The following is a 72,089-nucleotide window of genomic DNA, read 5'->3' as shown; positions in this document are numbered from 1 at the left end:
AATAAAGACCTGCAGGACTCTGGCCCTTGTAGAACTGAGACACCCTGATCAATAGAATATTTCAATCCAGATGTTAACATCCCGAGTCTTGTAGTTTTCAAGGCCACGAGTAGAATAATGTAACTTATTTTACACCTGTCAAAATTGATGCAAATCTGAGGCAGAAATGTGTCTTAAACTGACAGTTTGGCTTTAAAGCTCTGCAAAATGATTATTTGGACAAGACTAACGGTGTGTTGAGACCAAACGCGTTTTGAGCGTCAAGAACGGTAGGTTTCCATGTAAAGTCTATGTGGAGACACGGCAAGGGGGCGTCGAGCTTTCTCGCATCGCGTTTTGGGTGTTGGTGGTCCGCGCTGAAAATTTAAGAAGTTTTTTAAGCTCGACGCGTGTTCCAAAAGCCAGAGATGGGCAAAGCTGAACTTTAGTTGCTTGATGTGGGGCGTCAACCAATCAGAGCGATCAGCTCGCAGCTCCTGGAGGATTTCTGTGGTGAACCCAGACACGGCGCTGAGATGCTTGGGGAGGGGAGGCGGTGGCTCTCTGCTGAGTGTCTAGCTTTAGTTATTAAATAAAACCATGCCATCGTTCTACTGAATCTGGCATCATTCAAACTAACCAGAAGAAAAGTGCCGCCTTTCCCCCTCTCTTTTCCGCCACGTTTGCCTCTAGCTCCAGACAAGCAGCAAACGCGGTAGGAGCGTTTCTGGCGTTGGACACAAAAGTGGCAGTTTAGTGACCAGCGTCGAACATTCAGTGTTTTGAGCGTTTTTGATGCCCAAAACGCGTTTGGTCTGAACACACCGTAAAGTCATATGATCAACTGTGATTGTAAACTGAGATAGCACAGTAGTACAATGCATCCCAGTACCACCTGCTATGCAGCACACAGCTGATACATTAAAAAGACAGACTGTGATGGCACTTCCAGCTGAAACGCCCTCATTCAGTGTCTAAAAAGTATTCATCCCCTGCCATGTTTTAGTCTTTTAATCCTTTTGTTTGTCAGTCATGTGCAACAAAATCAACCAAAAGAAAATCAACAAACCATCTTAAATGTCAAATTGAAAACTTATATGTACAAATTAATGACAAATAAATAAAAATATGCAACATAAAATGAATTAGTAAAATTAGGAAGTTATGTTGCACATGATTGATTTACAAATAAAAAAAAGAGGAAAACATTGCAGGGGTTTATACTTTTCATAGACACCAATTCTACAAGAGACTGTGTGTATAAAGTAAGGAAGCTGGAAGAAGCACTGGAGCCCTGCAGGATGTCTACTTTGATTTATCGTAGGTTTTATTCTAAATGAAGGGGAGGCTGTCATAAATTATGATTGTGTGTGTGTTAAGTCATTCAACCTCAGGTGAGTAAATAAAACATTTAACTAAAGTGTCTTATTCTATAACCACAGGTACATATATGTTAGCAGAGTTTTAAAAACATATGCTACGGCACATTTAGCAACAGAAGAAGAATCCACATTTAATATGCAATTGACAGTCTAAATATAAACACTGCCATCTGCTGGAGTGGAAAACCCCAACTAAAAACTTGAATAAAATGTTTATCACGTCATATGTTTTTCTGTGTATGAACCAACCTCTTCTGTGAAACTATCATGTGCGGTGCCATCAACCAAAGCTTGTGTGTATATTCTGCCATGTAGGGCGCTTTGGACAGAATTGATAAAGCTTGACTTTCCAGAACCTTGTTGTCCATGAAGGAGAATCCTGAGCATCTGTCCTTCAGTCGAAGGTTTGTACTCCTTTACATACTTTAGATCACCCTTGTCCCTGGAAAAAAATTAGAATGCAGTGAATCTATCTTCACAGAAGTACAATTCTGTATAATGCCCATTAGTCACACAATAATATGGAAAGAAATTCCAATAAAGAAAGGATGTCATTAACTGAAAGAGTCCACCGCATATTTTTTTATTTCTTATATGAAAAAATAAAACATACTCCCATTTTATTTTCCTCCAGGGTTCCATGGTACCTGACAAGTTTTCAGAGAAAAAAAGATAAAATCTAGTTTATACTCAAGTTTACATGTCACATTTCAAATGATGTACAACATTGAAAACATGTTTATGCACAGAGAGGAAGGTTCTTTGTTATGAGGAAAGAATACTTTAAAATTAAAAGCATATATCCAAAAAAAGATTTGGGTCAGACTGTGAACACCATATGCTCAGATTTGTTCAGATCCCTGTTCAGAGCCCTGCTCGGTACCTCCACTATTTAGAACAGTTCTGATAATGAAGAATAGATAATTCTTCAACAAAAGGCTTTCTTTTAGTCATGAATACAGAGGTTGAGAGAAAAAGTTGTTCATCTTAACTTGTCAGTATGATCCAGTTAGTTTATGGCAATATTTCGTCTGTACAGATATTAATACATCTTGCCTCTTCAAAGGAAAAAATCACAGTTTTCTGGTGTACATTATCTTTATTGCAACTGCAATATGGAATATAACAGTCTCGAAATAAATGCTTATAACAATAAATTATACTGATGAGTAAATCAAATAAAAATTACATGAAATAAATCGTTTTTAAAGTATTAAATAGTTAAACCACTGATTAATAACAGATTCTTCACATTATTAAAAAGGAAAATATCGATATGTTCATCTCTAGAGCCGAGTATATCTGGCTTTCAGAAGGAACCATGACAGGTTCATCAGTTGACAGTGTCCGTTTGAATCTATTTCTATTATTAGACAAGTAAAAGGATTATTAAATATAGTTGGATTTTTATAAACAGCAGTTAAAGTGGTGGTGTTGGTTAGTCTGCCCATTATCAAGACACTTATAATTGGGTAAAAACAGGCAGACAGCACATCTCAACATCGTTCAGCCATCATAAAAAAAACAAAACAAACCACATTCAGTTTCAGTATTAGAGACAGACTGTTGGAATAATTACCAGTAAATGGCCACACCATTGCTGACAATCACTTGCGAATAAAAGCTGAGCTGTAAGTTCAAACAATCCTGTTTTAATAAATAATACAAAGGTTAATACACTCAACATTCATCACTTTCACCAGTGTTTTTTTCCCCCATGTAATATGCTTTCACTGCTAAAGTTTAAAACTGGACAATTACCACCACATTGACAGAGAAATACAACCAGTTTTACCAATCACCTCTCACTGGACTTAAAAAAATCTTACCTTTCTTGTGCTGAACTGAAACTTGAGATGCACACAACATACGTCCCCAGTTGACTGAGGATGTTGTGTACAGACTACGTGAATTTATCTCACTGATCCAGGACACTTTCACTTTTGATGAAACTGATGACTAACCAGTCAGTAATTTCAGACGCCACAACCTGTTATTACAGCCAATATACTTAACAATGAGTAAAACAATCATATAATTTACATTATTGCAGATTTTGACACTTTAATTGTCCTTTTACTGCCCTTATCAAAACAATGTAATTTGAAGAAAAAAAAATTAAAAATGGTAATTTTTTTTAACTTTCAAGGGTCTTTTTATTACACAAGGTTTCAATGAAATGTTTATTCATTTTCTGAACCGCTTAATCCAATTCAGGGTTGCGGGGAAGCTGGAGACTAGGTTTCAATGGTTTCAATGAAATGTGCAATACAAATATTCAACATTTTTTGTTTTACTATCCCATACCCAACCAAATACATACCACAAACAAACAATAAACATCTACAAAAAATTAAATAAGTAAAAAATATTATTAATAATAATAATGATAATAATAATAAATAATAATAAGCAACCAAATACATACCACAAACAAACAATAAACATCTACAAAAATTAAATAAGTAAAAAATATTATTAATAATAATAACAATAATAATAATAAATAATAATAAGTACTACTACTACTACTACTACTACTAATATTAATAATAATAATAATAATAATAATAATAATAATAATAATAATAATAAAATAATAATAAAGTAACTGACAGAGACTACTCAGAGATAATTATAGTGGATCTCTCAAAAAATTCTACAAAAAAAAAAAAGGGTGCCACAGTTTGTAGAATTTATTTTCAGATCCGCAGACGGCATATCTAATTTTTTCTAAATCCATACAAAGCATAATATCTTTTATCCATTGTGCATGTGAAGGGGGAGCAAAGTGTTTCCACTTAAACAATATAGCACGTCTAGCTAATAACAGTGAAAATCTTAATATCTTAAACCTAAAGTTTGGCAATTTAAGCTCTGGCACCACTCCAAAAATAGCACACAGTGGATCCAGTTTAATTTGATGTTGCAGGACTTCAGAAATTGTATGAAAGACAAAATTCCAAAAACTAGCTAAAGGAGGACAGGACCAGTACATATTAAGCAAAGTGCAAGGTGCGCCTCTACATTTTTCACATATTGGGTGAACGTCTGGGTACATGTGTGCCAGTTTAGCCTACGACATATGAACGCGGTGGACTATTTTAAATTGAATAAGTGCATGACATGCACACATTGATGTAGAGAGAATTTGACTAAGAATAGAATCCCATAGTCTATCTGTAAAGGCATAATCAAAAACTTGTTCCCATTTGCATTTAATAGCTGCTATAGAAGGGCATTGTAAATTGGAAATTAAGTTGTACAAAGTTGAAATAACACTCCTAGAGGTTGGTTTGACCATTAAGAAGTCATCTATAGGATTGTTTGGTGGCTTCTGAGGAAATTGTGCTGTCCTAGTCTGAATGTAATGCGTGACCTGTAGAAAACGAAAGAATTGTGTAGAAGGAATATCAAATTTTGATGAAAGTTCAGAGAAACTTGCAAATTCTCCATCCCGATATAAATCACCTAAAACATTTCAAACCCTTTCTGTGCCATGTATGAAATACATTATGTCATTGATGGAACAAATAAATGATTTGCAGCGACCGGACTCTGAAGTGAGAAAGACTGGAGACCAAAACTCTTCCCAAACTGAGACCAAATTTTAAGAGACTGATAAACCACTCTATTAGTTCTAGGGAGATACAAGCCAAGAGGAGAGGTGCACCCAAAATTGCAGGTAAAGAGAACTTATTGTCAACTTGTGACTCCATGGCGACCCAAACTGGTAATGTGGGCTCCAAATAAAAATGTTTTCAATATAACATACTTCGAATGTTTGCCGCCCAGTTATAATGTTGAAAATTAGGGAGGGCCATGCCTTCCTTAAACTTGGGTCTCTGAAGAAAAGCTTTCCTTAATCGTGGGTGCTTACCTTTCCAAATATAAGTTTATCAGAGAATCTAGCAATTTAAAAAGAGCTTTGGGGATCAAAATAGGAAGGCATTGAACGAGGTATAGAAACTTTGGAAGCATCATCATTTTAACTGAATTAATTCTACCAATTAGCAAAAAGGATAGTGGGGGACCACCTAGACAATAATTCTTTGCACTGGTCAAGTAAGAAGAGAAAGTTATTTTTATACAAAAGATTAAATTGTTTAGTAACACATATTCCAAGATGGTTGAACTGTTCCTTAACTATTTTAAAGGGAAACTTTTCAAATTTTGTTCTTGAGCCTCATTCATCAAGAACAGTTCACTTTTATTTAAATTTACTTTATATCCAGAAAGCTTACTAAAAATATCCAATATATTGTGAACTGCAAGTAAGGAAGTAAGTGGGTTAGACAGAAATAACAAAAGATCATCCACGTAGAGTGACACTTTATGTTCTATGCCACCCCTCCAAATCCCCTGAATGTTCATGCTGCCCCGGATTGCGATAGCAAGCGGCTCGATTGCTAATGCAAAGAGCAAAGGGCTTAAGGGGCAACCCTGCCTCGTTCCATGGTTAAGTTTAAAATAATCAGAGTAACAGCCATTGGTCAGCACAGAAGCCATAGGAGTAGAATAAAGAAGTTTAATCCAAGAGCAAAATTTATGGCCAAAGCTAAACTTATCTTATATAAAAAACAAGTATCCCCACTCAACCCTATCAAAAGCTTTTTCTGCATCCATGGCCATCAGACATTCAGGTATATTATGATTAGAAGTATACATAACATTAAAAAGCCGCCGTATATTAAAGAAAGAGTGGCGATTCTTAACAATACCGGTTTGGTCGGGTGAAATTAGAAAATGGAGAATTTTTTCCAATGTCAGTAGTTTGGACAAAATTTTAACATCTGTATTTAACAGAGATATAGGCCTGGAAGAGGTACAGTCAGCTGGGTCCTTGTCCTTTTAAGCAACACAGAAATACAAGCCTGATAACAGGATGAAGGAAGTGTTCCAGAGTCAAATGAATCTGTGAAAACTTCACAAAGAAAGGGAGCAAGATCATCAGAGAATTTCTTAAAGAAGTCTGTAGAAAACCCATCAGGCCCAGGAGATTTAACAGACTGCATGGAAGATATTACTAATTTAATTTCCTCTTTCGTAATAGGAGCTTCAAGGGTTTGTTTAAGATCTAGGGCAGTGGTCGGCAACCCAAAATGTTGAAAGAGCCATATTGGACCGATAAAACAAAAAACAGATATGTCTGGAGCCGAAAAAAATTAAAAGTCCAACATAAGCCTTATCATGAAGGCAACACATGTTTTATATATATATATATATATATATATATATATATATATATTAGCTATATTAGCCTACTATCAAAATGACTAAGTTGGCTACAAATACATAATAAGCCTTAATGATAAAATATTTATTTTCCCTGCAGCGCATCCTGTAGAGAACGACGCACCACGTGACTACTCTGTTGTACGATGCCGCCTCATGTTTAACTTCATTACAATATTAATGAATTATGTTTCGTTGCTTTGAAATTAAAGAAATGCAATAAAGAAATCTGATTTTTGATGTCATTTTTATTTTGAGGATTCGAAAAAAACAACAAAATGGAATGTGCATAACGCGCCCCTTATCTGGGCAACAAACAGAGCGCAATAAAACGCAGCCTGCATTTATAAAAAATAAACCAGCAGCCTTTTAAAAAGGTAAAGTATATCAAATCAAATAAATACAGTTTGATTTCTGTGCAAATGCCAAGCAAGTCGGTGCAAGGGTAAAACGCAGCAGTATCCTCTTCTCTTTTGACACGCAACCAACACAGCTATCCTCCGATCTGAGCACCGTTACCAAATGTCATTCCAGATATATACTGACAAAAATCAGAAATAATTTTATATAAACAGCCACTTTGTTACTCAGTCTGTGTCTATGAAGGATGATGTTCTTCCCCGTTTAATGTGACTTCTGTTGTCGGACATCACTGGTCGGCTTCTCAACATGTAAGATGTAACTTGTGCTGAATTAATGTCCCTGATTTGCTGATCGGTGATGTTGCCGCCATTTTAATGGTCCTTTCCTTCACTGTCTTAGCAGAGAGGGACATGTCTGATTTTCTGTATTATCTCGGTTTTGTTTTTGAAGTCTGGAAATACGTGTCCTGATATGTTGATGACTGACTCCTTCATGTAGTCACCATCTGTGAACGGTTTTCTACGCTTTATTATCTCCCGGGTTGCAACTAAACTTGCAGCAGCAGTGGAGTTTGGAGATGCAATCCACTTAAATCTATTTTTGTGCTTCTCTAATTTCTCCAGAAGTAATGTAATCACACTTTTTGTCTCACTCCCAACTGGCAAATGTAGCATGCTTTCCCTGGAAATGTCTTTCCACATGACTCTTTTTGTTATTTGACAACTTCTCGCTACAGAGCAAACATTCAGGCAATCCTTCCGCATTGGCAATGACTGCAAATGATTCGGTCCAAGAAACGATGAATCCTCTGTTCTCCTCGGTTATTTTTCTCTTTTTCCCTTTGGGATCCACGGCTCATCACTCAGCTGCCGGTTTTGTTTACAACAGTCACCTGCATGACATCCCGCCTTGCTGATAGATAGGCTACGCGTGATGCAGGCTATGACGCAAATCTTCCTTGACAGAAATGTTCAAATTTAACATTTATCCTACACATTTTTACAGCATTGAAAAAAGGTTAAGAATGTTTGTGTCATGTTTGTCATCCTACAGAACCATCTCAAAACAAAAATATATATCCCTCCCCCATCTTTTTCCATTTTTTTAAAAACATTTTTGAAAAAGCTCCAGGGAGCCACTAGGGCGGCGCTAAAGAGCCGCATGCGGCTCCAGAGCCGTGGGTTGCCGACCCCTGATCTAGAGGAATCGATGGAATATTGAGAGAGTTGAAAAAGTCCTGAAGATCCTTTAAATTGATATTAGATTGTGATGTGTAAAGTTTGGAGTAGAAAGACTTGAATACATCATTAATTGCTTTCTGGTCTGATGTCCCATCTCCATTGTCTGCCCTAACCCCCGTTATAATTTGCCTTGCCTTAATACCCCGCAGTTGTTCGCTAAAAGGCCACCAGTCTTTTCACCATGTTCATAAAACTTACTGCTATTCCTAATTAAAGAACCTTCTATTTGCAGCGTAGAAAGAAGATTAAGTTTTGTTTGCATACTCAAACGTTCTTTATACAATGCAGGTGTTGGCAATTTTGCTTACTGTCTGCCGATGCTTAAAATAAGATCTGAAATAAGTTTCTGCTCCTGCATGATAGATTTTCTCTTAAATGCAGCTAAAAAAATAATTTCTCCTCAAAGAAATGCCTTCATTGCCTCCCATATATTTTTTTTTTTGCACACCTGACGTCTTATTCTCAACCAAAAAGGTTTTAGTTTGAGAGGAAATGTTGGTGACAAATTGTTCATCTGGAAGCAATAATGGATCTAGTCTCAAGTGCTTTCTCACAAAATCATAACCCTTAAGCGTCATGTTAAGCAGAAGTGGCGCATGGTCAGAGATGGTGATACTTTCATAGCTGCAAGAAAAAATATTGCTAGTTAATAAATGATCAATAAAAAAGTAATCTATTCTAGTATATGTATGATGTACATGAGAGAAAAATGAATAATCTCTACTGGAGGGATATAGAAACCTCCATGGATCTGTGAGGCCATATTCTCCAAGAAAGGACTTAACATAGGTTGCAGATTTGTTTGGAGATGCATGTTTAGAAGATGAACGGTCCAATATTGCATCCATAAAGAAATTAAAGTCCCCTCCTAAAATGAAAGAATATGTATTTAGATCTGAGAAGTGTGAAAATAAATAGCGAAAAAATTGTACATCATCAAAATTAGGTGCATAAAGATTAGCTAATGTTACTAGTTGATTTCCAAGTTTACCTGATACGATGATAAACCGACCATTTTTATCTGATATCACCGCAGAGGGCGTAAATGAAATAGTTTGATCAAAAAGTATGGCTGCACCTCTGGCCTTTGCTTTAAAATTCGAATGATAGCATTGTCCTGACCAACATTTTGTCAAACGTGTATGATCTGAATCCTGCAAATGCGTTACCTGTAGAAATACAACGGCTTTAAATTGCTATATATGTAAGAAAACTTTCGTTTTATAGGATGGTTCATTCCCTTCACATTCCAACTAACCATAGTGAAATCACTGTTCATTAAAAAAATGTATATAACTTTGTATATTAAGTAACCACAAAAAAAGGAAGAAAAAAAAAGTAAAACTCTTCAAATCAGAAACAATAAGTAAAAAATAAAAAAACGTCAACAAAAATAACAACACTTACCCAGCAGGTTGCATGTAACAGCAACCGCTTCAAACCCTGTTCTAGTCCCATACGCGTAATTTACTTGCAAGCTACTGGCTTAATCCCTGCTGTAATGACTTCTACCCCAGCTGGGAAAAAAGGTTTATGGATGCCCAAATCATGACAAGCACATTTAACTTTAAGTTCAAATTAAATGGAAAGAAAAAAAAAAGACATACAGCAACACAGGTTCGCTGACAGGTCCAGACAGTTCGGCAATATTTCTGTCTATTTCTCCTACAGTGTGTTAATTAGCTGCACACACACGTTAAAACGCCAGTGTTTCTACGGGTGGATCTCTCTGTGCATGAGACGTCTGTGAGGTTAGTGCGGCCATCCTGGTCGGTAAATCCTGTTTCCATGTTTCCTGTCTGTACTTCCAGACCACTAACATGTAACTCAGACTCATCCCACCTTGTTCTGATCCAACACAGACAGAGCCTGGCAGGGGAAAAGTGAATGTGTGTACACGGCTTATATCCCAGGTGGTTTGTGTGTCTCAGATTTAAAACATCAGATAAACAACTCAGCTGTGACCTCAGAGTGTTTTAAAGCTCAGCTAATTGTTAAAATGGTTCATGTATGAGCTAAAAACCGGTTTTATTGTCATAACGGTGAAGGAAAAGGTCCTGGCGCTGATTCTGCTGCAGCATGCTTCACCGTTTTCCTCTTTTCTACGTGAGCCGCCAGATTTGACGTAGAAATGCTGCAGTGCTGACAAACGTCTGAATCAAGGTTGGTTTTTTTGTGCAGGTTTGAAGCTTCTCCTGAGAGGCCGTGTGGGCGTTCAGCTAAGAGGCCTCTTTTCCAGCTCATTCAGGTTAGAGGACACTCAGCGCCCACCAAGCGTGTACGATACGGTGGCGGCGCCGTCTCCATTGTGCTTTACTTTACGTCCTGAAAATGACCGTGTGCCTCCTCATACAGCTGAAACCCAGAGGGGGAGGAGGTGTGTGTGTGTGTGTGTGTGCAACCAACCGTGGTGAAAAGATAATGGGAAAGCAAAGAGCATCATTACCTTTCTCCACGCCGCTCTGCACCTCCTGCCTCCTCATAAACTGTCAGGAAAAGATGGAGTGGATGTCACTGGTCGGCTTTCTGGAACTGGACCAGTTTCTGAATCTAAACACTGAATTTCAGAAGCTCCGGAATATTTTCATCACGTCAGGAAACACCTACAACACTGATGCACATTTTTCCAGTTAAACTGCAAATTTACCATCTTTTATTTTACTATTTTATCTGTAGATGCTTTGATCACTTTAACGTTTCCATCAGATATTTTTGGAAGCATTTTCTGGAACAAGTAAAGTAGAAGTGAACTGAAATGTCGTATGCAACTGTGGAGGGAAAATAAAGATGAAGCCTTCAAGCTAGCAAACAGCTTCATCAACATGCAGCGCGTTAGTTCAACACGGTTAATCCTGATCAATAAACTCAGCTGAGACGCCGAGCAGCTCGGTAACACGCTGCACAGCCATGCTGAAGTCAAACAATGACACGTAGTAAAGAACAAGAGAAATTAGCTTGTTGGCGTCCGGCGTTTTTAACTTAATAATAATGATGATAATAATATAGTAAACATTATTTGTATTAATTGGAGTCGAAGTTTTATCTCAGAATAAAACGTTTGAGTATCTTTGCGTGAAAGAAAGTTGACCCCGCCCCCAAATCAGGGTTTGCTCTGATTGGTCTGTTCTTACGGTCTGACATGAAAAAGTGTTTTCAACTGGATGAAAACATACAATCTTCCCAATGTTTGCATACTGTACGTCCCTGGCTCAGGCTGGTAACTATGTAGGAAGGTGAGACAGCCTGGATGACCATGTGACCCCCACAGAGTCGACTTTAGCAGGAAAACAAGAACGTCAGAACTTACTGCGTTTGCTGTTCCAGTGGAAGAGAAGTCGCGTAACGAGGAATAAGTTTTCATCTGTGAAGAAAAACCAGCAATCTGCTGAGTTTTATGGGCCAGTGAGACCAGTAAACACTCCCGTCAGACCAGCAGGAAAATGGCCGCTGTGCCAGATGTCCAGTTCGTCGCTGTGTTTGGGCTGAAACGGGACGCTTTCGTTCTGTACGAGCCGCCTTCGGGATGTTTTGTACCAGATGTTCCATGACCAGAACACGTCCTCATCAAAGGAACAGAAACAGAGTGTTGATAGAAAAGAGCTGCAGGTCTCCGACGTCCCCGATGTCGGAGTTTGTATTTTGACGTTTTGTTTGTTTTGACATTTGTTTAACGACAGGGTGGGTTCCTGCAGCCCACAAACTGCAACTGAAGATGTTTTAGAGGCTTCTCGGCAGGTTAGAATAACCTTCATCAATCTAATAATTCTCCTGTGATTCTTCAGATCAGCTCCAAAGTCAGACATTTTGTTGGAATGTGAAAAATTATCTGCGTTCAGCAGGAAATAAAATGCAGATAAACTCTTGTGATCGGCCCCGGTAGTTACAGATAAGCATTTAGCATAAAACCAACGATGTTGTTGTGATAAAGGTCACTGCACATGTTGTAATTCCAACTTTTATTTTCCATGAAGTTGCATTAACTTGTTCTGTGGTGGCTTCTGGACCAGGCGGCTGGAAATAAAACCGTCATTGACTGACCAGGTTAACTCAAGCCTGAATAAAATAAAGAGAAAATATGAAAACAAAATAAAGAAGAAGCCTCCAACATTTTATTCTTTACAGCTTTTCCATCTTTACACAGATTTCCGTGATTTTACTCTTTAACAACCTTCAAATTTTGATCAATACGTCACGGTTTGATCAATTTTTGGTTTGTTGGTTAAAAAAAAACCCCTGAATTTTACTCACGAACAAATGTAAACAATAGTTTCTAACTACTCTGCTAATTATACACGTGTGAAAACAAACATTTCCAGTCGGTTCCTCTGGAAACGATACATTTCTGAGTAGTTTTGCAGCGTCTTCCAGCCATGAGATCATCTGATCAGAACACGGTACCGACGACTGGATGCAGGTCGTCGGTACTGAAATGTCCCACAAGGTCTCCAGAAGATCTGCTGGTTTTCATGACAATCAAACTATTTTCTAAGATATTTGTCTAATACTATCTTATAAGCTCTAAGAAGCTTCTTTGGATGACTGTTTTACGTTGTTTTTGTAAAAATTCCCCCCCCAACATGATGCATTTCCGTTTGTATTTAAACTAACCCGGTTGATGATTTTTCGGTCTGATATTTATCTGTTTGATGATTTTTATTCTAACTAAATAAAATCAGTGTTTATCTTATATAAACCCTTTCTTCTGTGTTTTCTAATGCAGACACATGCAGGGTGCCCCTGCCCCCAGAAAGCTTGGGTCCGGCCCTGCGGGAGCGTGAAGTTAATCTGAGAAGGCAGACGGCGTTTGTGTTTCTGTGTGATCAGCAGGTCCAGAGTCTCCTTTTGGCGTCTTCGCCTCCAGACTTTGGTTTCGCGACGCTGCAGCAGCTCTGCAGGCAGTTTGGAAAGGATTTACTGTTCCAGCCGAGTCCCGGCTCTCTGCTTCTGAGACATTCAGCTGAATCTACAATCTGTCATTTCCAGCATTTTGTAATTACCCCCCCCTCCCAACCCAACCCTTACACTCACACCTCCCCCCTCTCCATGAGCCAGACAGGCTCAGCTGAAAAGTCCACATTTCGCGCTCAGCTGAGGGTTAAACGTACTCCTGGAGGCTGTAGCTGTCCTTGAGGTCTTTTTGGGGGAGTCTGGAGGGGGACGCGTAGCTCCTGGTCTCCTGGACCGCCGGACTTTTCTCCTGCTTCACTTTGTCCGTCTGCAGCTGGACGCTTTTGTTTTTCCTGTTTTTGGGTTGCTCGTCCTGCAGCTCCCGCCTCCGCCGCTCGTCCTGCAGCTCCCGCCTCCGCCGCTCGTCCTGCAGCTCCCGCCTCCGCCGCTCGTCTCTGCGCGGCTCCAACCGGTCGGGGTCGGCAGAGGCGGCGTGGTCCGGTCGCCTCGACCGCTTCCCGGGACACGACAAACAGAAAATGACCCCCCCAGCCAGGAGGAATCCAGCAGAGATAAAGGTGACGCACAGAGCGCCGCCGGGCTGGTATTTGCTGTTGTCCGGCAGGTCCGTGGTCAGGAAGGCGGTGATGACTTCGTTGGTGAACCAGGACGCCGGGACCAGGCAGAGGAGGCTGGCCAGGATGAAGCAGCCCCCCGCAGCGATGGCTGTGTGCCCCTTGGCTCGGTGGCTCCCCCCCCAGCGGGTACATTTAAGCCCCAATGAGGCGAGACAGAGTCCGAACGCGGCCACCATGCAGCACAGAACCATGGCGGCTCGCATGAGCTGCAGCGACGGCGGCAGCGACAGCAGCGAGTTCTTCATGGTGCAGCTGAAGACGCCGGACGTGTACCAGACGCAGTCCATCCACAGACCCTGCATCTGCGAGATGGGGGTCATGATGCTGGTCCACACGCTGATGCTCACCTTCCAGTTGGGCAGCAGCGTGGCCACGGTGGCGCCGAGGACGCCCAGCAGCGCCAGGGCGAACGCCAGGATCTGAATGGCAGCGGAGAGCATGGCGGGCCCCCCCCCCGGTCCGGTGGCGTCCCGGCGGGTCCTGACAGCGGAGAACTCCTCAGTGGAGGCTCCAGCGGGCTGCGACCGGAGGAGAAATGAGGAGTGAAGTGAGCGTGGGAGCGTGACGGACACACAGCTGAGGCTGCTGATGGGAATCTGCCGCTTCCAGCATGGGGGGGGCGGCGGGGGGGCGATGATTTAGTTACTCTGCAGCTCAAGTGGTGATCATCGACACTCAATTATGTGTTTTAAAGCTGCAGCGTCCCTGAGCGGCGCTCCGAGTTCTGCTGGACCAAACGGGTCTTACCTGGGGGGGGGGGGGGGGTTCCTGAGACGCGGCGTGGGGGGGTGAACTGGAGCCTCTGCCTGCTGTCTCCTTGGCAACTGTACAAACAGTTTCATCCCATTCTGCACCAGCAGACGTCCCCGGCGTCCTGCAGACCCGGTCGGAGCAGAACTCTCCGGTTCTGGTCGGACCTGAAGGTCACCGAGCCGCAGAGCAGCGTTCTTATCTGATGGCGGTGCGTCGGCGCCGCTGAAACGTCTCCAAACTGCAGATTTCTTCTTTTCTTTGCAGAATTCCTGAAAGCGGACCGGGTGCCCCCCCCGCCGCGCTCATGACGGATGTTCCTGATGGTATCTGCTGCGGCGGGAACGTCTCTTCTGCTGCGGCTGATAAAGCCGCCGAGCTGTGAATCAAGGTGTCGCCGCGTCATGTGACCGCCTGAAGAATCGGCCACTGCAACGCGCTGATAAGCGTCCGGGGCCCGCCCACCGGCCCGCCCGCCCACCGGCTCCGTGGCGACGGGACTCGGCAACCTGTCATTACCATAATCCTGCAGACCTGCTCAGACCTGAGCTGCAAACCAGAAACACTCATTTCCTCCATGTGGGAAAAAACCAGTTTACAGACGCCGTTTCCACCAACATGGCTGCTAATTATTGTTGTCGTGACGACCAAGAGAAGTCCCCACAAACAAAGCCCAACTTGGACGGTGGGTTTCCCAGCGCCGATGCAGCGGCGGCGTCATCTGATGCAGAGGCTCGGGTTTGTGGTCGTTTCACATCAACATGTGTGTGTGTGTGTGTGTGTGTTTGGACCTGTTTATGTTTATAGAACAGAGTAAATCCTTTGTTTAGCAGAAGCAAACATGACATTTTTCCTCGTATTTATTTTGTGTTTCAGCAGAAACAAAATGAACATTTTTAATGTTTCATGCAGTTCTGCTGGATTCAACTGGATTTAAATCATTTTAGTAGAAGTTTAAGAAACGCTTCTTTTTATTGTAAATATTCTGAACTGCAGCTTTTCTAGCAGTAAAAAAGTCGTTTTTAAGCAGAACAAACAAAACTTCATCTTAAAATGTTTTTCTGAGAATTATTTGATATTTTTCTACTTTAAACTGAGTTTTGGCTGAAAGACGCTGCGATGATAAAACCCTGCAGGTTGTGTCTGAATATCAGGCTGTGTGTTTTACCGTCGTCCTGCTTTTAACCATAAAATTCATCTGAACAAAGTGTGAAGGTTAGAAAACAGAAACTGATCTGATTCCAGTAAATCTGATGAGAAACGTTTCTAGTTTCTCCTCGACTTTACAGCTGAAATATTTATTTCAACAGAAACAATTTAATGACGTTTAACCAACAAATAAAAATCTATTTAAAGGTGGAATAACTGAAGAAATGCCTCTGAGTTGCCACGGCGACAGCAGCCGTCTGTCATCCCGAGCATCAGCTGCCGTCGCCGTGGCAGCAGATCTCTGCAGGCGACTCGGCCCGGAAGGATGAACGTTCCTGTGATTTGGTGCCGTTTCACCTTTCTGTTTAAATGTCGTTTTCATGGAATTAATGAGAAGAAGAAACCAATTTTATTTCATTCTTTTTATTTTTATTTTCTTTGTTTCATTGAGTTTTTCTGAGTTTAAGAGATTTTTTAATTCATTCTTATTTTTATTTGAAATGTTTGCTTATTTTGCTGCATTTTTTATCCATTTTTGCCTGATTTAAAATAATTTACAAATATTTAATTCTAATTCACTTAAATATTTGTTTGATTGCAGTTTTTATTTGATTAAAATTTTTTATATTTTTCAGGAAGATTTATTTATATTAAATCATAATTAAATAATATTTATTAGTATATGTTTTATTTTTATTTTATTAAAATTGTTTAGATTTTTCAGTAAGATTTATTTATATTAAATCATAATTAAATAATATTTATTAGTATATGTTTTATTTTTATTTGATTAAAATTGTTTATATTTTTCAGGAAGATTTATTTATATTAAATCATAATTAAATAATATTTATTAGTATGTTTTTTATTTTTATTTGATTGAAATTGCTTATATTTTTCAGGAAGATTTTTATATTAAATAATAATTGAATAATATTTATTAATGTGTTTTCATTCTTATTTGATTAAAATTGTTTATATTTTTTAGGAAGATTTTTTTCTATATTAAATAATAATTGAATAATATTTATTAATGTGTTTTGATTCTTATTTGATTAAAATTGTTTATATTTTTTAGGAAGATTTTTTTCTATATTAAATAATTAAATATTAATGTCATGTTTTTATTTTATTTGTCAGATTGTGTTTATTTTATGAGATTTTTTTTCCTCAATGTGTTTTTTATGTTTGTGTGAAGAAATAAATCCCATCAAATGTGAAATTTAATCTGAATTTATGTTTTATATTAATTTTATGTTCATGGTTTTCAGGCTGTGAGTTTTTGTTCATCTTTTCTCAGAAGCAGCAATTCCACAATCTTTCATGCAAACAGCAGAAATTAGCTTCACACTCATCACTTTGACCTCTGACCCCTCTGAGCGCCAATGAAGGGGCTGAATTAACCCATCTGGTGGGAACCCCCCTCCCCCCCCCCCCCCGGTGCTCCAAATGAAGAGCTTTATCTCTGCTGTACACACACACACACACACACACACACACACTCAGTGTATTTTGAACAAAGCAGGTCCTCATGAGGTGGATTTTAAAAATCCAGGATCAGCACTTTGTTCAGATTTCGGCTTGGAGTCGATCTTTAAATTCTCCTGGAAACAAATGATTCTGGTCCTGGTCCTGGTCCTGATTCTGATTCTGGTCCTGGTCCTGGTCCTGGTCCTGGTCCTGATCCTGATCCTGATCCTGGACCTGGTCCAGAAGCTCCGGACCAGGACCCCCCCCCCCCCCCCCCCCCCGAGGGGAATGATAAACATGATCAGGGTCACATTGTTCCTGTAAACGGTTCCCAGAGGACAGTTTATCCCACCGCTCTCAGAGCCAGCAGGAAAACCAGGTTTTTACTTGTTCTGGACACACGGGGTGTTCGGGTTCGCGAGGGGGGGGGGGGGGGGGGGGGTGGGGGGTGGATTCTGTCATGTTTGACTTTGTGCAGAACTTTGAAGACTTTCTGTTGTTAAAATGTGCTTTATAAATAAAGTGGACTAAATTATCTGAACATCAGGTGGTGTCTGTGTTTCATCCCTCCCTTAGGTTAATTAATTATTTATTTGTGAGGTTTTTCTGTGCCATCATAGGATGGAGAAACAGCGATCATGTTAGAAACAGACTGTTTTTGTTGTTTAGTCTATGTGGGAGTCACATGATAGTAGAGGAGAGAAAAACAAAGAGAACTAAAGAATATTAACAGGAAATCTGAATAAAAACAACATATTTACTAAATAATTCCAGGGTTGAGAAGCATGGATGTTTGGGTGACTGTTTTCTCTCCAACCATTAACTTTGTTTGTTTTTGGGTTTTTTTTAAAGAAAATTCTTTTAATTATTTTCATATTGGTTTTTATAACCCAAATGTTCTCTAGAAAATGAGCATCTATTGCGTTTCAGGAACCTTTTCTTTTCAAAATCTAACCGGAAGTAAAACTCTACTCGCTTATTGATAACTCGATGCCTCCCTCTGGTGGCCATGGCCTGTAATTACACCTGTTAACACTAATACAAACATGAATAACAAATATTTAAAAAAAACAAACAAATATAAAAATAACAAACTTCACATTAATTTAGATATAATTGTGGTGTTTTCTTTTGGCTCCCTGTGGAAAAAGGGGCCCTTCCAGCCAGGGCCAACTACACTTATAATATTGCATTCTTAAAGGTGGAGTATGTAAAATTTTCAATATTTTCAAAAAAATTAACTAAAAATAACTACAATCATAATTAGATAGGTTTTTTTGTTTGTTTGTTTTTTAAACATGTAGGTTCCAGCCCATATTTGATGTTAATAAATTACAAGTTTAATTAACGACAAACACCCTTCTTAAATGTTTGCCTTCCAGTAAAAAAATGTGCTTTTTGTCATTTGTCATTAATTAAACTTGTAATTTAATAACACATCGAATATGGACAGACTGGAACCTACATGTTCAAAATGATTGTAGTTATTTTATTAGTTAATTTATTTTGAAAATATTGATAATCTTACATACTCTTACATATCTTACATACTCCACCTTTAAAAGGATAATATATAATTTCATGGCAGTACTGTTGTACTTACTTTTACTTTATTATGTCATATTTCTATTTAATTAAATTTAGATAAATTATATGTTGCTAAAACGTACATGGTGAATCTTTATAGTTTCATGAACAGCATCAAGTGGCATATAAAGACGCATTTTTAGAAGCATAAAATGCATAGAAAATTATAATAACATTAATAATAATAATAATAATGGAAAAAATGTACAAAGATCACTTGCAAACAACACAAAATAGCTTCCACAGTTGAACATTAGAATAATCCAAATGATAAATTGTTCTTATGAATTAGATAATTTAGCTTGACAGTTCAGCTGGTCTAGACGCAGATTTTATAAAACTAAAATAAAGTTTGCTGTTTGCAGGAACAATGGAGCAGCTTGGAGCTAAATTAGCTAGTTTTATCTTCTACTTACTGCATGCTGGCTTCTGTTTTATTCCTCCAGTTTGCCTCATCTTCCCATCGCCAGACAGAAAAAATCCCTCCAGGAACTGCTTTCAGGTGGTTGTAAATGTAAACTTTTCTCACTGTTCCAGCTCCGTATGGAGGACCTGAGGACCACAGACCGCACCAAGAGGACCACAGACCGCACGGAGAGGACCACAGACCGCACGAAGAGGACCACAGACCGCACGAAGAGGACCACAGACCGCACGAAGAGGACCACAGACCGCACGAAGAGGACCACAGACCGCACCAAGAGGACCACAGACCGCACGGAGAGGACCACAGACCGCACGAAGAGGACCACAGACCGCACGAAGAGGACCACAGACCGCACGAAGAGGACCACAGACCGCACGAAGAGGACCACAGACCGCACGAAGAGGACCACAGACCGCACGAAGAGGACCACAGACCGCACGAAGAGGACCACAGACCGCACGGAGAGGACCACAGACCGCACGGAGAGGACCACAGACCGCACGAAGAGGACCACAGACCGCACGAAGAGGACCACAGACCGCACGAAGAGGACCACAGACCGCACGGAGAGGACCACAGACCGCACGGAGAGGACCACAGACCGCACGAAGAGGACCACAGACCGCACGAAGAGGACCACAGACCGCACGAAGAGGACCACAGACCGCACGAAGAGGACCACAGACCGCACGAAGAGGACCACAGACCGCACGAAGAGGACCACAGACCGCACGAAGAGGACCACAGACCGCACGAAGAGGACCACAGACCGCACGGAGAGGACCACAGACCGCACGAAGAGGACCACAGACCGCACGGAGAGGACCACAGACCGCACGAAGAGGACCACAGACCGCACGAAGAGGACCACAGACCGCACGAAGAGGACCACAGACCGCACGAAGAGGACCACAGACCGCACGGAGAGGACCACAGACCGCACGGAGAGGACCACAGACCGCACGAAGAGGACCACAGACCGCACGAAGAGGACCACAGACCGCACGAAGAGGACCACAGACCGCACGAAGAGGACCACAGACCGCACGAAGAGGACCACAGACCGCACGGAGAGGACCACAGACCGCACCAAGAGGACCACAGACCGCACGGAGAGGACCACAGACCGCACGAAGAGGACCACAGACCGCACGAAGAGGACCACAGACCGCACGAAGAGGACCACAGACCGCACGAAGAGGACCACAGACCGCACGAAGAGGACCACAGACCGCACGAAGAGGACCACAGACCGCACGGAGAGGACCACAGACCGCACGAAGAGGACCACAGACCGCACGGAGAGGACCACAGACCGCACGAAGAGGACCACAGACCGCACGGAGAGGACCACAGAGCGCACGAAGAGGACCACAGACCGCACGGAGAGGACCACAGACCGCACGAAGAGGACCACAGACCGCACGAAGAGGACCACAGACCGCACGAAGAGGACCACAGACCGCACGAAGAGGACCACAGACCGCACGGAGAGGACCACAGACCGCACGAAGAGGACCACAGACCGCACGGAGAGGACCACAGACCGCACGGAGAGGACCACAGACCGCACGGAGAGGACCACAGACCGCACGGAGAGGACCACAGACCGCACGGAGAGGACCACAGACCGCACGGAGAGGACCACAGACCGCACGGAGAGGACCACAGACCGCACGGAGAGGACCACAGACCGCACGAAGAGGACCACAGACCGCACGGAGAGGACCACAGACCGCACCAAGAGGACCACAGACCGCACCAAGAGGACCACAGACCGCACGAAGAGGACCACAGACCGCACGGAGAGGACCACAGACCGCACGGAGAGGACCACAGACCGCACGGAGAGGACCACAGACCGCACGGAGAGGACCACAGACCGCACGGAGAGGACCACAGACCGCACGGAGAGGACCACAGACCGCACGGAGAGGACCACAGAGCGCACGGAGAGGACCACAGACCGCACGAAGAGGACCACAGACCGCACGAAGAGGACCACAGACCGCACGGAGAGGACCACAGACCGCACGAAGAGGACCACAGACCGCACGGAGAGGACCACAGACCGCACGGAGAGGACCACAGACCGCACGAAGAGGACCACAGAGCGCACGGAGAGGACCACAGAGCGCACGGAGAGGACCACAGACCGCACGGAGAGGACCACAGACCGCACGAAGAGGACCACAGACCGCACGAAGAGGACCACAGACCGCACGAAGAGGACCACAGACCGCACCAAGAGGACCACAGACCGCACGGAGAGGACCACAGACCGCACGAAGAGGACCACAGACCGCACGAAGAGGACCACAGACCGCACGAAGAGGACCACAGACCGCACGAAGAGGACCACAGACCGCACGAAGAGGACCACAGACCGCACGAAGAGGACCACAGACCGCACGAAGAGGACCACAGACCGCACGAAGAGGACCACAGACCGCACGGAGAGGACCACAGACCGCACGAAGAGGACCACAGACCGCACGAAGAGGACCACAGACCGCACGAAGAGGACCACAGACCGCACGGAGAGGACCACAGACCGCACGGAGAGGACCACAGACCGCACGAAGAGGACCACAGACCGCACGAAGAGGACCACAGACCGCACGAAGAGGACCACAGACCGCACGAAGAGGACCACAGACCGCACGAAGAGGACCACAGACCGCACGAAGAGGACCACAGACCGCACGGAGAGGACCACAGACCGCACCAAGAGGACCACAGACCGCACGGAGAGGACCACAGACCGCACGAAGAGGACCACAGACCGCACGAAGAGGACCACAGACCGCACGAAGAGGACCACAGACCGCACGAAGAGGACCACAGACCGCACGAAGAGGACCACAGACCGCACGAAGAGGACCACAGACCGCACGGAGAGGACCACAGACCGCACGAAGAGGACCACAGACCGCACGGAGAGGACCACAGAGCGCACGAAGAGGACCACAGACCGCACGGAGAGGACCACAGAGCGCACGAAGAGGACCACAGACCGCACGGAGAGGACCACAGACCGCACGAAGAGGACCACAGACCGCACGAAGAGGACCACAGACCGCACGAAGAGGACCACAGACCGCACGGAGAGGACCACAGACCGCACGAAGAGGACCACAGACCGCACGGAGAGGACCACAGACCGCACGGAGAGGACCACAGACCGCACGGAGAGGACCACAGACCGCACGGAGAGGACCACAGACCGCACGGAGAGGACCACAGACCGCACGGAGAGGACCACAGACCGCACGGAGAGGACCACAGACCGCACGGAGAGGACCACAGACCGCACGAAGAGGACCACAGACCGCACGGAGAGGACCACAGACCGCACGGAGAGGACCACAGACCGCACCAAGAGGACCACAGACCGCACGAAGAGGACCACAGACCGCACGGAGAGGACCACAGACCGCACGGAGAGGACCACAGACCGCACGGAGAGGACCACAGACCGCACGGAGAGGACCACAGACCGCACGGAGAGGACCACAGACCGCACGGAGAGGACCACAGAGCGCACGGAGAGGACCACAGACCGCACGAAGAGGACCACAGACCGCACGGAGAGGACCACAGACCGCACGGAGAGGACCACAGACCGCACGGAGAGGACCACAGACCGCACGAAGAGGACCACAGACCGCACGAAGAGGACCACAGACCGCACGAAGAGGACCACAGACCGCACGAAGAGGACCACAGACCGCACGGAGAGGACCACAGACCGCACGGAGAGGACCACAGACCGCACGAAGAGGACCACAGACCGCACGAAGAGGACCACAGACCGCACGGAGAGGACCACAGACCGCACGAAGAGGACCACAGACCGCACGAAGAGGACCACAGACCGCACGGAGAGGACCACAGACCGCACGGAGAGGACCACAGACCGCACGGAGAGGACCACAGACCGCACGGAGAGGACCACAGACCGCACGGAGAGGACCACAGACCGCACGGAGAGGACCACAGACCGCACGGAGAGGACCACAGACCGCACGAAGAGGACCACAGACCGCACGGAGAGGACCACAGACCGCACGGAGAGGACCACAGACCGCACCAAGAGGACCACAGACCGCACCAAGAGGACCACAGACCGCACGGAGAGGACCACAGACCGCACGGAGAGGACCACAGACCGCACGGAGAGGACCACAGACCGCACGGAGAGGACCACAGACCGCACGGAGAGGACCACAGACCGCACGAAGAGGACCACAGACCGCACGGAGAGGACCACAGACCGCACCAAGAGGACCACAGACCGCACCAAGAGGACCACAGACCGCACGAAGAGGACCACAGACCGCACGGAGAGGACCACAGACCGCACGGAGAGGACCACAGACCGCACGGAGAGGACCACAGACCGCACGGAGAGGACCACAGACCGCACGGAGAGGACCACAGACCGCACGAAGAGGACCACAGACCACACGGAGAGGACCACAGACCGCACGGAGAGGACCACAGACCGCACGGAGAGGACCACAGACCGCACGAAGAGGACCACAGACCGCACGGAGAGGACCACAGACCGCACGAAGAGGACCACAGACCGCACGGAGAGGACCACAGACCGCACGAAGAGGACCACAGACCGCACGAAGAGGACCACAGACCGCACGAAGAGGACCACAGACGGCACGGAGAGGACCACAGACCGCACGGAGAGGACCACAGACCGCACGGAGAGGACCACAGACCGCACGGAGAGGACCACAGACCGCACGAAGAGGACCACAGACCGCACGAAGAGGACCACAGACCGCACGAAGAGGACCACAGACCACACGGAGAGGACCACAGACCACACGGAGAGGACCACAGACCACACGGAGAGGACCACAGACCGCATGGAGAACTCCCAACGGATACGAGGCTGAAGTTAGCTTCCGATTCGCAATATGTGTAAAGGGCAATTCCACTGAATTTGTCGGAAACAACACCATATTAGACCAGGTCCTGACAAAAAACTACAACACTTAGACTCTTCAAACCTGGGCTGAAATATTCCACATACTATGCAGATTCAATAAAACATAGTGTCTGATTTGTGAAACATTTCTTTTTTCATTCATTTTGTGACAAGCGAAATTATGGAATTTTTTTTATATTGTACAAACTTTAACCCATTTGATATTTTGTTTTGCAGATTATCATCTTGTATCCAATTACAGTTTTGTAATACAAGACAAAGTCATACTTTTCCTTTCTCATTTTTAAACAACAAAATTAAATGTAAATGTTTGCATTATGTGAATCTTGAAGCATGCTTGTAATATTTCCCCATTAGCCAGCATGTCATTTTTTATACAATAAGTAGTCTTTTTATTTCCACTGTGTAACACACAGTAGCTGGGTGAGGCAACTGATGTTATCACTCTCTTGCAGTACATTGAAGACACCAGTCTTTCTTGTAGTTAAATGTGTTTTAAAGTTATGACAAAATTATATGAGTCAAATGTCATTCTTACTTGTTTGCCCCAGTATATCTGGAACCTAACATATTAAAACATCTTTTATTTATCTTTAGAGCTGCAGTTGGTGAGCCTATATGCTACTGGTTCAGGGGCATACAGAGCTGACAACTGCTTCCTTGCAAATCAGCTTGAAATCATTTTAAGCATTTATTTTGCATGTAATCTTCACTGTCTTGAAAACGCACTTACAGCTCAGCAACGCTGCTTCTATGTAAGTAACAGATTATAAAATTGATCTGATACTGTAATCAGACACTTACTGAGTTTTTTTTTTTTCTAGCAAGCAGTGGCTCATAAGAGTGGGCAGATTAATCCTAAATCAATATTATAGATCCCCAGGGTTGTATCAATATCATTTAATTCCAGCATGACATCTATATTTTACTGGCAAAAGGCTTTCAAGGCAAAAGATTTTTTCATAAGAACTAAGCAACCGGTTTTTCTTTAGGCCAGCTGTTCTTAAACTTTGTGCAACACAGTACCCCTTGTAAAATATTTTTTAGCCAAGTTGCCCCTAACCACTGCAAAGTATTTTTGGTTAAGAAAAAACATGAAATACAACACATTTGTGTTTGGTTCATTAAACTTTAACCTTGCAAAACAATGGCAATTGTTTTGCACATCTCCACTAAGCTTCAACCAGGACTCCGTTGTTTGCGTTGTGACCCGTTACAGGTGGAGTTCAAGTCACGTCAGAATGTGGGATTTTGGCAGGAATGAAAAGGTGTAAATCTAAATTTAAATTCAGTTTATAAATTTACACTGATATTTAGTGATACATATTAAAAATGTAAAATATATTTATAAATTTAATCAAGGATGTTTTAAAGAATACATAAAAATACATAGGTTTAAAAAAAAAACCTGGAATGCCTTGAAGTACCCCAGGGGTACCATTCCTCCATTTGAGAAACGGTGCTTTAGACTTTATTTTTCCTCAGGCAATTGTGTGACAATAGGGAAAAAAAAATTTGTGACATATATTTTGTTTTAAATAGTTTACAAGCTTAAATTTTGTAATTAAAAAGTTTCATGTGACAGAAATTTTTGTTTCGTGTTTTATTACAATCCTGACCAATAATAAAAGGCAACAATCATCAAAAGATTGTGAAATTGCAAGCATAAAATAATGTAATTGGTATCAGTATTAACAATAACCTGGATTAACCTGGTATTGGATCTATACCAAAGTTTTCTATACCATCCAGCTGTAGTCTACCCATACCAGCTACTGATCTGTAATCTCATGGTAGGTATATCGACTTTGTTGATGATCACTTGTGTTATTCGGAGAAATGCTGCATTTTCAAAACTTTTTCCAGATTTTTTATTGTGTCATAAAGTCGTCATACTTTAACCCAACCTTTCGCAAACTGTCGTTTAAAAAAATATATCTCCAAATGCGTCCTGCAGTTAAACTAGCCATATTATCCTAGCCTACATCATGCTATTTGTTGATTCCCAGGATGAAGGCGAGACTGGATTTTTTTTCCTTTTTAAATTTTGGTAATAGAAACTGAGGTATTGCGATTTCATTTAATAATAAACATATTTATATCATTTGACAATAAAGATTGTTAGATTGTTAAGGGCGTTGCCAAAAGGCTCATTCGCATGTCTTTAGCCAAAAGATCCGTGCCGATTTGTGTTTGTTGTCGGAAAAGAAGAAACAAATGTAAGTCTATATAAAGCTGGTTTTGTTTCTTCGTGGAATAGCTTTAAATATTTGTAAAATGAGCGGCGCTGTTACAAAAAAGTATTCTTATTTAAGTAAACGGCCATGGATATTGCAGCGACGTACAGCCAAAATGCGTCGCAAATTAGGCTTCTTGAGTAACCATTCCACTGCGGTGCCTATCGTTTTCACGTAGTCAAGCTAGCCGCTCCTAAATTAAATCCGCTCCTGTGCTCGGCTTTGCGGCAAAGGCGCAGAGACCGCTGCGCACAAACTATTTCCGGTTACAAAAATAAAGCGGTGAATTCTAAGACGTATTAATCACTAAAGATTTAAGCAGCTAAACGACATGAACCTTAAACTAACAAACTGTAATGCTGACATTTAGACTAAATAAATGATTGGAACACAAGGTGAGGTGTATGTGTATATACATATATGTATATATATATAAATATATATATACATATATGTATATATATATATACATATATATATAAATATACATATACATATATATATATAAATATACATATACATATATATATATAAATATACATATATATATACACACATATATATATATATATATATATATATATATATATATATATATATATGCTCAGATGTATGAAATTCATAATTTACATAATAGGGATTTTAGTGCTCCGTGCCAAATATTTTGACAACATTTTGTCTCCTCATGTCTCAGGAATTATCAAAATTCTTTTCTTCTTAACTCTTTAGGATTAAAAATGGAAAAGTTAAAAAGAGGGCAAAGACGTGGGTGTCCTGACTTGTGGTCAGAGTCAGGAGGAAAGGACAAACTAATTGCTGGACTATCAGTATTTGGAAATCTGAAAAAGAAAATCTCTTGGAGCAGTCCCATGTGGGGTGACTTGGCAGGAACAATATTCAATGACGTCAGTGAAAAAAAGGAAATGGCTGTATACTGTATGGAACAGTGACAGAAACTCTATTAGAACAAGAACCCTGTTGAGGAAGAAATCCAAGAATGGAAGCAGTTTTCATTGTCATCAAAATATAGAGAATTCTGATGACACAGAAAGAGACAGCACCTTTAAAAATGAGAGTGACACAGACATAGTAACAAATAATATGGAGACATACCAAGAAAAAGAAATAAATGTACTTCTGGAGGAAACCACAGTTGACTCCCTTTCTGCCAGGGTCAAATCACTGACTGAGAACCAAACTGAGGGCCAGGCAGAGACGTCTCAAAGTAGTGGTGATGGAGAAAGTGCTTTCAGCATGAAGTTAGATGATGATAGCCAGACCAGAAATAAAGATCAAACACCTGAAAATGCAAAGGAACTGATCCCGAATAATAAAGGCAGAGGAGTTGACATAACTAACAGAAGTGAGGCTGAATATTCAGCAGATACTTTATATTGTGTTTGTAAACAACCAAATGATCCAAATGAGCCTTATGCCCAGTGCAGTCTCTGTAAGGACTGGTTTCATCCTGTTTGGGTGGGCTACCAAAGTGTATATGACATTTCCGTTATATCACCTTGGTACTGCCCTTCCTGTAGCAGAACTACCCAGAAGACAGACTCTGGACAGATGGCCAGTATAAAGAGAAGTCTAGCTTTTGACAATGAACAGCCATCTTGCCCTCCAAACTTCTCTATCAGTCTGACGAGAGAGGACTGGTCTGCAATCAAACCCGATGAAAGGAAAGGATACAGAGTGTTAAGGAAAGGATGGACTGATCTTATGACTGAGAAAATTGGCAGTGTAAACAAATATTGTGTACTGTCATTCAAGGTCAACAAAGTAAAAAGCAGAAAGAGTCGAAAGGCTAAAAAGTGTTTTTGGAGTGGAAAGGCCAAGTGCAAGTTCACTGGATGTGCTCGCCATTTCCTCTCGATAGAAAAAGATCCAGATATCATTGTTAATATCACTGTTGTAGGAAAGATCTTGCACCATTCTGATGAACAACATTCACGTCACTGTAAAGAACCAGAGCGTCAAAAAATGAAAGATAAACTCGGAGAATTAACTCCCGCTTCTTCACACAAAACAACTTGCCAGTGCTGATGAAGAGAAACTTTTATCAGGAAACTTCAGTGATGTGAAGTCTGTCCAAGTTCTGCAGAAGATTAGCAGTGACAAAAATCTTGACAACCGTTTGGATCGGGATGCATTCATTGAGTGTTTTCATCTTCAACAGAAGCTAAATGTGGTGGAACCGAGCTCAAAACTAAAACACAGCAGCATCCAGTACATAGCAATGTCCCCTTTCGTCGTACACTCCTATTCTGAGTCCCAGCTGGAAATTCTGCAATACCTACAGAGGAGCAACAGCTGTTTTCTGTATTTAGATGCCACAGGTAGTGTAGTTGCCAAACCTCATCCATCCAGCCAGTCTACAACCCAAACTGTGGTTCCTGTAGCTGAAATGATTTCATCAGATCAAACAACAGCAACCATCCTACACTGGTTTACTTGCTTGTGTCGAGACTTTTATAAAATTTTCCAAAAACACTTAAAACCACAAAAAGTTGAAACAGATTTTAGTTGGGCCATGATTCATGCTGTGATCCAGGCATTTAACACCATAACTGTGCAAGACTATCTAAAGGTTTGCTTCCAGTTGTGCCAGGAGAAAGATAAAAGGGAGGTGACTGTCATACACCTCTGCTCTGCTCACATGCTGAAGCTAGTAAGCATGAAGTTAACCAAGATGCAGTGCAAAAAAGATACAAAGGCCTTTTTTTTGTACTGTTTTGCACTTCTTCAAAACTCAACAACATTAAATCAGATTTTATCTATCATAAAGTGTATAGTATTTGCATTTTCAGCAAAAAAGAACACAGAGGGCTGTAAGAAACATTAGTTTGCACTGAACGATGCAATAAACACACAGAACACTGACCAAATCAAAGTTGAAATGGTAGAAGAGGAGGAAAGCCTTGCTGATTTAGAGGATTTCCAAAGATCCATCTCAAAATCATCGTCATTCTTTGCTCCCATTGAAGAGGTTGTCAGGCAAGCGCAACAAGAAGCTGAGGAGGAAGATGACATGGAGGAAACGGAACTGCCAAATCCACATTACTGCGAGTCACTATGTGGCATATTACTGCATTATGCAGGCATTGTTCCTCTTTGGACAGGACTTATGCTGACAGCTCACGGAAAAACACGGGATAGTAATACTGTTGTTGAGAACTGGTTTCGCACAACAAAAACAGTCATCCTCACTTCTAAACTACACAGAAGAGCAGGAGATTTTCTCCAGGTTCAGCATGAGTTTGTTGCGGGTCGATTAAAGGGAGTTATACTAAGAAAAAAAAGGGCACCTGCCTTGAAATCCAACTTTGAAGACAAACAGGTAACTGAGGGCCCAGAGGCTCTTCCTCTGACACAAGAAGAGCAGTGGAAAAAACGTACATCCCAAAAGAGAAAATCCAAATATTACAGTGCCCCCCCCTCCAACAAAAAAAGTTAAACTCTCTGCACCACAAAAACAAATGGGAAGCTGCCCACCAGGGAGGAGACGGAACCATAGGACACCGAACAATAAAGATGACAAATACTTGCACAATTGACAACCTCCTGTACACAATGCATTTGGCGATGAAAAGACGAGCAGGCATTGAAAATGACTTACAGAAACATGCAAATGCAGACTCATGGATAGCAACCTTACTTCAGGTGCATGAACATTTTGAAAAGAAGGAATGGGGTCAAGGAAAATGACTGTGGCTGAACCCGATCGGAAGATTCAAAGGGCAGTTATGGGATGCATTTGGGACAGAGGAGGACATGGTTGCTTGTCGGCTGGGATTCCTGCTAAACACAGAGCTTGTTGTAAAGTGCCAAAATCCAGCCTGCCCTGTTGCAACAAAGATGTCCAACAGCATTGAAATTCTGTGAGCAAATCAATATTACTTGAATTTGTAGCATCCACGTCATTTCTTTAAATAGTTGTGTTTCTTTAAATAGTCTGTTTATTTTGTCCTCTTTTCCCCAAGCTGTGAGGATTTTGGTGACTTTCAGGCTGATGTCGACAAGTGGGCTAGTGAAAGTATTAAAGCTCTACCATGTAAAAGGTATTTATGAAGTATACCCTAATCTTCTTTCAGGTCAATAACTTTTTAAGACAGCATTTTCTTTTTTTTTTAATTGTTGGAATCAGATAATTGTAAGCAAAAAAATAATTCAAAACAAGATTTTTGGGCAGCCCCTTTGAGAAGGTTTATAATTGAGCTATTATTATGCAGCTACTCATTATTTAGATGTTTTTAGTAGTCAAGTTTGGCATAGAGCAAATGTTTATTCTATTTACATCAAATTTTTACTCCTCCTGTCTCTTTAGTGGCCCAAATCCATGTTCACGAAAACAAACAGCAGCGCCACTTTTTGAACGGGCTACCTTGTCTTCTCCTCGTGTCAGTTTTCCACAGAGGTTTTGCTACAAAGAAGCAGCTTCCTACAGGCTTACCACAACAAGTTTCAGTCCTTGGTGGAAAGTAAGTGACATGTAAAAATCAAATCAGTGATAGTGTTATTTCTATGTTGCCACTTGTATCATGTGTTTTATTTTAATCCACTTTAATGTTGTATAATGTTATTTGATGATGTTAAACCTGCAGAAAAGTTGACTTAATCCTGTCACGGTGGCTGTAGTGATGTGGACCCAAATGCAGGAGTCGGGAAGCCGGTATGCAGGAGTCGGGAAGCCGGTATGCAGGAGTCGGGAAGCCGGTATGCAGGAATCAGACATCATTTTAATCCATGCCAAAGTGAGGGCCAAAAACCAACAAATGAACCAGCAACACAAGACAAGAAGTGAGGGGTATAAATACACGGAACACAATGACAGGTGAAGTAATTAACAAAATGAAACCAGGTGAATTCAATAACAGGAAATCAATGAAGCTAAACGAGAACCGAGGGAACTAAACAGGAAACTACAAAATAAAACAGGAACCCTGAAAACAAAGCAAAGGGAGAAACCTAAATCCTGACAAATCCTACTTTTTTTCACACAGGTATGAAACAGCTGCCATAACCTATCACTTGGATGCTGCAAACCACTTTGTGGTATTCCACAGACTGGGCATTAAAGACAACTGGCACTTTTATGATGGGCTGAAAGAGGCAAAGAAGACAGGAAGTGGGGACATTCCCATCACGAAAGCAGAAATGGGAAAAAAACTTGGGAAAAAAACAGGCGTTGGCCATGTTCTCATGGTGAGGGTAAGTTTGAAAAGCAATTTTTTGTGAGGGGCAAGATTTCTGGGATTACTTGCCAGATGATATCAATGATATTACACAACTTTATTCAAGATAAATACAAGTTTTTGTTTTTCTTGTTTTTCTTTGCTGTAGAACAAAGCAGTTGAAGCTGTGGAGGGTAGGAGAAAAAAAAAAGAGGAACTTGTCAGATTCATTGCTGATGATGGCGGTGCAGAAGAGAGGCTACGGGTGAGCATGTTTTTTTTTTTTTTAAATCTTATGAATCCAAATTCCTTTAGGACATACTTGGTTTACTGACAAACCAAGTATGTCAAAGATGTACCATGTAACAGTTAGAAGTTGGGCTTTATAAAGCAACAAAAAAATACTTTGTCTTATTTTTATAATTTTGCTGTTCAGGCCATTGTTTCCGGTGAGGAAAGGCCTCATTTTACATTTGAAGAAAGGTTTGTCCCCATCATCTTTGACGATGACGCGCAGCTGGACAAGATTACAGCATACCTCTCAGACTTTCTTGCCAGCTGCAAAGATGTGTGTACAGATGTCCGCAACATGATCACTAGAGATAGGATAAAGTTTATCCTAAATGTGCTGCTTTCAGAGGTAGGTAATCTGAGAAATGACACACAAACGTTACCCAAAATTAATACAAAAACTGAATGTATAGAAATTGACTTCATCCAAAAGGATGTACATGAACAAGAAAGTATTCCACTTAATGGATTGAGACACTTAAAGAGAACTTTTACCAATCAGAATCACTTTATTGTCTAAATGGCAACTACAGAAGATTCCTATAAAAAAAAATTTAAGTGTTAGAACTGTGTAAGGAAAATAATTGACAGCATCTTATTTATGGATGCACATGAATACAAAATGAATTATTATTGTGCTGGGGGTGAAGAAGGTCTTGTGTGAACCCATTGGGAGATCATATGCAGGAGAGGAAGAGCAGGGTCTGAAATAATGAAGGACATTAATAGCAAGTTATATTGTCTTATAGCAATAAATTTTCAGGAAGGCTCATGAGAATTAGGTACTGACAAAAACATGAAAATACTTTTGAATGTAGTATTTTAACTGAAATGTGTGTTTTGTCATACAGGCAACAATACTGGCACTGGAAGTAAAGAGAAGCATGACCCGGGCTGAGGCTGTAGCAGAAGTTGACAATGGGCAGATGGAAGAAAGGTTAGAGAAAAACTTTACTGATCCTGTAAAGAGCAAAATAAAAGATAGAAGTTAATCAAAGATAAAAAATAAAAAAACATGAATGAATTGATGATGCTTTGATATATCTCTTTTTTTTCAGTGAGAGACAGGAGCTTGCCATGCAAATAAAGATTTTGATGGAGAAACGGGGTCTTCTTTAGACCCAAAAAAAAAGACAGAGAACAAGCAAGGTAAAAAAGGTAACATTTTACCTTATTTAGAATCTTTCTTTTTTGTTTATAAAGAACATTCATGGGTATTGTGATCCAATCAGAAATAACCAAAAAATACAATTATACAATTTCAATTATCCACTTTATTATGAAGTGATCTTATTCAATATGCTTTCTTTTCTATTTCAGTGGTAAAAAAAAATAGTACCGACGTTGGATTGGAATTTCATGTAATACCACTTTGACACGTAAAATAAAGGTTTGTTAAAAACTGCTGTTTGGTGTGTTTTAATATCTGGGGTGTCTAAGTGTTGTAGTTTTTTTTTTGTCAGGACCTGGTCTAATGTGGTCCAGATGCCAAAAAATGACATAAAATGAGCCTTATTTGCATCTTCACAAATAGAATAAAGGTTTCACAAATCAGACACTATGTTTTATTGAATCTGTATAATATGTGGAATATTTTAGCCCAGGTTTGAAGAGTCTAAGTGTTGTAGTTTTTTGTCAGGACCTGGTCTAATGTGGTCCAGATGCCAAAAATATCATGAAATGAGCCTTATTTGCATCTTCACAAATAGAATAAAGGTTTCACAAATCAGACACTATGTTTTGTTGAATCTGCATAGTATGTGGAATATTTTAGCCCAGGTTTGAAGAGTCTAAGTGTTGTAGTTTTTTGTCAGGACCTGGTCTAATGTGGTCCAGATGTCAAAAATATCATGAAATGAGCCTTATTTGCATTTTCACAAATAGAATAAAGGTTTCACAAATCAGACACTATGTTTTGTTGAATCTGCATAGTATGTGGAATATTTTAGCCCAGGTTTGAAGAGTCTAAGTGTTGTAGTTTTTTGTCAGGACCTGGTCTAATGTGGTCCAGATGCCAAAAAATGACATAAAATGAGCATTATTTGCATTTTCACAAATAGAATAAAGGTTTCACAAATCTATGTTTTATTGAATCTGCATATTATTTAGAATATTTTAGCCCAGGTTTGAAGAGTCTAAGTGTTGTAGTTTTTTGTCAGGACCTGGTCTAATATGGTGTTGTTTCCGAAAAATTCAGTGGAATTGCCCTTTACACATATTGCGAATCGGAAGCTGCGAATCGGAAGCTAACTTCAGCCTCGTCCAACGGGTCCCGTCTGGCTCTGACACCCCAAACATCAACCAGCCGTGTCTGTTAGCAAGCGGCGTCGCCGCGTTAATGGCAAAAGTTTTTAGGAGATAGTTTATAAACTTTATACACTTATGAAGTTATTTTTCACGAAAATATGTTTTAATACTAACAAATAAAAGTTAAATAAAAAGAAAAGAATCCATAATAAATTTATTTAATTAAAAAAATGTATGTAGTTCCTCATTACTGCTGCCCCCTAGCGGCCAGGAGGCGTTCCTACAGTGGAAATGCCTCGAGCTGCTCGCGCTCTAAGTAGCGCTGCTTGCGAGGGGGCCCGGCAAGATGGCGGCCTGAGCAGTCCTAACTTTCGTTAGCTCTCTGCAAATTCCCTCCAAACTATATAAAGACTTTTTTTCCCCACTAAACTAAACGATGCTGCCTCTTGTAAGTATTCTTAAAGCGTTTTGTGACAGGATGCTCCAAAGTAAAACCAAGAATTCCACTACTTTGTCAGAAGAAACCGATCACTGCTATGTAATGGCTAGCACCACGCTAATGGACGTAGACCGCAACGACAAAAGAGGACGGGAAGACGCTTCAACCCCCTCCACACCATGCAAAGCACCTGCTCGCAAAATCCCAAAGCCAACTGAAGAAGAGGCATCAGGTGCTGCTATTTTAGCTGCTATCAACAAGTTGACCATGAAATTTGACTCGCAAGAGGACCGCATGGAAGAGTTTAATGCCAAACTAACACAGAATTGTGCAATGCTGGTTGGCCTCTCCAAGACGATTGAATTTAACGCGGCGGAGATTAAGGATTGCAAAGCTAAAGTGACTTTTTTGGAGGGTGAAGTAAGCCGTCTCCAAGCAGAAGTTACTGTGCTGCGGGAGAAATGCACGGAGCACGACAACTTTAAACGAAGATGGAATCTTAGAATCAAAGGCATGAAAGAAACAGTAAATGAAAACACCAGATATGAAGTCATTGAGCTCTGCAAGAAAATCGCCCCTAATTTGGCTGATAAAATGGATGACAACGTGGATACTGTGCATCGACTGGGGCGTAAGGAAGATGGAAGAGTGAGACCCATCATTGTCCAATTTACAAGACGGCAATGCAGAGATGCGCTCTGGAAGATGACCAAAGATTCAAACGTCTGCGAAAACGCAGGAGTCAAGTTTGCGGAGGATCTCACAAAAGAGACCAAGGAGGCGAGAGAGGCACTGTGGCCGCGCATTAAACAAGCACGTCAAGAGGATAAAAGAGCCTATTTCCGTGGGCCGTATGGATACATTGATGGTCGTCGCATTGCAGCCTAGGTATTTATCCTCACAAATGCTGTATGTGGGAAAATGCTATTAGGAAGGGAACAAACACTTTATTTTTCAACTACTTTTTTTTTTTTAGATCAAATATTTATTTATTTATTTGCTTGAAAAACAGCCAAGCATACAGCCACATACACAGAAAGCATATATACAAGCTTAATTAAACAATCTGTATGTCTGGCTTAAACAAAAAAAAAAATTTTTTAACACTGTACAAACGACAACGACAACAACAATAACAACAAAACCCTTCCCCCCCACCCCAGTCCAGAGCACCATTCAGACCGACTTTTTTTTTTTGTGTTTTGCACTTTATTGCTGCGAGGTTATCCAGCAAATGAATGTTCTGAAAGCCAACTTAAATGTTATTTCATTAAATACGAGGGGTCTGAAAGACAATTTGAAAAGAAAAGCCATTTTTTTGCACTGTAAAGGTTTTAAAAGTCACTGCGTGCTGCTTCAAGAAACTCATTCCTGTGCCTCTGACGCCACCTTCTGGACAACACAGTAGGGTGACAAAATCCTCTTCAGCCATGGAAGCAACAGATCTGGCGGAGTTGCCATCTGCTTTAATAAGTGTCCGGGTAATGTAACTTCACATAAGGCAGATGACAATGGCCATTGGCTAATAGTTGTCATAAAAATTGATGATGCATATATAATTCTCTCTAATGTTTATGGTTATAACAACATCACCCAAAACAAGAACTTATTACAGGAAATTACAGAGGTTATTGTACAATATAAAAGATCTTACCATACAGAATTGATATTATTTGGTGGAGATTTCAACTTGGCACCTGATGACTACCTAGATAGATACCCAACAAAATTCACGAATACACATTATAATGCCACTCTGCTCGAATTATGTAACACCTTTTCCCTGATTGACATCTGGAGAAACAAAAATCCTAACCATAGACAATATTCTTGGATTAAACCTAATGGGTCTGTAAGATCTAGAATTGACCTGTGGCTGTGCTACCCCAGACCTAGCTGCCCTTACCTCAGAAGTAACTATCTCTAATGCACCCCTTACCGACCACTGTCTACTTCTCCTTAATTTAAAGTCAGGTGCCAGAACTAACAAAAAAAATGTTTACTGGAAATTTAATACAGACTTACTAAAAAGCCAGAAATATTGTGATGCCATTAAGGATCTACTCACAGAAATTAAATATGATGTAACTATTGGTAACTACTGTTCTAGATGGGAATTTTTTTAATTTAAGGTTAGGCAAGTTTCTATACAATTTGGTAAGGAAAGAAGTAAGGCCTTAAGAGAAAAAGAACTTAAATTAATACAAGATTTGGATGACAATTGCAAAAGAACCCCAATGTTGGAATCTGACAAAGCTGCCTTTATAAACCTCAAATCCAAATTGGACGATTTGAGCTCGAAGAAGGCTCGAGGAGCCTTCATTAGATCAAGAGCCAAATGGATCGAAGAGGGTGAGCGTAATACAGCATACTTTTGTGGACTGGAGAAACGTAGACAGGAGAGGAATCTCATCAACTCCCTCATGATTAATGGTGCTGAATGCGTGGATCCTAAACTTCTTTCTGATGAGGTTTTCAAATTTTATAGGGAACTGTATTCATCCTCAAACACTGAAAGAGACTCTCTCCTCTTGGACAGCATAAAACACAACATTCCATCCATCAACCCAGACTTTAAAAACGTGTGATTCCAAAATTGAAATGTTTGAGCTTGAGGCAGCAGTTAAACAACTCACTCTAAGGAAATCTCCTGGCCAAGACGGACTCTCATCTGACTTTTATAAACACTTTTGGGAAGATATAAAAGACCTGCTTTTCCTCGCCATACAAGAATGTGTTAAAAACAAATCCTTGATGACAACAATGAAACAAGGTCTCATTACACTGATTCCCAAAAGTGGCAAAGACAAAAAATACCTGAACAATTTAAGACCAATAACTTTGCTTAATGTAGATTATAAACTGCTTGCACATGTCATTGCTAACCGGCTCAAGGAGGGCATTTCACAAATTATCAGTGAATCTCAATCTGGTTTTCTTAGAGGTCGCTCCATCCATAACAATATTAGACTAGTACTAGATTTATTGGACTATCGGGACAAAATTGATGATGATGGTTACATCCTCTTTCTGGACTTTTGCAAGGCATTTGACAGAGTGGAACATTCTTTTATGCTGGACACATTACATTATTTTGGTTTTGGAAGTATCTTTTGTGAAATTATCCAAATGTTATACAGTGACATTAACAGTTCTGTGCTCCTCCCTTTTGGCACTAGTAGACGGTTTGACGTGAAAAGAGGTATTCGGCAAGGATGCCCAGCTTCACCTTTATTATTCATTATGGTTGCTGAAATTCTGAGCATTATGATCAAAAATTGTGAGGAAATTGAGAAATTTTATGTTTTGGGGAACCAGTTAACAATAAGCCAGCTTGCGGATGATACAACCCTCTTTCTTAAAAATGAGGCACAAATACCATTAGCTTTACAAGTAGTTACCCGCTTCTCAGAAGCATCTGGCCTCTACTTAAACATTGACAAATGTGAAATAATGGCCATTCACGACCAACCTCAAACTTCGCTTTATAGCATACCTGTAAAAAACCAAGTAAAATATTTAGGAATTAACATATCAAAAAACTGACAGAATAAAAAACAATTTTGATAACACTACTAAAAACAGCAAAAGCACTTTAAATATATGGTTACAGAGAGATCTCTCCATATTTGGAAGATTTTTGCTCTCCAAGATGGAAGGTCTCTCAAGAATCATATACCCTGCATACTCTCTTGATGTACCACAGAATGTGATCAGACAAATCAATCAAAACAACTTCAATTTTATATGGAAAAATAGACATCACTATATAAGGAAAAATGACATTGTCAAATCGTTAGAGGAAGGTGGACTAAATGCTATTGATTTTGATCCAATGAATGGGGTTCTAAAATTAAGGTGGTTACAAAATTTTATTATCCATATGGATACTCTATGGTTTAATCTCCCTTCTAAAATATTTTCTAGTCTAGGTGGCATCTAAACTCCCCTTAAAACTTTCCAAATTTCACGAACAAGTCCTACAATACTGGAAATTAATATACAAACATAACTTTACGCCTCATGACACGCCAATATCGAACAACAGATATATCCTTATTAAGAAAAAATCTTTTTATTTTAAAGACTGGAATGAACAAGGAGTGTGGTCGGTATTGCACTTAATGGATGATAGGGGGAATTTTCTTAGCCTTGCTGATTTCAGCCGTAAATTTCAAATTGTTTGCTCAGCCCAACAATTCTCCAATGTCATTAATGCAATCCCACAAGCCCTTGTCCACACCATAAAAGGTTCTCTTTTGTATACACAATTTTGCCCTCGCTTGTATAATCTAACTATTCAAGGCTGCCCTTTTGTGGATAAAAAGTGTAACAACAAATTTCTCAGAACAACGCTAACTCATGAATGCTTCCCCTTACCTCTTAGGAGACGGAATTTAGTGGAAGCTTTTACCAGTCAAAAAATTAAAAAAGGTTAGATGTGATTATATCAAGTTCCCTATCAATTTCAAAGCAAAAGAAATACATTTTAAAACCATAAATAATATCTATCCTTGTAAAGAGTTCTTAAACTCCAAATTTAACTTTGGGGACAACAAGTGTGTATTTTGTGACAACAATATTGAAACCTTGGAACATTTGTTCTTTGACTGTACTTTTACTAAAATTTTCTGGGACTGCTTTGGCATATGGGGGGTTCATAATGATTTAATTGTCTCTTCTCTAAATTATACTGATATTCAGTTTGGTCTTAGCTTAGAAAACAAAGATAAAAATTTCACTATCAATAACCTGATCATTTTAGCAAAATTTTTTATACATAAGTGTAAATTTGGTAATGCTAAACCATTTTTTGTGGTCTTTTTGAAAGAAGTTGGCTGTCTTGCAGAATCTTTAAAACTCTGTAAAACTAAAAAGGCACTGTGGCTTTATGATCATTTAATGAGTCTATCTCTTGACCCTGTACCACCATGAAGAATTGGCTTTCACTTTGCTCTTTTTTTTATGTTTGTCTGTTTTGATTTCTTTTTATATGTTCTGCACAATAGGCTGTTCTTTTGTACAAAGATGACTTGTATGCCTGCAAGCTTTTTGATATCAATAAAGGAAAAAAAAACAACAAAAAAACAAAAGTAGCGCTGATTAGCTTCTCTGAAACGGGCTTTTGTCCATTCTGCTTTGATCTCTTCTAAAAATTGATGCAGCAATAGGTTTAGATGTTTCAGGAAAAATGCCCGATTTTAGACAGAGGAATGTAATGACTTTCAGCTATTGAAACTTGTATGTAATGTGGTTGTGTTGACTTGTCTGAACTCCTTAGCAACAAAAGCTTTTTAGTCGTGCGTAGGTTACGTGTTTAGTAATCACATAAGCCCATTAAATAAGACATTTATATAAATCTTTAATGGCTTTATTGGTAATACGCGTTGCCAGACTTGAATAAGAGGATTTAAAAAAAAAAAAGAAAATCCCGGATGGTGCCCTAAACCCGCCCATAAATGCAGTGTGGAACGATGGACACTTCGCGCACTAAATCGACGCCATTTTGCTGACGTAGCGGAAGAGGATGGACTTTCCATCAGTTTACCAGGTAAATAATGGCGGAGTTTAACGCCGGTCCAGGCGGGGATTCATTTGTATAAATGTAAGAATTAAATTATCCCGTTATGATTGTGATGTATACTGCAACCTGCTAATCTATCCCTGACGACAGTTATGGATCTGACCATTTGTCAGACTCGGTAGTTAGCACCGTAGGTTAGCACACTGTTAGCAGTTTTTATCCGCTGTAGTGGACGTATACAGGTTATATGTGTTATAAATGATGAATGTTATAGGTTCTGTATGTTCATTCATCCTTGCTGAACGTCCAGATGAAGCATTGTGGTGTTTATAACGTAAACTATTAATACCGATATAGCGCCAGGTTTTAGAGCGGTCCGTTACTATGGTTACCACTGAAGCCATAAATCTGCATCGTATCGTCAGATCTGAACTGCTGAGACTGAACGAGAAAATATAGATATAAAATAAACATAGTAGTGAATTTAGTTGGTATGATTATTAGAATGCAAAGTGTGAGGTGTGTAACTTTCTTCTGCATGGCTCCACCTCGTCTGTCCCTGATTGAAAATCGATCGAGTGTGTGAGTGTGTGTGTGTTTAGTTTACGTTGTAGTTGGTGTCATGTAATATTTACTGAATGTTTCGTGTGTTTTGTGTATGGTAATAAATTAATCATTACAAATATTTAATTATATTAGAAAAATGTAAAGAGAAGTTCATTGTAGATCTTCATCATATAGAGACACACAATTTGTTTCCCATTCGCCAAATTATTTATTGTTTAGATATAAATGCAGTCATGATCTGGGGAGTAACACATCATTACCATCCTCTGCTTCTCATCAGTCTCACAGACGGTTCCTGGAGACGCTGCTGGTTCTCCTGCTGGTTGTTCCCCAGCTGCCCTCCTGACATCTTCATCATCATCATCATCATCATCATCTGGCTCCAGAAGGTCACCGCTGCTCATGCAGATGTTGTGGAGGACGGTGGACGTACTTCACCTCCTTCCAGAGCCTTTAGGAAGACGGACCTCCGCCTGGTCTCTAGGGTCCTGAAAGACGGACCTCCACCAGGTCTCTAGGATCCTGAAAGACGGACCTCCACCTGGTCTCTAGGATCCTGAAAGACGGACCTCCACCTGGTCTCTGGGATCCTGAAAGACGGACCTCCACCTGGTCTCTAGGGTCCTGAAAGACGGACCTCCACCTGGTCTCTAGGATCCTGAAAGACGGACCTCCACCTGGTCTCTAGGGTCCTGAAAGACGGACCTCCACCTGGTCTCTAGGATCCTGAAAGACGGACCTCCACCTGGTCTCTAGGATCCTGAAAGACGGACCTCCACCTGGTCTCTAGGATCCTGAAAGACGGACCTCCACCTGGTCTCTGGGATCCTGAAAGACGGACCTCCACCTGGTCTCTAGGATCCTGAAAGACGGACCTCCACCTGGTCTCCAGGCTCCTGAAAGACGGACCTCCACCTGGTCTCCAGGGTCCTGAAAGACGGACCTCCACCTGGTCTCCAGGGTCCTGAAAGACGGACCTCCACCTGGTCTCTAGGATCCTGAAAGACGGACCTCCACCTGGTCTCTAGGATCCTGAAAGACGGACCTCCACCTGGTCTCTGGGATCCTGAAAGACGGACCTCCACCTGGTCTCTAAGGTCCTGAAAGACGGACCTCCACCTGGTCTCTAGGATCCTGAAAGACGGACCTCCACCTGGTCTCTAGGATCCTGAAAGACGGACCTCCACCTGGTCTCTAGGGTCCTGAAAGACGGACCTCCACCTGGTCTCTAGGATCCTGAAAGACGGACCTCCACCTGGTCTCTAGGGTCCTGAAAGACGGACCTCCACCTGGTCTCTGGGATCCTGAAAGACGGACCTCCACCTGGTCTCTAGGATCCTGAAAGACGGACCTCCACCTGGTCTCTAGGATCCTGAAAGACGGACCTCCACCTGGTCTCTAGGGTCCTGAAAGACGGACCTCCACCTGGTCTCTAGGATCCTGAAAGACGGACCTCCACCTGGTCTCCAGGGTCCTGAAAGACGGACCTCCACCTTGTCTCCAGGATCCTGAAAGACGGACCTCCACCTGGTCTCTAGGATCCTGAAAGACGGACCTCCACCTGGTCTCTAGGATCCTGAAAGACGGACCTCCACCTGGTCTCTAGGATCCTGAAAGACGGACCTCCACCTGGTCTCTAGGATCCTGAAAGACGGACCTCCACCTGGTCTCTAGGATCCTGAAAGACGGACCTCCACCTGGTCTCCGGGATCCTGAAAGACGGACCTCCACCTGGTCTCCGGGATCCTGAAAGACGGACCTCCACCTGGTCTCCGGGATCCTGAAAGACGGACCTCCACCTGGTCTCCGGGATCCTGAAAGACGGACCTCCACCTGGTCTCCGGGATCCTGAAAGACGGACCTCCACCTGGTCTCTAGGATCCTGAAAGACGGACCTCCACCTGGTCTCTAGGATCCTGAAAGACGGACCTCCACCTGGTCTCTAGGGTCCTGAAAGACGGACCTCCACCTGGTCTCTAGGATCCTGAAAGACGGACCTCCACCTGGTCTCTGGGGTCCTGAAAGACGGACCTCCACCTGGTCTCTAGGGTCCTGAAAGACGGACCTCCACCTGGTCTCTGGGATCCTGAAAGACGGACCTCCACCTGGTCTCTGGGATCCTGAAAGACGGACCTCCACCTGGTCTCTAGGATCCTGAAAGACGGACCTCCACCTGGTCTCTAGGATCCTGAAAGACGGACCTCCACCTGGTCTCTAGGGTCCTGAAAGACGGACCTCCACCTGGTCTCTAGGATCCTGAAAGACGGACCTCCACCTGGTCTCTAGGGTCCTGAAAGACGGACCTCCACCTGGTCTCTAGGATCCTGAAAGACGGACCTCCACCTGGTCTCCAGGATCCTGAAAGACGGACCTCCACCTGGTCTCCAGGATCCTGAAAGACGGGCCTCCACCTGGTCTCTAGGATCCTGAAAGACGGACCTCCACCTGGTCTCTAGGATCCTGAAAGACGGACCTCCACCTGGTCTCTGGGATCCTGAAAGACGGACCTCCACCTGGTCTCTAGGATCCTGAAAGACGGACCTCCACCTGGTCTCTAGGATCCTGAAAGACGGACCTCCACCTGGTCTCTAGGATCCTGAAAGACGGACCTCCACCTGGTCTCTAGGATCCTGAAAGACGGACCTCCACCTGGTCTCCAGGATCCTGAAAGACGGACCTCCACCTGGTCTCTAGGGTCCTGAAAGACGGACCTCTACCTGGTCTCTAGGATCCTGAAAGACGGACCTCCACCTGGTCTCTAGGATCCTGAAAGACGGACCTCCACCTGGTCTCTAGGATCCTGAAAGACGGACCTCCACCTGGTCTCCAGGATCCTGAAAGACGGACCTCCACCTGGTCTCTAGGGTCCTGAAAGACGGACCTCTACCTGGTCTCTAGGATCCTGAAAGACGGACCTCCACCTGGTCTCTAGGATCCTGAAAGACGGACCTCCACCTGGTCTCTAGGATCCTGGAAGACGGACCTCCACCTGGTCTCTAGGGTCCTGAAAGACAGACCTCCACCTGGTCTCTAGGATCCTGAAAGACGGACCTCCACCTGGTCTCTAGGATCCTGAAAGACGGACCTCCACCTGGTCTCTAGGATCCTGAAAGACGGATCTCCACCTGGTCTCTAGGGTCCTGAAAGACAGACCTCCACCTGGTCTCTAGGATCCTGAAAGACCTCTCCACACACACCTGGCTTCTGACAGGCAGCAGGTGAAGCGAGCTTGCAGGTGGATTCAGACAGGCTGCCTGAGGAGCGTCATGAGGAAGATGGACAGCTACAAGCAGGAGGAGATTCAATAAAGGATTCTATAAAATGTTTCTGTAACAACTTTGCTGCATCTGTGTGTCTGAGCATCTTCTTTACAGCATTACATTCCCTACATTATCATTTATAATCCCTTTCCTGTTGCCAGATGTGCACAGCATCAGAGTAAACACCAGTTAAAACACGTGTTTCATGTAAAGGACATTTTTTCCGCTGAAAATATCTTTGCATATTTAAAAGCTGTTTTATTAGTGTTTTGATTTGCACTTTATTATACTAATAAGCATGAGGGAGACATGCAGAGACACGTGACAGTCTGATGGTGCTTTGTATTGTTAACAACTGAGATAGATCACTATAGCGGAGCAGCTGTAGCTCAGGAGGAAGAGCAGTTGTCCTTCAACAGGTAAGTTGAGGGATCAATTCCAGGCTTCCCCTGAAATGCCAAAGTGTCCTAGGGCAAGACACTGAACCCCAAACTGCCCCCCGATGTGCCTATCGGGGTGTGAGTGTGTGTGTGAATGGGTGAATGTGACAAGTAGTGTAAAGCACTTTGAGTGGTCTGTATGACTAGAAAAGCACTATAGAAGTACAAGTCCATTTAGTGTAGGCCATAATATATGATGATATGATACATAAAGTTATGTTTGCTGGATTTGTTCATTTATTTTTTACAACTTCCTAAAAAGAATTAGTGGGAAGAACCGTCTCTGAAACGATGAGCCAATAATGATGCGAGACTGGCAATAGGTCCGCACTCTGGGCACGTATGCAGGCGGGTCATACACGTTAGAAATAAATAAATATACGTACCAACTCATGTTCAGCCAATCACAGCAAATAGTCACCTTTAATGCGATGTAGTTTCATGAGAGAAGCAAATTCATTCTCGTAATTTAGCGCTTTGTTTTACTTTTGGTGGCAGAATAATTGTGGTCAAATGTGAGTTCGTCACTACCGGTTAGTGCACTACGTCCATGTTCCATTTGGGACAGCACTTACCCACCGTAGTGAGCACTACGCTCTGCATTCCAGTGCACTAACGAATTGAGACACAGCCTTATATTTACAACTACGACAACGACAGCTGTTTATGGCTTTACACACGATTAGTATGTCTCTCTCTAGTGGTCACAGTCTGTAACTACATCTTATCAAAATCATGCTTAAAAAAAAACAAAAACTAACTTATAGAAGGGTCGTACTGTCCTCTAGTGGCCTTAGAGAATAACTACAATAACTATTTAACGTTAAAATTATTAAATTACCACAAACGTAATGTCAAAATATTAAGAAGACTCCCAATAGAAAATGATTGATTCACTTGTTTGCCTGCTATTTCATATTGTCCCCAGCAGATTAGTAAAGACAGTATGAAGTAAGCTGTCAACATTTTTCCCTAATATTTGACTACCATCCATTTAAATCTTAGAAACAATGCAAAGTTCGTTATTTTGCAGTAGTTTGAAGGTATTTCGTGTATTTAATCTGATAGGACTTCAGTCAAATTACCAGACACACAAACAAACCCCGCTGTGATTCCGCCCTCTGGTGGTCATAAATGGTAACAACAACAGTCAAGCTGGAGAAGTTACTTATGACGCTCATTTCCTTCCTGTCCTTTCAAAATAAATTACGTTTAAAAAAAAAAGAGGGGGGGGGAAGCGACGTTTGACTAAAATTCCATTAATTCACAAGAAAAATTATTATGGGTTTATTTTTTAAATATATTATCAGTAAAGAAATATGTTAAAAGTTAAATGAAATTTTATGCCAGTTTGGATTAAAAAAAAATCGCTTCATTGAAATCTGAATAAGTTTATTGGTCTTCGACATAATCACGTCATAAAAAGACGTACACAAATATTTAAGAAAATAAATTACCAAATATTTTAAACATTCATAAAATTGAAGAAATTAATTTAAAATCCAAACACTTATTTTCCAACAGAAATACATGTGACAGAAAATATAAATACAAGTGAAGAAACAAAGGCTTCAATTCGATCCAGCAGATCCAGGTTTTTCCCAGAAGCTGCTTTTGTCAACAAAACCAACAAAAACACGTCGGCTGAAAAACAAAATGTACACAAAGGAATATTTACAAAGATCTGTTTGGTCCATAAAAGCTGAAAGTAAAAGCCAGAGAGATGAGACGGGATCCAGATCCAGTTCAGTCCTAAAACACTCCTGTTTTTCTTCATCGTTTCTCATCACTGCACATCCAGGAGGAGAAATTCCAGTTTATTCAGCATCTGTAACTCCAAAATCCTGGATATAAATCTTACTTTTTAAAAGTCAGTTTCTTGAACAGATCATTTCAGGTGGTTTTAGAGGAAGACTGAATAAAAGGGATTAACCAGTTTTTTTAATGGAAACTGATGGAATCCGATTTAATCAATAGTTTTACCAGGATAAATTTTTACTGGAAAATTATCAGATTTTCTGCAGTTAAAGGTGGAAATTTGTGGAAGAACGGCAGCAGAATTTTCAGAGGAATCAGTTCACATTAAAACTAGAATTTTTTTTTTTACTTAAAAAGGAAAAAAAAAACTATTTGATGTTATTTGAATGATTTAGTTTCTGGATGTTTTTCTCAGAAAGTCGTGGTTGTCGGAGAACTCGGCTTCGGGATGTTCCAGATGTTTCTCTGGCGACTTCATCGTCAGCTGATAATTCCACATCATCTCATTCTCGGCTGGTTGACAGCTCCTCGTTAGACTTTGGTCTCTTGTTAGCACGTTAGCACGTTAGCTCTGTCCCTGCAGCGTGAGGACGGGGACCGTCTGGATCCCCAGAACCGGGTCGTAGAAGCAGTCCTCGTTGATCATGGAGGTCATGCTCTGAACGCTGAAGTCTCGCTCCAGCAGGCTGATTGGGTCCATCGCTTCTCCTCCGCGGCTCCGCCTCAGACTGGAGCTCCGCCTCTTCTCCTCGGGGTCCCGCCGCGTCGCTCCTCGCTCCACCTCTCTGAAGTTGAGGCGCTGCAGCTGAGCTTCCAGCTCGCTGGTGAGGGAGCAGAGTCTTGTCCTCCTTCCCGAGGCGGCGCCGGCGTGACTCGGCAGCGGAGGCTCAGAGCAGGTTTCTCCCCGGACGCCGTCTGGTCGGCAGACCTCTGACTGCGGAGGAGGTGTCCTCTGGGGGTCGGCGTGCCGGTGCGGCCTCCTCCTCCAGGGGGCGCTCTTTTCAGCCGTGGACGGCCTGGTCCTCCTCAGGGAGCCGCCGGCAGCTCCGTCTCTGAGGAGCGAGCGAAGAGCTCGCAGGACGCTGGCCTTCGTCTCCAAACCGCTGAAACGAAGATCAGAAGCTAAAAACCCGAATCAGCTGATCCGTTTCTGACCAATCAACATCAAGACGCAGATTTTCATCTGAATCCAACAAAAATCAAAGAAATAAACGTTTCGGACCTGCTGCAGAGCTGGAACACCGTCTCCGGCCGGCCCTCCAGCTCCGACCGGCTGTGGACCAGTTCCCAGACACACGGGTTGTCCGAACCTGGAAGCACAGCGCCGTCAGCTCACACACACACACACACCCACACACACACACACACACACACACACACTCACACACCTCCATCTGATCGGTCACCCACCTGAGACGTTGGCTGGCCGGACCTGAAGCGCTGAAACTGGGATTAACCAGCGGAACCTGAAGGGGTCCAGATCAGACCGGGAGCTCGTCTGTCACAACAAACAAAGTTTTTACCGAGAAATTTGTTCTGAATTTATTTTAAATTCAACGTTTTCAGGTTCATTCATGTTTTTTAAATCAGATCCGACATTTCACACTTTTTTTTCTCAGTTTCAGCTGAAGACGTGAATCAGAACCGGTTGCCTCGGTGACGACTCGTTTCAGCCAGAGGAAGAGCAGAACTGGACTCACCATCCTCTTCTTCAGCTTGCCGTCCTCGCGGTAAACCAGGATAACGGCTCGTTTGAACACTGCGGAGACAACGGCATGTGTGTTAGGACCCGAACAGAGCGGTTCTGAGCAGGAGACGCGAGTCTGGACCCACCGAACAGGCTGAGCGGCGGCTCCTTCCGGACGCGTCGCAGACCCGGCAGAGGGTTCAGCCAGACCACCGACGAGTGGACCAGAAACTCCCCCATCGAGATCTCCGTCACCTGAAGGGAGCCGGAGGATCAGACCCTGCAGAGGACGCCACGGTGTGTGTGTGTGTGTGTGTGTGTGTGTGTGTGTGTGTGTCTGCGCGCGCACCTGTCGGTCATGTCCGCTCTGCTCCGCCGCCAGCTGGTCGAACACGCAGCCGTAGTCCTCGTAGATCTTCTGCATCTCGTTGATGTGGCTTGCCACCTTCTCCATGGCTCGGAGCGCCTCTGGGTGGACAGAACAGGAAGTGAAGGAAGCCTCCACCGGATGTGAATTCCATGTGATTCATTCTAGATTGTGCCGTCTGTTGGCAGCAAATTGTAGTAGCTCCTATCTGCTATCTTAATTTTTTCAAAAGTACAAACTTCTCACATAGATATTAGCTCTAATTAGGTCTTTTTTCTGGTCTTTTTCTGAGGATTTCATGCCGGTTCGGAGGGTGTGCTGCAAGGAAGATTTTTCTGCATATTTTTGCTCTTTCAAGGCTTGTTATGATGAGTCTCCATGGCAACGAAAGATTTGTTTACAATCGGGATCAACTAAATAACCCCCCCCCCCAAAGTCAGGATTATCAGCGAAACAACACATCAAATCCTGATGGAGTTGAAAGAAAGAGAAGAGGATGCAGAGCGGGAGTCAGAGAGCGAAGAAAGTGATGGAGATTTAAACCATTTCTACCAACCGTCATCATGGGTAATGTGAGATTGCTAGCTAACAAAACGGACGAGCCCGAGATGCTAACAAAGTCTCAGAAAGAATACAGAGTGTGCAGTATTAAGTGCTTCACCGAGACATGGCTGCATGAACACATCCCTGACTGTAATGTGTCTGTACCGGGCTTTAAAACGGTCCGTGCAGACCGCAGTAGACAACACAGCGGAAAGCTAAAGGATGGTGGAATTGCAGTGCTGGTTAACCAGCGTTGGTGTCATCCTGGACATGTTACTGTCAAGGAGAAGATATGCACAAGGGACATGGAACTGTTAGCTGCGAGCTTCCGTCCATATTATTTACCCAGAGAGTTTACCTGTGTTATTCTGGTAGCGGTTTATATAATACCTGGTACCGCACCAGACACAGCCTGTGACGTCATCAGCTCCATCGTTGCTCGGCTACAAACACAGCATCCAAACTCATTCATGGGGATCTCCGGAGACTTCAACAACGTCTCCCTCTCTGCAACTCTACCAACATTCCAGCAGTTTATCAGCTGCTCCACCAGAGAAAATAAGATCTTGGACTTATTTTATGCAAATATGAATAATGGATCCAGTTGTTCTGCCCTGCCTCCTTTAGGAAGATCTGACCATAATCTGGTTCTTCTCACCTCCACCTACAAGCCCATCGTTCAGCAGCAACCAGTCATCACAAAGACTATCAAAATCTGGTCTGTTGAAGCTGAAGATGCTCTTAGAGGAGGCTTTGAGGCTACAGACTGGAACGTCCTCTGTGAACCTCATGGAGACGACATCAACGCCATGACTGAGTGTGTGACAGATTACATAAACTTCTGTGTGGACAGCATTGTCCCAACAAGAACAGTGAGGTGCTTCCCCAATAACAAACCCTGGATCACCAGTGACCTGAAAAAGCTGCTGAACATCAAAAAGAAAGCCTTCAGGGATGGAGACAGGGAGTTATTGAGGGCAACACAAAAACAACTTAAAACACAAACTAAGAAGTGCAAGGAGGACTACAGGAAGAAGTTAGAAAGTCAGCTCCAGCAGAATAACCTGAGGGATGTGTGGTCTGGAATGAAGAAGATCACCGGCTTCAAGTTAAAGGGGGACCAGCCTGATGGAGGTCTGGACAGAGCTAATGAGCTGAACATATTCTTCAACAGGTTCAGTTCACCCCCTACCTCCAGCCCAACAGACCACACACCCTCCATAAGCCCACTGCTTTCCTGTCACGCCTCCAATCTGTCACCCTGCAGCTCAGTCATGGACCAGAACACAGCTTCATCTCCCTCCACATCAGGACATCCTGAGACCTCCACCTTGTTTGTCTCCTGCAATCAGGTTATGAAGCAACTTGAGAAACTGAACCAGAACAAGGCTGCAGGTCCAGATGGTGTCAGTCCCAGAGTTCTCAAGACCTGCTCAAAACAACTATGTCCGATTCTCCAGCACCTTTTCAACACCAGTCTGAGACAAAGTAGAGTCCCGGTGCTGTGGAAAACCTCCTGCCTTGTTCCAGTGCCTAAAAAAACACAACCAGCTGAACCAAGTGACTACAGACCAGTTGCCCTGACATCTCACATCATGAAAGTCCTGGAGAGACTCTTACTGGCTCACCTCAACAAGCAAGTAAACACCTTTCAGGACCCATTCCAGTTTGCATATCGTAATGGACTTGGGGTTGAAGATGCCATCATATACCTGCTCCAGAGAGCACACTCTCATCTGGACCATTCAGGCAGCACTCTGAGGGTCATGTTCTTTCATTTCTCAGTGCTTTTAATACCATTCAGCCTGCTTTATGTGAGAAGCTCCATAAATTCCAGGTGGATACCTCCACAACCACATGGATCTATGACTACCTCACAAACAGACCCCAGTTTGTGAGACTGAAAGGTTGTGTGTCTGAGATGGAGGTCAGCAGCACTGGTGCACCACAAGGAACTGTACTCTGGCCATTCCTCTTCACTCTGTACACCTCAGACTTCCAGTACAACTCTGAGTCCTGTCATCTGCAGAAATACTCTGATGACTCTGCAGTTGTGGGGTGTATCAGGGATGGACAAGAAGCAGAGTACAGAGAACTGGTCAGTCAGTTTGTTAAATGGTGCGGTGACAATCATCTCATATTAAATAGCAGCAAAACAAAAGAGATGATTGTTGACTTCAGGAGGAAGAAGAATAAACAAAGCACTGTTTCCATCCTGGGAGAGGAGGTGGAGGTGGTGGAGGGATACAAGTATCTTGGAGTTCAGCTGGACAACAAACTGGACTGGAAATGCAACACTGACTACATCTACAAGAAAGGTCAGAGCAGACTGTACTTCTTAAGGAAGCTGAGATGGTTTAACGTCTGCACCAAGATGTTGCATATCTTCTAGAAGTCTGTTGTGGAGAGTGCAGTCAGCTTTGCAGCATCTGCTGGGGTAGTAGCATCAGAACCAGAGACTTGAAGAGAACAGACTGATCCAGAAAGCTGCTTCTGTGCTTGGAGTAACTCTGGAGCCGCTGGAGCTGATTGTCCAAAGAAGAATGCTGCACAAGCTGATGGAGATGATGGAGGATTCTTCACACCCTCTCCACAACACAGTGATGAAACAACAAAGTGTGTTCAGTGAGAGGCTTCTTCAGGTCCGATGGAAGACTGAAAGATACAGAAGATCATTCCTGCCAGCAGCCATCAGCCTCTGGAACAAGACCTCCTCTAGTTATTATTATTTACTGCAATACTGAATTTCCCTTTGGGGATTAATGAAGTATTTTTCATTTCATTTAATATTATTTTATTTCATGTGGGCGGAGCCATGGCCCAGCTGTACCAGGTGTGTTACCTGTCAGGTGTGTGTGTTCGGGACTGTCCACGTCGGTCAACGACACCAGCTCTCTCAGCAGCAGCGGGTACTTCAGAACTCTCTGGACCGGTTTGATCAGGTACGACTCCAGAGAAGACGAGTGCTGATTGGTTGGATTCCTGGCCTCCAGGAAGTGTTTGAAGGCAGCGTCTGTTTTTGCTGCATTCAAAGACGAGTTAAATGTGACGCATCTGTTCAGACTGTCAGCGGGCGTCAGAGCAGCTCACCCACCTCGCTCCAGAACCTTCTGGACCTTGATGTGGTTGGCACAAAAGCCGCTGTAGAGCTTGAAGTGATCGGCGTAGTACAGAAACGACCCACCCAATGAGAAGAGGAGGTTCTGGAACAGAGACAAAATGTAAAAAAGGGAGAAAAAGGAAAAAATTTAAACAAAACAATCGAAAGTAGGAAAATAATCAACAGCATGATGACAAATCAGACGCAGAACTGAAACAGAAGAGATGGATTCCCACCTTGAACTGGTCGGGAGTTTCCAGGCTGCTGAAGTTCGGACAAGCGGCGATCCTCTCCTCCAACGTTTGGAGGAAAACTCTCTGGAAGTCCAACATCTCTGGCAGACTGCCGAACAATGCCTCCATCTGAGGGAAAGACCACACCGAGATTCAGAACCGAGAACAGAACCCGCAGTGGTCCACCTCCTGTCCCGCTCTCACCTCGTCTTTACTGAGGAAGGTCTCGCTCTGCAGCGGCGTCAGGTAGAGGTCGAACAGGCGGACCAGATCCTGATTCAGAGGAACAAACCCGTCAGTCTGAGAGGAAACTGACTCTGTTCAGTCCTGCAGGGTTTCAGTGTTTCCTGATCCAACACACCTAACTCGGATCACTGAGAAGAACTTCATAGGCTGTTGGATCAATTTAATCTCAGTCAGGTGTGTTGGAGCAGGTGAACACTGAAAAACTGTATGACAGCAGGCCTTGAAGAACTGAACTAGAACTAAAAATAAAAATAAAAATAAATACATGCATTAATTCTAAAAGACACAAGCATCAGCATAACAAAAAGCCAAAAAGTCATTCCTGAACTTTTATTTCTGACGTGATAGAAACTGTCATGTTGCCATGGTTACAGTCGGCCACCAGATGTTGCTGTTCTTAGACTGATGCTTCCAAGCTTCAGATCTGTTTTTGCCAACTCACGAGGCTTCATGAGGGTTCAGGAGGTTCACAAGGTATAATAAGGCTTCACAGTGCATCACAAGGCATCATGAGTCATCATGAGGCATCATGGGGCTTCAGGAGGCATCATGAGGCTTTGGAGGCATCATGAGGCTTTACGGGGCATCATGAAACATCATGGGGCTTTACGAGGCATCATGAGGCTTTATGAGGCATCATGAAACATCATGAGGCTTTACGAGGCATCATGAAACATCATGAGGCTTTATGAGGCATCATGAGGCTTTACGAGGCATCATGAGGCTTTACGAGGCATCATGGGGCTTTATGAGGCATCATGGCTTTAAGAGGCATCATGAGGGATCATGAGGCTTTACGAGGCATCATGAGGCTTTACGAGGCATCATGAGGCTTTACGAGGCATCATGAGGCTTTACGAGGCATCATGAGGCTTTACGAGGCATCATGAGGCTTTACGAGGCATCATGGGGCTTTATGAGGCATCATGGGGCTTTATGAGGCATCATGGGGCTTTATGAGGCATCATGGGGCTTTATGAGGCATCATGGGGCTTTACGAGGCATCATGAGGCTTTACGAGGCATCATGAGGCTTTACGAGGCATCATGGGGCTTTACGAGGCATCATGAGGCTTTACGAGGCATCATGGGGCTTTACGAGGCATCATGAGGCTTTACGAGGCATCATGGGGCTTTACGAGGCATCATGAGGCTTTACGAGGCATCATGAGGCTTTACGAGGCATCATGAGGCTTTACGAGGCATCATGGGGCTTTACGAGGCATCATGGGGCTTTACGAGGCATCATGAGGCTTTACGAGGCATCATGAGGCTTTACGAGGCATCATGGGGCTTTACGAGGCATCATGAGGCTTTACGAGGCATCATGGGGCTTTACGAGGCATCATGGGACTTTACGAGGCATCATGAGGCTTTACGAGGCATCATGGGACTTTACGAGGCATCATGAGGCTTTACGAGGCATCATGGGACTTTACGAGGCATCATGAGGCTTTACGAGGCATCATGAGGCTTTACGAGGCTTCATGGGGCTTTACGAGGCATCATGAGGCTTTACGAGGCATCATGGGACTTTACGAGGCATCATGAGGCTTTACGAGGCATCATGAGGCTTTACGAGGCTTCATGAGGCTTTACGAGGCATCATGGGGCTTTACGAGGCATCATGAGGCTTTACGAGGCATCATGGGGCTTTACGAGGCATCATGAGGCTTTACGAGGCATCATGGGGCTTTACGAGGCATCATGGGACTTTACGAGACATCATGGGACTTTACGAGGCATCATGAGGCTTTACGAGGCATCATGAGGCTTTACGAGGCATCATGAGGCTTTACGAGGCTTCATGGGGCTTTACGAGGCATCATGAGGCTTTACGAGGCATCATGAGGCTTTACGAGGCATCATGGGGCTTTACGAGGCATCATGAGGCTTTACGAGGCATCATGAGGCTTTACGAGGCATCATGAAACATCATGAGGCTTTATGAGCCTTCACTTGTTCCACCAATACAACTTTTTCAACACTTCATGACAGACCATAACCGTAAAGAGACAGTGTACAAATAAAGTTTCGCCCAATATTGTAATAAAACTGAAGAATTTGTGTCTTTTACAGGTTTTCTTTATTTAACGAAGAAACTTTAACATTTAACACAAGCAGAATATTGTAACGATCTCGACTCAAACCTTGACGTAGGATTTCTCCGTGTCCACCAGCTCCTGGATGACTTTTCTCTGACGCTGACATACACTCAGGTGGGCGGGGCTTGCTGGCGGCAGACCGGACTCTCTGCAGTACGGGTTCTTGGGGGCATAAGAGTCCAGTGCTTGGCCTTCGGGGAAGGTCTGATACCGTGAACAGACCTGTTCTACGTTCTGGGAGGAGAACACAGATGTTACAGACGATGATTAACTTGATGCGTTTACAACTTTGGATCCTGGGAAACATGTGGAAGTGGTGGGTGGAGCCTGATCGGGCTACTGGAACCGACCAATCAGAGCAGGCCAGTGCTTTTCTGACTGAAGTTTGGAAGCATTTTTAACCCAAAGTGTCTTTAATGAAACAGCATCTCCACTCAGTCTGGCAGACGGTAGATGAGGCTGATTAGTGGACTTAAACACGCCAACTGGTTCCACCTTAAAGACAAACTCCAACGGTCTTTGTCTCCTTCCTGGTGCCGACACCCGACCGTGTTTTCAGTGTTTCGCCGTAAAACGTGGTTTTAGTGACTGATTGCAGAGGAAGCTTTGGAAGCAGCAGACAGGACATAAAGGGGTGCTATGATGGTATTTGGAGTTTTCTGAGCTTTCTACAGTGTTAGTGTTGAATCCTCATCAGACATGTGAACGGCACTGTTTTTTATCACCTAAACGCATGTTTGAGTTTGAGTTTGAGTTCCAGCACTCTCTCTGTTCGGTTTCCATGGCGACGAAAAACGCGTAATTTTAGAGAGTTTTTTCTACGTGGAAATCCTTGTGACGTCCCGGGGGATAAGGTTCGGTGATTGGTTACCTTCTACTGGTTAACAAGGGCATGTACAAATACATCAGGCGGGTGGAAAACGTGGGATAAAGTTATTTCCAACGATGGCTGGTGAGTTTACCAAAGAGAGACATCCTGCTGCATTCGTTGCTGTGGGTTGCTGTTTTCCACTTCGTTTTCAGGCTCTGATTCAGGTTCCAACATGTAGGGCTGGATGCTATGTGTTGACATTGTAGTTTGTTTTTTTTATTGAGTTCATATGAGCCTAATCCTTCTGTTTATGAGACGTTACAATGACGGCGAAAGCAGGTGCGGTGCGCGCTCCCGATGTAGTGCAGTGGCGGGAGGCGGGGCTTAATGCGGAAGAGTCTCAATCCACTCGTTTTGCCCGCAGGCTGATCTGACAGCCTACGGAGAGGGTCGGTCTGAAGTAAATAAAGCCATTTGTGACAATAACTCCATCAATCCCAGCCCTTCTGGTCTCAGAAATAAAAATAAATTAGCCTGAAAGGCACATAATAGTTCCACTTTAAATCCTCCGGCCGGAGGATGAAGCAACTCCCTCATTCATCATCATAATCTGAGCTGCCAGCCGCTAACAAGCAGTCTGTTGGCCCTTCAGATACCGGACTCTCAGCAACCGGAAGGAGACTTTCCTCCAACATGGACCCAGACCCGAACCAGGACGTAAAACAGCAGAAAACCTGAACTTAGCCAACAGTTTCATGTGATTTCCTCCACAAACTATTCAGGAAGCAGGAAAGCTGCAAACATCTGGGGAAGTATTCCCTCAGAGCTGCCGGTTCTGAAGGAACCTCTGCAGTTACCTGAACCTTCGAAGGAGCAGCATCTCTCCTCCTCTCTGAGGAGTTCAGTGTGGAAATGTGTGTTTACCAGCAGAACCAGGCCGTCTGCGGGTCGCTGGCAACCCACGCAGCACCTCGTCTCCTCCAGCAGCTCCTGCATTTGCTCCACCAGCCCGACCCCTCTCTCCTCCTCTTCCTCCTCCTCTCCCTCCTCCAGCATCTCCCCATCCTCCTCCAGCGGCAGCACCCAGCACAGGGCTCCCATGGTGAGGGAGCAGGATGGGGAGGGGGCCCGGGCCGGGGTCAGGGGTCGCCTCCGGGATCCGTGTCTGCCTTCAGAAGACGACGTGGAGCCGCTGACAAACAACATCTACGAGCGTCTGTAATCCCATCTGTCTGACTTCCAGACACTCCTGACGGTGTAAGCCCAGATTATCAGGCTGCCGCTGGTCATGTGACCCCGCGGCCGGAGCTCCAGGAGGATTGTGGGAAAGTCTGCAGGTAGGTCCTCAGGTGGCCGAGACCGAGAGGACGATCAGTCTGCAGAAGCTGCAACACAAACGGAACCAGTCCGACGTGTTCTGATGCTGCAGCTTCCTGTCTGTCGGTCCTGAAGGCTCCTCCAGAACCTCCAGGACCTCCAGGACTTCCAGGACCTCCAGAACCTCCAGGACCTCCAGAACCTCCAGGACCTCCAGGACTTCCAGGACCTCCAGAACCTCTAGGACCTCCAGGACCTCCAGGACCTCTAGGACTTCCAGGACCTCCAGAACCTCCAGAACCTCCAGAACCTCCAGGACTTCCAGGACCTCCAGAACCTCTAGGACCTCCAGGACCTCCAGGACCTCTAGGACCTCCAGGACTTCCAGGACCTCCAGGACTTCCAGGACCTCCAGAACCTCCAGGACCACCAGAAACCTCCAGGACCTCGGTGATGACTTACAGACCTTCACAAACACGTCCAGGAAATGGAGAACTGCTCCCAAAAGTGTCTCCAGAAGAGAGAAGCTGCCTCGGTGTCTGGCGCGGCTTTACGGATGGAGGAGGAGCCTCCGTCAGACGCAGCGCGGGAGTCTGAGCCGTCCTGAAGAAGATCCACGAAGAAACCTGCTGGAACTTCTCCTGGATCTTCTCACTGTTACCATCGAGTTCTGACCGTATGGAAGTGGTCCCATTTCACATCCAGCTAGAGTTCTCCACAAGATTCTGGATCCAGATCTAGATCCGGATCAGCGTCTGGATCCAGCTCCAGACAATGATTCTGATCCAGATCCGGAACCGGATTAGCATCTAGATCCAGATCCAGATACAATCTGGATCCTGATACTGAACCAGATCCAGAGGCTTAACCCAGACTTAGATACTGATTCAGATCCAGACACTGATCCGGAGCAGCATTTGGAACCGGATCCAGATACTAATTCCAATGCAGATCCAGATCCAGATACAATCCGGATCCTGATGCTGATCCAGATTCAGACATGATCCGGATCCAGACACTGATCAAGATCCAGATACTGAGCCAGATCCAGATGCTAAACCAGATTCAGATACAATCCGGATTCAGATACTGATCCCGATGCTAATCTAGATCCAGATATAATCCAGATCCAGATACTGATCCGGATCAGAGTCTAAGTTAGACCAGGCCCTGTTCTCAGAGCAGTGATGAAATCTTGACCTTGCTGGAGGAGGTAACATCTGTTGTTTCTGGACTTTTCTACCAACAGGATCACAGATGAAAGCTCACCTGTCCAGGTGACCCGGCTCCCTCAGGCAGAGTCAGGGAGTCGTTAAAAGCAGGGGGCGGGGCTTCGGTTGCCTCGGTGATGAATGGCGAATCTGAGACGTCAGGAAGAAAGGAACAGGAAGATTCAACGTGAAAAGGAAAATTTCTGCAGGAATTTTCCCAGAATTCCCGGGGAGGAAGGGGGAGGAGTCAGGTACCTGTAGTCCAGGTGTGGGGGTCTGGGGGCTGGATGCTGAGGTCGGGCCAGACGCCGGCAGGCTCCTCTGGATCAGGCGACTCGTCTCTCCTCAGCAACAGCTGCAGGTTCTGATGTGCAAACAGACTCTGCAGGAGGTCCAGGTCCAGTCTGGACACAGCGGCGCCGTTTACAGCCAGGACCTCGTCTCCGGCTCGGAGTCCTGAAGGGACACGGAGACGCTGAAGTCACGTGATCTCATGTCAGGTTTGACTTCAGGTTCATCTTCTCCAAAAGCAGGTGAAGCTGTCAGCGCCCCCTGCTGGACGACAGCAAACCCAGGTTCTGCTCACCTCGCCGGGCCGACACCCCCAGCGGGTCCACCTCGCTGACGAAGACGTGACTTTCCCCCACTCCGTCCACGTGACCCGTCACCGCAAAGCCTGCAGGTGGAGAGGAAGAGAGAGGTTCAGCTCCATCTCGGCGTCTCTCAGCGGCTTCTGGAGGTTTTTCCTGAATCGTCCCCATCAGAGACACGGGACGGGTTTTTCTCACCAAAGTCCTGGTCGGGATCGGGCCGACAGATGTGCAGAGAGATCAGTCCGCCAGCTGGAGGCTGCTGCTCCTCACACAGCTGGAAAACATCCAACATCTGTCAGTAAACGTCTCCGAGGAGGACGTGGCGTCAGCAGACCGACGGAAGAACAGGTTTAGTTTCATTTACATGTTAACAAAATGAAAATAACTAAAACAAAATAAAAAATAATTCTAATTCTGTGAAAATAGTCAGAATTTTAATCTCAGAAGTTTAACTACAAGTTGAACGCCTGGGTTTTCAGCAGCTGGTTCCATTGAGCCGTGCATCGTGTGGAAAGGTAGCCAGGCAGCGTTAGTTTGGGCCGCGTGGCTCCTCTGAGTTCTGAGATTAAAGTCAGAATTCATAGATAATTCATAAGACTCGTCCGTACTGAAAAGGCAGAAGCAAAGCTGAGTAACGCCCGCCTACATCACGTGGAACATTTTACCATGACAAGTTATTAAACAGAGGAGTTTAACAAGAGAAAAAGCTGTAACAACTTCCATTTACAATCCCAAATCATTTGTAGTCATATTTATCAATCAAGGACTTATTTTGAAAACTGCTAAAGAACTGCATGATTTCATTTCTGAGTTGGCTTTATTCCACCATCGGACTCCTGCAAAGGAGGAGATTACTTGGCTCTTGGTCACGTCATTTCTCCCTAAAGTCTGATGAACAAGCAGCTCAGCGTGATCTGCAAGAACTTCACCGTTAAAACCAAGAAAAACACGTTTTCTGGTGCCAACAGCTGATCGCGTGTTTAAAGATCGGCTCAGAGAACGAAACGTTTTATTTCAGGAGTTCATGCAGCTTTGTTTCAGATAATCAATATTTCTACAGTTTACATCATTATGTTTATATATTTGTAACTAATTCAGCTTTGATTTAATGTTCCTCATTTTTTCTTACATTTCAATGAAAAACATTTTAAAAAGCAGAATTTATCGTTGAGTTTTGAGCCCAGTTTTCTTATTTTTTATCCTTATCTTAACATGATCATTTATCTCCTGGAAGAGAAAGTAAAGTCTAACCAGAGATGACGAGATGTTAAGCTCAGAAGTTACAGTAAGTTGATCTTATTGATTATAACCAGGTGTGTGTGTGTGTGTGTGTGTGTGTGTGTGTGTGTGTGTGTGTGTGTGTAATGATTCTGCATGTGAATAACATGTTATCTCAGGAAAACAAGATCCGTTTTATCAGTGACAAACAAACAAGCGAGCACGCCGGCTTCTGTCCGTTTGTATTCTAATGAATCCTTTATAAAAACAAACTTGAACAGTGACGTAAAGAATCGCGGAGAGTTTTAAAGCTTCATGTTTCAGGAAGTGCACTCGCCTGTAGAACCGCTGTGTGGCCAGCAGAGGGCGCCGCCTCGCTGTGCGCAGACTGGAAGTCCCGATCCGGCTGCAGGAAACACAATGCGACACTTTTATTCAGAAACATAAAACATCAGCAGAAACAACGGCGAGGAGACGAAACAGGAAATAAAATCACACAAATCCATGTTTTCCTGATGAAGAAAAAAGACTGAAGATTTATTTTCAGCTGCTGTGATGAAATGTGTTGTGATGTGAAATGTGGTTGAAGAGGAGCAGCGGGAAGGAGGGGGAGGTCATGTGGAGAGGGGGGTGCTGGGTGGGGGGGAATAAAAGGCTTGACGCCTCCTGGTCCAGCAGCAGCTGAACCAACACCCCTCCTCTCTGTCCCGACTCTTTTGTTCCGTATTTACTGAATCCAGAGTCTCTGATGAAGAATTTGGGAACAGCTGGTCCAGATTCCAGGATGTTTCCTCAGAAATGATGCTGAGACACGTCATCAGTTGTGTTCCTAACGGTGACGGCGCCTCGCCATCTGAACCGCGGAGCCACAAAAAGCTCCACACGTCCTTCCAACGTCTCCGAGTCAGTCCTGCGTCTCGCCAACATCCATCATCATCATGAGACTCAACTCCACAAAACCAGAGCCACAAGTCAGACAAGACTTCAGCCGCTGAATAAAGATCCACCTCCGAGGTCCTCAGACAAGCCGTGGACGTCGTTCCACGGACCAAACGGCGACCACGTGTTCGAACACCAGCGGTTTCAGCCAGTTTGAGAACCGCTGGTTTAAAACCTCGTGCCAAGAAGACAAACTGCTGGAGTTCCAGATTTCTGCACTTCTTTATTATTCAGGGCAGGTGAAACATCAGAGCGTTTCCATGACACCTAGAACTGCGCAAAAACTAAATATCGCAATAAAAAACCGCAAAGTTCGGAAAAAAGTTAAATATCGCTAGAAAGTTTTTATGCTTTTATGAGGTGGTTTTTCCGACATTTCCATAACGAAATATATCGCTAAAGTGTAACGGGAACAGTTTTCACGTGTTTTTGTGTCCCCGGACATGACGTGGGGGGTCATGTGACCAGTTCGTTTCCGGTAAAGATGGTGCGGTGCGGAACAAACAGAAAATTTTAGAGTTTTACAAAAGAAAATGAGGGAGAAAAGCTGTGAAAATCTGTAACAAACTCTCCGCAGCAAGTAGAAAACCCCAAAATAACGCTATGTGGCTACTTTGCATAAACCGCAAAAGGCTAATGCGCTAAACACCGTTCAATGGAAACACCGTAAATTAAAAATGGTTGTTTGTCAAAACGTACAAAAATCACTTATTTAGTAAAAAACTGTACTGGAAACGCAGCTACTAACGGTCTGCAGAACTACACAGACAGACGGACACTTTTCATGTTTCCGTTACGTAAGACAGACATGGGAGCAACACCAGTGGAGTAACGGGCCGGTGTTGGGGTGTATGGCTGACACACAACCAGAGGAAGGAAGAACCGAGCTGCAGCAGAAAGAAGGACTTCCCCAAACCTGCTGCTGGTTCTGTAGCAGCTGTGAAAGCGGACCTTCTCCCGGTGTCAGCGTAAACAGCGAGCACGTGTCACAGTGTTGAGGCAGAATCTGGGCCAAAAGACAGATTCATCCCCGCTCTCAGAACCACAGACTGCTCCTTAAGATAACTGGCTGTTTATCAGGAGGAGCCGTCAGGAGCCAACATGATGGGAACTTCAGCTGGAGACTGGAGGAGGCCTCGTAAGGACAGAGAAAAGCTTTTTCCTTGGATTCCAGCAGCAGAAGATGTGTTTTCAGCAGCGAGCGGAGGTGTCTATTACCTGGACATCGGAGTGTTTTCCACCCCGTCTGCGTCCGTCCAGCCCATTCAGGACCTTCAAAGACGATGGCAGGCCTCTCCTCCGGCCGCTTCCCCCCGACAGAGACCGACAACGCTGCCACAACGCCGACTCCTCCCGACTGCACACCTGTATGGAGGATTCCCATTCAGAGCAGCAAAGGAAGAAGTCCTGCAGGTTCCTCAGCTGTTAACAGAGAGGAGCTTCTTACCAGAGCGTGGAAGGAGGACACGGAGAAGACGCCCAGACGTCCCAGCATGCTCTTGGAGGGCCGGCTAGCCACAGCCAGGAGGCTCTTGGGGTTGGGAAGTTCACCACCCTGAAGGCTGGACAGGTAACACCTGAGCCTGAACAGATCCAGGTTCAGTTTCTCCAGGTTCTGATCCCATTGTTGGATCTGAAAACACACAAATACACACAGTCGGTGTAAATTCATCCAGTTCAGATCAGGTTGGTGACTGAAGAAGTCCCAGCCAGGACTGGGTAATCAAATATTGTACTCTGGCAACCTTATCTATTTATTTATTTATCTAATTTATTGACTTATGTTTTTTGTCTATTTGGAATTATATTATGATAAATACATCAACCTTTTAATAATTAGAAACGATACAATCACATACACACATAAATAAGTCACTCTGGGGGTCCAATATCTTCCTACTAAAAGTGGCAAAAACAAGAATTTCCTTCATCTTCCTCCAAAGGGAAAGCTGTTTAATATGTTGGAATCCAGTGAGCATGTTAAATGTCACCACCATTCTTCCAAATTAAGTTCTAAGAATAAAGAATAATTGGTTTTAAACTGTAATGACTGTGAGATTAAGTTTCAGTGGAAGTCATTGGGACATTTTTGGCCATGAAGGTTCCAAGATGGAGAATGTGACCCGACATAAAAAAACACAGTCAATTGAGTTTTGTTGCTACTGTTTGACATATCCAAGGCTCTAATCTCCCCTAAAGACCCTCACATAGTTATCACATGGAAAATAATTAAGGTTTTCTGGCTTTTTAAATTAGTGATGCAATGATTAAACAAACCAAATGGAATTTAAAGGGTAAAAATCAGAACAATGATTGCATGTTTGGTTGTGTTGAGCAGGTCTGACAGTGTTTTATCTGACATCACCATGACAACATGAGCCATCAAATTAGTTTGTTGTTACAGCGTAGAAATCATAGACTGTATATAGAAGATGGGCGGAGCCTCCGTGACGTCACCCGTAGGTTTCTGAAGAGCTGAATTGAAGCTCGGTGGGCGGTTCCTACCATCATCATCTTGGCAGCGTCATGCCAGGGGGCTGTGAGTGTCATGGTGGATGATTGACATCGAGCGAACTCCGAGCTTTCTGTAGCTAAGAGCTAACCGAGCTAACCCGGAGATAACAGGAGCTAACCAGCTAACGGAGGTAAGCGAGCTAAAGCTAAGTCACGTTGTTAACCGGCTAAAAACCGCGGTTGTTCTACGTTCTTCTGACTTGAAGCAGGAGATCGGGTACCTGTCAATCAAAAGGACACGCCCCTAAATATGCCGAACTTCGAGATTAAATTACTTTTAAACGGCGAGTTAGAAAAATATTCACTCCCCCCACAGTTGTCATGAAGGTAAACCTGGCCTATTAAACCTAACATGGATTTTTGAACCAGGCTATAAACATGTTTATTTCTGCAGTAAACGTGTTTCTTTCTGCTGTAAACGTGTTTATTTCCGCTGAAAACATATTTATTTCTGCTGTAAACATGTTTATTCCTGCTGTAAACATGTTTATTTCTGCTGTAAACGTGTTTATTTCTGCTGAAAACATATTTATTTCTGCTGTAAACATGTTTATTTCTGCTGTAAACATGTTTATTCCTGCTGTAAACGTTTATTTCTGCTGTAAACATGTTTATTCCTGCTGTAAACATGTTTATTTCTGCTGTAAACATGTTTATTCCTGCTGTAAACATGTTTATTCCTGCTGTGAAGTTGGTCTTTTTAACATGGGAGTCTATGGGGATTTGCTCTGTTTTGCAGCCCCTAGTGGATGAAGGGGGAACTGCAGTTTTATGCACTTCTGCAGAGGCTTCACTTTTAACCGCTGGAGGTTGCCGCTTGGTAGAAACAGAACTTGTTTAATTTTGATAGAAGGACAATAAAACAGTTTTTAACAAATGGATATTTTCTCCTAAAAGATGTGATTGGCAGGCGGAGGTGAACTCCTCTCAGCAGGCGGGCAGACTCCATGCTCGACTTGACAACATGCTCGATGCAAATCTATGTTCGACTCGACTCCGTGTGAGACGGATGTCGGACATTTCTCTGCTGCACAGCTTCAGAACATCCTGGAGTCGGACTGTTCCGTAAGAACATCTGATGTTTCTCTGACAGCTGCTGCAGATGGAAGACGTCGATCAGCTTCACTTTGTCTCAGACTTGGAATCTGAGAGGAATATTATTCATTTATTCATTATTTTACTGTTTGGTTTTTATGAGTCTGGAGATAAAAACATGAAAACACGTGAAGGACTTTGGAACTTGACGGGTCCTGACCTGGTTCTCCACAGCCTTCCGGTTCTTCTGCTCCTTGATGATGGACAGCTGCAGCTCCGCCATCTTCTTCATCTTCCCGTCCATGTCGATCTTGTGCAGCAGCGAGCGCGTCTGGCAGCGCAGCAGGTGCAGCGTGTCCTCCCTCCCCTGCCGCCGGGCCATCAGGGCGGCGCTCGCAGAGTGGATGGCCGTCACCCAGTTCTCCAGGTCCGTCTGGTTGGTGGCCTGGACGGGTCGCAGAGACAGTCAGTTTTTTTACAGCGCAGAAGAAAAATCTTTTATTTCACAAAGAAACAAGGATGAAAATATATTTTCTGGTTTTATCGTAACTTCATTTGTCTTGTCTCTTGATAGTTTTTTAAAACTTAAAAGTGCAAAATCTGCGGCACCCAGAGCCCCGTTGCTTTATCATTTCTATCCGTCCAGGAGGTCTACAATCCAGATGTAGTGTTTATTCAGAGACTCTAGATGGTAAATCCACTATTATTTATCACATCTTCATCACCATCACTACCATGTTGCTAAGAGACCTCTATTTCCACCTGGACATGATGATGAAGACACTTCCTGTCAGACTTTCCACCAATCAGAGAGCTTAAACTGACAGTAACGTCCAATCAGGAGCAGCCAAAGATCAACAAGTGATGAGAAAAGCAGAAAAATAATGATCCTCTATGGCTGGAATAAAGCCAAGAAGACGTTTGGGATGCAGCTGAGGTGGAGGTGCTGCAGTGAGGACAGCAGGTAGATAGTAGCAGGAAGACGTGTGGAAACATGGAAACAGTGTGTGTGTGTGTGTGTGTGTGTGTGTGTGTGTGTGTGTGTGTGTGTGTGTGTGTGTGTTTTAGACGTGAGAGAATGATGTGCAGATGAGGAAAGTCTTGGTCGCTGCTGATCTATGTGTGTTATTTCTACAAACATCTGGTTGCTCTTTATGCTGCTTTATCTGTTCATACATTCATTTTACATCATTTTAGCCTCAGAATCTGACAGCTGAGGCTGAAACATCACGTCTCCATGGCAACGTCCTGTCTGCATGCTGACTGGGGTTAACAGGGTTCAGATTCTGCATGCAGTTCTACATTAAATGAACCAGCAGACCACAGAGAGCAGGACGTTTTAAGGGTCAGATCCCAGCGAGACACACGTGTTTTTCAGCTTCTTCACACCAACAACCGCTTCTGTTCAGGAGAATTTACTCCCTCTGCCTCCTCGCAAAGAGAAACATTTGTTGCAGTAATTTGCTGTGTTGTGACTTCCATTAACACCCCCCCCCCCCCCCCCGTCCTCAGCTGAGCTCCTCCACACCTCTGTAAGGGCCCTTCCTCCTCCTCCTCCTCCTCCTCAGTGATTTGTGTTTGTGTGTGTGTGTGTGTGTGTGTGTGTGTAAACACTCTCGCTGAGAGCAGTGAGAGTTACTCTGAGCTAAAGATCTCCCCAAGCTCGTAAACTCAGAGGAAGATCACACAGATAAATACTCCAGTTAAATCAGAGGTCACCGCCGCCGCCGCTGGCGAGGACACAGGAAGCGAGTTGTGTCTATTTTCAGCGCACGGTGACCTCTGACCCCTGAAGTCCTGATTTCTGCACACAGAGGAAAACTCTGCAGAGAAAATCCTAAAATGCTTCATGAAGGAAAGCGGTTGTGGCGAGGATCCACACCCTGAAATCAGAGAGCATCATGGGAAAACGGTCCAAATGAAGAAAATGTGTCCAACACAAACGCTTCCCGTGGTGCATTCAGGGACGCTGGGGTAGAGCGGCGCTCACCTGCAGCAGGTAGACGTCTCCGTACGAGTTGCTCAGACAGAAGACGTGCTCCCTCTTGGGGTGTTCTGGGACGGCCTGGACGATGCTGTCATCGGCCAGCAGGGCGTAGCGAGGCGACAGCTCCTGCTCGCCGCCGCCGCCGCCGCCGCCGCTCCGTCCGAACGTCTCGTAAAACAGCAGAGTGCAGCCTGACGGGAGAATCCTTCATTATGTATTCCTCTCCGTGTTACGTCATAAAACATGCTGCAGATTTAAGAAGGTTCTGCCGGCAATGCTGCCACACACACACACACACACACACACACACGTTCTCTGTCTGTGTGTGTGTGTGTGTGTGTGTGTGTGTCGGGGGGGGCTCACCCTTAAGAGTCACCCAGAAGTTCCTCCACCTGCGCCGGGCGACCAGCTCCAGCTTCCTCTCCTTGTTGACGGTGATGAGAGCTTTGAAGGAGAGCCAACCTGCCCTCCGTACCACACCCTGCTCCTTCTCATACAGGACGTCCACCTCCTCCTCCGCTCCTCCTCCTCCTGCCTCCACCTCCCCTTCCATCTCCTCCTCTCCCTCCTCTTCCTCTCCGTCTCCCTCTGACGGCTCGGTCCGCTCGGCCGTGCTGCTGCAGCCAGTTTCCAGCTCCTGCATGAAGTTTTTGTAGATGTTCTGCCGCAGAGCGTCGCTGCTATGGTTCTGGTTCTGGTTCAGGCTCCTGGAGGAGCCGCAGTGGACCGGGAGGAACTGGTTCTGGTTCAGCTGGTGGAGAGGGTTGCAGGACCAGAGCGTGCTGGAGGCCGACGGTCCGGAGTCCGGAATGAAGACGCTGTCGCTGCCGAGTGGCTCCTGCAGGTAAATCAGACCACAGTTCGGATCTGGACTCAGTTTTACAACCAGAACCAGGTTCAGGTTCTGATCAACAGTGAACCGTACGGAACATCAACGCTGCCACAAAATAAAAACATATGAAGGTGAAACATAACTTTGATATAAAACTGGGAGTGAAAATGTTCAGAGATCCGCTGAAGGCCGATGTTTCCATCCTGCTGCAGGTCTAACGGGACTTCGGCAGCCTTCACATGCGTCTCATTCTTTCATTTTAATGTTTAATGTTTTAATATTTAATGTTTTTATTCATTAAAAAAAACATTAAAAAGGAGAATTTCTGAAGTTTTTTTGCTTTGCAGCAGTGGATTTCTGACATCGAAGTCTTTTGGTGTCGTGCTGCTCTTACCTGGATCCTCCTCTTCTTCCGGCTCAGACTTCCCGTCCAGTCGCTCAGCTGTCGGATTCGGCTCTTCAGGAAGTCCTTCCGGTTGTTCCCGGTGGAGGTGGCGTTGCTGGGCTCAGCCTTGCGGCAGGGCAGCGTGTGGGAGGAGTAGCGCTGCTCCACGCCACCGATCAAACCCTCCGGGATGACGTCATCCGGCGGTGAGGAGGCGGCGAGCAGCGTCTCCGGCGCGGTGGGGAAGGCAGCGAGCGTGTGCTGGCTGCTGTAGACGCCGGGCGCCGAAATGAGGTCCATGAGGTCCGGCTGCAGGATCACAGAGTCCCCGATGCCGCTGTCCTCGGTGCGTCCGGAGGAGGAGCAGGAGTTGTGGGCGGGGCCAGTCTCTGCGGGGTGGAGGAGGAGGGTGGAGGTAAATCCTGGGGACATGTCCTCCACCTGAGCAGAGGAGCAGGTGTTGTAGCCGCTGCTGCTGGCGGCCGTCTCCTCGGTGCGGGTGGAGGAGCAGGTGTTGTAGCCGCTCTGCCCACAGGTGAACACGCTGTCCGCCAGCTCGCCGCCGGTGCCCCACGGCGAGTCGTACCAGGAGCCGTCGGAGCTGAGCGAGCTGCCCTTGCTGGTGCGGAGGGACAGTTCTGGGCCAACGGCGGCGCCTGCCGGCCCTTGCGACTCCGCCGGGACCACCCTGGCGTTGGTGAACTCCACCCTCATGCTGCCATCTTTGCTGAGCAGCACCTTGGGGCTGCCGCCACTCTCCAGAGATGCTCGCTCGCCATCGCTCCCCCGGTATTCAAACTGACCCCTGCAGCCGCCCGGCGCCCGCTCCTCCCTTCCTCGGGGTGAATGCTCATAGTGCCAGGAGGTGTAGGGCGTTCCGGCGGCGTGCTGACTCTGGCAGCTCCGCCCCCGGCTCCTGCTGTGCCCCTGGCTGCTGCTTCTCCACCAACTGCGAGGCGATGGCACCTCCTCCCTCCTGGAGGACGGTTTGGTCGGAGAGATGAAGCTGCTGTGACTGTCTGCGTTTCCCATGGCAACCTGGAGAAGGCGCAAGGAGGAAAACGTCATCAACATGAGACAGGGTGTGTGTGTGTGTGTGTGTGCTGGGCTCCACTGACCCCGCCCCCCCACCACCTCGTTCTTCTTCAGTGACTTAGGTGTCTAAAGTTGCTCTTATAGTTATGGGTAGTCTAGCCATCCATTACTTATGTAGCAATGGGGATGTTACCTGATGCACTGAGAAGTACCTCGCTCTATTTCTCTAATATATTAATGTATAAATATATGACAATATGGCCGTCTCTAACTTATTTCTCCTTTTTTCCGCAGGTCTTCCTGAATAAGTGCAGTTGTACATGTTGATCTGTCTTTCCTGTCGTCTCCACCCCAACCAGTCGAGGCAGATGGCTGCCCTCCCTGAGCTGGTTCTGCCGGAGGTTTTCTTCCTGTTAAAGGGGAGTTTTTTCCTTCCCACTGTCACCTCGTGCAGCTCAGGATGGAGGATTGGATCCAAGTCTTGACTCGATGCAATCAGTTGGTTTCTATTATAGGATACGTATGAACTGGCTGGAAATGATGTGTGTGTAAAGTGTCCTGAGACAACGTTGTTGTGAAGCTGTACAAATAAAGCCGGATTGAATTGAAGGATCGAGGACCTACTTTAAGGAATGTTCTTGCAAGACATAGTCGAAAGGGTAAAAAAAATATTTTTGGCCAAAATCTTGTGATATTACCCATGATGCACCTGGACTCAGTGGAACTTTTTTCCCGCTGCAGTGGTTGAAGATCAGTGCTCTTCATCTTGTTTATTTATTATTATTACTGTTGTCTGGTCAGACACCTTTCCGGCTTCAAACCTTTTTGATTTTAGCAGTAGGGTGCCCATTTTTCTTTAACTTCAGCACGTGAAATCATAGAAAACTGGAAGTGGTAAGCTAGCTGCTGTATGTCAACTGGTGTTTCCACTGTGATTTATATTCTTCTATCCCGAGAAAAGCCGTTACGTTCACACAGCAAATGTCCTCTTTACATCTATAATTAATTGTGCAAATAATTTTTTTTTTTTTTTTTAAATGTGAGCATAGGATGTTAGCTATTGGATTTGCATCCATTAGCATACACATATTTGTTAGCTAGTTGCTCAAATTAGACTTTTGTGGGAGAAAATGTGATTCAATGTCAGTGATCATAACATTTGTGAAATTATGTAATAATCCTCGTCTTTCTACGGTTTCTCTAAATGAAAGCAGAATCCAAAATCTGGCAAATTCTCTCAAAACGAGAAGTTGAGCAATTTATAAACATTGTAAAGATTCTTCTGAACGTTAGCTAGCATCAATGCTAACAAAACGTCACTCTACTCCCATCAAATTTGCATAATACAAAAAACTGAATTTAAATAAAACAAAATAGAAAACACTGCCTGTGTTGTATTTTTTAGCTCGCAAATAACAATTCTAAGGAACAGCCGCTACCATCATTATAAGCATGGTTATAAACGCGGTTATAAATATAGTTATAAACAGTTATAAATGTGGTTATAAATGGAGTTATAAATGTGGTCATAAACGTGGTTATAAATGTGGTAATAAATGTAATTATAAACGTGGTAAATAAAGTGGTTATTAATGTAGTTATAAACATGGTTATTCATGTAGTTTTAAACGCGTTTATAAATGTGTTCATAAATGTGTTCATAAATGTAATTATAAACGTGGTTAATAAAGTGGTTATAAATGTGGTCATGAACATGGTTATAAATGTGGTTATGAATGACGATTAAATCTAATCCAAAACTTCTCTTGTACTGCTGTCACAGCTCCTCTCCGATTCCTCTTTTTATCCAAAAACGAAACATCTGTTCTTATAAATTGTTCTTAGTTTGCTAAATTGTTTAAGTTTATGTTATTTTCTCATAAACAACTTTATTTCCTCGGTTGTTTCAGCTACAAACGTCACATTCTGTCATGGAAACGTAAAACATGCGGGAGGAAAAAGTCAGACGATGTGAAGATGAAAACTTTGACCAACCTCATCAGTTTCTCACTTTTATAACTTTGTGCTCCTCAGATCCTCAGCAGCTCCTTCATGCTTCGTCCCGCTGCCTCCTCTTCCTCTCTCTTCACTGCTGAAGATCTGATGCTTCCAGCTGCTCCCTCTCTCTCTCTCTCTGTGTTCGTCTATGTTGTTCGTCCCTCTCTTCACACCAGCTCATCTGTTCGGGGGAGAACAGAGGGAAGGAGGGGCTTCATGAGCTTCAGCACACAGACTTTCCTTTTGTACAAACCCCCCTCCCTCCTCTTCCTCGGCAGAGCCCTTCCATGACGTTCCTCTTCTGAAACCAGACCTCCTCGCTCTTCTGTTTATTTTGGTTTTCTGGAATGCTGAGCAATTTTCTCCTCCTCTTCTCCCGCTCTGTTTTATGGTGAATGTGCAGCAGCTCATCGGACAGCCTGAGGTTGTCCAGCCTGGAGTTAATCGTCCAGAAGCGGCTCGTTGGCAAACACTGCGTGCAGACACCCGAGTGAAAGCACGGACACTGAATCTGAACACCTCGAGACTGTTGGAGGAGCCAAATGATCACAGCAGCAGGGCTGTCTGAAGGAAATACTGCGGGAAAAGTTAAATGTGTCTGATTAATAACCGGATAAAACTCCGATAGCTGCTGCTCTAACTGGAACGAGTGATCTCCATCTGCAAGGTTAAAGGTCCAAATCTGCCCCTGTACGTAAACGAGAACGTCTGTTACAAACGTTATCATACGTCGCCGCGTGCATGTTTTACGTTGCCGTGGTTAAGTCAGTTCATCCACTAGTGGGCAGTGCTGATTTCAGAGTTCCCTTCCACACCATGACACCGGCTGGTAGCGATAACGCACCGCTGTGATGTCCTTTACAACCGTCCAGAAACACCAGAAGAAACATCTGTGTTTCCTTTGTCCTCGTCTTCCTGTTCCTCTTCTTCTTCTTCGCTTTGTTCCTTTTGCTGGGTTTGTTTCAGTTATACAACTCAACACCGCCGCCGTGGTACTAATCCGATTTCTGGGACAAGCGGTGGAAAGCCAAGCCTCGACAACGAACCAAATCCCATGCACAACCGGCGCCAGCAACGGCTGAAGCCTTTCGATCTTCTGTGTTTAGATTTGGTCTCAAGAACAACAAAAAGCCAAAACAGCACAACAAAGACAGTGGCATCTGCTGTAGCATCATTAACATGTATGTCTCCTGTCTCAGCAGGTCTCCCTGGCCGGGAGTAGCAGTTCCTGTTGTCTGTTGTCTTTCTGTCCTCTTCCCCCCACACAGCAGAGGCAGATGGCTGCCTGTCCTGAGCCGGGTTCTGCCGGAGGTTTCCTTCCTGTTAAAAGGGAGTTTTTTCCTTCCCACTGTTGCCAGTGTGCTTGCTCAGGATGGGAGATTGAGTTGGACTCAACTCAATCTGTTGGTTTCCTTATATAGGCTATTATGAATTGGCCATCATTATGTTTTCCCCTCTGTCTGTAAAGCGTCTTGAGATGGCATTGCCGTGATTTGACGCTATATAAATAAAGTTGAATTGAATTGGAATGGACAGTCAACCCGACCTCACACCGTTTCAACAGCAGATTATTTCCCGTCCACCTCTGGTTGAGCTCCAGAAAAAGGAAAATGTGGCTCGAAAAGCTCAGAACAACTTCGCTCAGAGTGACGTCAGCAGATAAACGGAGGAGTTGGACATTAAATACGTCAGATTCCAGAACAAAACCATGTAGAAGAAGAAGAAGAAGAAACGTACGTAGTTAAAGCAGTTTCTTCTTCTTCACTTTCAGTAAAGCGTCGTCATGACAACGTGGAAGCGGAAAGTATCTCAGGATCACAGTCGTGGTTCTGCATTCAAAGACTCAAACCTCTGAACAAAACCTGGTCCGAGCACCACAAATCTCAGAGCGCTCACTTCCTGAGGTCAGAGGTCACG

General features: G+C 44.2%; 2 protein-coding genes across 2 annotated transcripts; both read right to left on the bottom strand.

Moving 5' to 3' along the window:
- Nucleotides 1–13,295: 13,295 nt before the first annotated feature.
- On the bottom strand, nt 13,296–14,165 carry LOC306767610 (claudin-20-like; the record flags this gene model as incomplete). Its single annotated transcript, XM_079255685.1, has 1 exon — nt 13,296–14,165. The coding sequence occupies one exon, from the start codon at nt 14,163–14,165 to the stop codon at nt 13,296–13,298; it is 870 nt and encodes a 289-aa protein (XP_079111811.1).
- Nucleotides 14,166–45,634: 31,469 nt separating this feature from the next.
- tiam2b (TIAM Rac1 associated GEF 2b) lies at nt 45,635–70,247 on the bottom strand. Its single transcript, XM_079255684.1, has 23 exons — nt 70,170–70,247; nt 67,149–68,177; nt 66,286–66,760; nt 65,926–66,113; nt 64,156–64,380; nt 61,834–62,019; nt 61,605–61,751; nt 59,785–59,853; nt 58,425–58,503; nt 58,223–58,312; nt 57,892–58,092; nt 57,695–57,786; nt 54,343–54,531; nt 52,152–52,220; nt 51,951–52,076; nt 51,709–51,817; nt 51,457–51,636; nt 48,054–48,172; nt 47,851–47,959; nt 47,718–47,776; nt 47,428–47,515; nt 47,240–47,327; nt 45,635–47,120 (listed from the first exon to the last, which is right to left on the bottom strand). Exons 2-23 carry the CDS (start codon nt 68,169–68,171, stop codon nt 46,583–46,585), a joined length of 4,449 nt encoding a protein of 1,482 aa, XP_079111810.1. The 5' UTR covers nt 68,172–68,177; nt 70,170–70,247; the 3' UTR covers nt 45,635–46,582.
- Between the last annotated feature and the right edge of the window lie 1,842 nt (nt 70,248–72,089).

The sequence above is a fragment of the Telmatherina bonti genome, assembly GCF_933228915.1.
Source record: "Telmatherina bonti genome assembly, chromosome: 16".
Lineage (NCBI taxonomy): Eukaryota > Metazoa > Chordata > Actinopteri > Atheriniformes > Telmatherinidae > Telmatherina > Telmatherina bonti.
This window is presented reverse-complemented; position numbering and strand designations above follow the sequence as displayed.

What these genes read in the sequence shown, in the direction of transcription:
- tiam2b (XM_079255684.1), bottom strand. Translation starts at nt 68,171, where the DNA reads ATGGGAAACGCAGACAGTCACAGCAGCTTCATCTCTCCGACCAAACCG. An exon ending in CCTTCCTCAGTAAAGACGAG is followed by an intron (nt 52,077 to 52,151) that starts GTGAGAGCGGGA and finishes TCTTTCCCTCAG; the next exon opens with ATGGAGGCATTGTTCGGCAG. An exon ending in GCCGCCGCTCAGCCTGTTCG is followed by an intron (nt 47,777 to 47,850) that starts GTGGGTCCAGAC and finishes TTGTCTCCGCAG; the next exon opens with TGTTCAAACGAGCCGTTATC.